The 60,948-nt window shown below is 39.0% G+C and overlaps 3 protein-coding genes across 3 annotated transcripts in view; 2 read left to right on the top strand and 1 right to left on the bottom strand.

Annotated features, from left to right (window-relative positions):
• The first annotated feature begins 244 nt into the window (after window positions 1–244).
• tmem236 (transmembrane protein 236) lies at window positions 245–5,152 on the top strand. Its single transcript, XM_006792191.2, has 4 exons — window positions 245–498; window positions 1,085–1,157; window positions 1,975–2,098; window positions 4,289–5,152. Exons 1-4 carry the CDS (start codon window positions 245–247, stop codon window positions 4,915–4,917), a joined length of 1,080 nt encoding a protein of 359 aa, XP_006792254.1. The 3' UTR covers window positions 4,918–5,152.
• Window positions 5,153–23,300: 18,148 nt separating this feature from the next.
• cacnb2b (calcium voltage-gated channel auxiliary subunit beta 2b) lies at window positions 23,301–53,905 on the top strand. Its single transcript, XM_087831281.1, has 13 exons — window positions 23,301–23,792; window positions 41,127–41,192; window positions 43,349–43,471; window positions 43,919–44,058; window positions 45,967–46,028; window positions 46,127–46,152; window positions 47,324–47,404; window positions 47,492–47,550; window positions 47,680–47,789; window positions 49,539–49,690; window positions 49,871–49,966; window positions 50,217–50,390; window positions 51,723–53,905. Exons 1-13 carry the CDS (start codon window positions 23,775–23,777, stop codon window positions 52,512–52,514), a joined length of 1,899 nt encoding a protein of 632 aa, XP_087687407.1. The 5' UTR covers window positions 23,301–23,774; the 3' UTR covers window positions 52,515–53,905.
• A 3,490-nt stretch (window positions 53,906–57,395) lies between these two features.
• Window positions 57,396–60,948, bottom strand: part of LOC102776589 (macrophage mannose receptor 1-like) — a 17,419-nt gene continuing 13,866 nt past the window's right edge. The window contains exons 26-32 of the mRNA XM_087831261.1: window positions 60,391–60,623; window positions 60,012–60,177; window positions 59,667–59,834; window positions 59,463–59,579; window positions 58,499–58,660; window positions 58,068–58,091; window positions 57,396–57,991 (exon numbers count right to left, since the gene is read on the bottom strand). Coding sequence (XP_087687387.1) covers window positions 57,777–57,991; window positions 58,068–58,091; window positions 58,499–58,660; window positions 59,463–59,579; window positions 59,667–59,834; window positions 60,012–60,177; window positions 60,391–60,623 — 1,085 coding nt within the window. The 3' untranslated portion in view covers window positions 57,396–57,776. The remainder of the gene's footprint in view (window positions 57,992–58,067; window positions 58,092–58,498; window positions 58,661–59,462; window positions 59,580–59,666; window positions 59,835–60,011; window positions 60,178–60,390; window positions 60,624–60,948) is intronic.

Genomic DNA, 60,948 nt, shown 5'->3' with positions numbered 1-60,948 from the left:
ATAGCTCGGTGTAATCTACCCCTGTGATATTATAGGATGGGAGATCTCTTCTTTGTCACCCCCCATAAAAAAAAAAAGACAAGCATGATCACCTCATTACCTCAGCAATAAAATAATACAGCCTCCAGTGCAGTGTAAGCAATGTCAGTGTGCAGAGTCCAGCGTCTCCACGGGCTCGTTTTTAGGAGATGATTGTTAAAGTCTTAAGCTCTGAGTTCGGATCAGCAACTGGTAATCCAGCACCATGCCCTCGGGGAAGAAAGTCAAGCTCATCCTGTATGAGGTGCTGCAGTTTGCAGCACTGATTGTACCCATCTTTGTAATCATGGAGAGATTTGCCAGCCTCATATACAACGTGAAAGGACGGGATCACACAGCATACTGGCTCGTTGTGGCGGCTTCTATTGCCTATGTGACCTCTGTGACCTTGCTGGTGTGGGCTCCTGTCAGATATATGACTATTAAGCAGCGGGGATTCATCAGAGAGGTCATGCAGTGGTGAGTTGAGGCTTTTGGAACGTAATAAGTGACAAGCTTATTGTTTTGTGTGTATAAACATAAACCGAGTCTGTGTAACCTTTAAAAAAAAAATTATAAATCTATCTTAAATGTGAAAAGTCGAGTTTACTGAGTAAACTTTAGTTCAGTTCTGTGATTTGCTGCTACAGTCTTAAATTGTCTGGTATTACAGCTCATCATTTGGTAGTATTTATTGCAACTGAAATTAAGGATCAACTATTTTAACTATTAATTATTTGTTTAATGACTCTTCTCTACTAAGTGCTACCCCTAATAATACAACCTTTTAGCTCATGTAAGTATATTTATGTCTTAGAAATGAAGTCTTCCCTTACTCTCAAAAGGGAATATAAACCAAGTGAGCATAGATAACAACTGTAATTGAGTGTAGCTGCTGTGTTATAGAGTAGAATTATTAAGCTGCATGAAACTGAAAGACTACTTCAAAGTCTTTTCAAACACAAATTAAAAATCTAAATATAAACTCATGCACTTGTTAAAAAAAGAACAGTTACGCTTCATTATGGGATGATCATTATGTAAATGTAAGCTGTGTGTTTTTCAGGAGACCAACAGCATTGGCATATCTAATCCTGTGCACATTACCGTGCTTTGCTATCCTAATAGCCAGCTCCAAGGTAATGTCACCAAGACTGATTGATCTTGTCACTGAGGAGCACTTGTTGATGTTTTGTTCAGTCATGCTCTGACAGGGTCCTTGAAGAGGCATACAGAATTTGTTGTAAACAGTCCATTAGAGGCCACAGTATTAAGACACTATAATTATTCACTGAGTGAACAGCGACATGCTACACTGCACCACACAGAAAGAAAAGCATCCCTTCTCACTGACTCACAATGATCTCTTGAGGTTTACTTATTCAATGTCAATCTACAGGTAGCAAGAAGTTGTACTCTTAAACAGTTGTATTGTATTCTTTATTAGGTAATTATATAGTAATGAAGTAAATACTACATGTTTGTACACCTATTGTTTTTGCCATATTGTCAAAGAATTTGTGAGAAGGACTTTGGCAGGGAAAATAGGTCCCCAGTCACAAGACTGCCATCCCTCTGAGCTATTCAGTAACCTATAGTGAAAACAACAGGTTGTCCATTAACTTAAGGTTTGATGCTATCCCCGACCCTAAAAAGAAAAGAATTTTCATTCCTACATTACACTGTGTCATTTAGTATTTTATTGCTGTTCCAACAAGAACATAAATAAGCACAAAGATGTTTCTCATATTTATTCACCCAGTGTTTCTTATTTTACGGGCGTAAAGATGTAAATCTGCAAGGATAGGGAAGTAAATCCTAATGGGAATGCAGGCGCTTCTTTCTCATTGGAGACAAATGTTACAAAGACTGTCAGTTTCATTTTTTTCCCTCACTTTATTCTTTACCATTGCTTATTCATTCATTGTTTTTTTTTCTATTATTGTGAAACCACAGGTGCAGGTGGACAGAGGACAGACACTGGACAGTTTCTCTGAGTTGCCAGTTTCCCTGGTGCTTTTCTTCCTCATCTGGGTGGATATCATTGAGAGGATCCGACCCTGCAAACTCATGGGAAAATGTAAGGCTTGAATTCTTCCAAATCTTTTATGATTATTGAATATTTTTGCATCACATTTCATCTTCTGTGGGAGTGGTTATTTAACTGAAGCCATAGACCCTTTGCGCTTATTTTATTGGTTTGTTATTTTATTAATGCAGCACAGACTGCAAGCTAGTTCAGAGAAATATCCCTCACTTCACTCACATCAGATTTCAAATCAGAATCAGAATCAGAATACTTTATTAATCCCGAAGGAAATTAGGGTTACAGCAGGCAGCACGCTAATGGCGCTTGCGCACTTACAAAGGAACCTTCTGACCAAACTTTACACAAACATCACATTGGGAAGACATGTCAGAGAGGTAGGCTGATAGGAAAAAAAACGAAAATACATAACATGAGGTGAGAGGAGGAGAAAAAAAACTCCACTCAGACTGAGCTCCTAGTGGCAGATCAGTTTGATAACAGAAAAAAAACACATCAGCACAAAAAGCACATGACTATCAATACACCATAGAAACACAAGACAAGCAACAGGGGCGGGTAGAGAGTAAGAGAGAGCCGGTGTAGACAGCGCATCCGGTTCTGCAGCATGTCTGCGCTGGTCCAGTCGACCGCCATCTTCCCCGGGAGGGGACAAGCATCGAAGGTGTTTGGAAAGGGAGGGGGGATGAGTGTGTATCAGTGTATGTGTGTGTGTCCAGAGTTCAGCTGAGACAGTGTCCTTCGCCCTGCTAGGCTAAGTAAACAGTCTTCCAGCCAACCCAGGTGGCCTTGCGTAGGATAGGAAGAACAGTCTAAGCACAGTCTGTTATTAGGGTGTTTTTATTCAGCTCCAGCCTTGAGATCACAGCTGGCGCCGAAGTGGTAGCCGCATGAAGTGATGGTGGTTTTTACTTTAGTGCGAGCAACTCATGTGAATTTCAAAGCTGTTCTAACAGTCCAACACTGGTCTCTCAATCTCCTGTTGGAGAGCCGTGAGCTTCTCCATGATGTTATCAAACTTACACTCTGTGATGTTTTCATTCTTGTGCTCGAAGAGCAGATTCTGAGAACTTCTCCAAGATGTAATCCAATTTTCGCTCAGAGGTCTTATTCTGAGTGTTCACGGCAGCCGTAAGCTTCTCCAAGATCTTATCCGTGCTGCGCTCAATGAGCCCATTTTGAGAACTCACCATCGATTCAATCCCAGCGGGCAGCCTTGTGGGGTTTTGAACAGCCGATTCCACTTTCTTTAATCTTCATTAAGTCAGGGCCAAGCCAGCTCCGATCAGCAAGAACCCTGTTATCATGGTTCCGAATAGGTAGATATCTTCAGCACTCAGGCTCACCCGAGCCCAGACTTCTCGTTGAGAAAAGGGTGTCAATTGCATTCAGGGACCAGTTGATCAAATCCATAATTCCTCTTTAGATTTTAGAGAACAGACTGTGAGAGAGTGTTCCAGGGAAAAGTAATACAAAAATACACGAGACTAGACAAGGATACAAGAGGCTAAGCAGGGAAGATAAGGGGGAGAGGAGAGGAGAAAAAGTCCGACCGCCTTCGCCAAGAGCCAAAGAGGATGATAATAAACACACCCTTCCTAATTTAGCTGTTTAGTAAGCTGCAAAATTTTCCAGCTTTCCCTAATACATCCCTGTACCACTGCTATATTGCGTCAGTGCCTGATTCTGTTTATCTAGACATAGCATTTTCAGTGGGAGAAATGTTTTCATCACCAAGTGACGATTTATAAGGTTGGGGAAACCTGCAGTCAGCTGAGACAGAAGAAACACTTGAATGAGTGATACTTGAAAATGTTTCTACCACTGAAAACTCTACATCCAGATGAACAGAGTCAAGTTATTGAGACTTTGGTCATAGACTTCTGGTGCATTTTCTAACCAGTTGAATACAACCCACCTAAACAGCTGGAGAACACAAGAGCACAAAACATGACCAAGATGACAAATTCTCCAAATTCAAATCATGTATCTGCTAAATGTACAGTAAGAAGCCTGATTCATGGAAGCTGGACCTTACAGTCTACAGTAAACCCTAACACTAACCACCTTACCCCGTCACATGATTGTCGTTACCTATGCTAAAGATGATTTTTCTTCTCTTATTTTTAAAAAATGATTTAAAAAAAGACCAGTTCTCTTGTTATTAGCTAGTCTTTCGGATAATCTAACTTATACAGAAAAATTTGGTTTTGTCATTTATAGCAGACAGCTTAGATTCAGACTTTGACATATCAGGCCCTGTCCTCACCCACATGGAACCAGTGACCACCGTATCAAGCCAGATGAATCCTGAAGAAGGCCAGAACGGTGTGACCCAAGGCCAACCAGAGGCCAAAAATGGCAGTCCCTCTAACAGATTCCACGATGTTGCCAACTCACCACCAAGAACACGAATCACCAGAACAGCCTACTTGTACTCCTCAACCTCACGCCCTCTGTCGTATTCGGGTCGCCCAAGCATCCTGTGGAAAAGGGACGGAAGGTCAGAAATATTTGTGGATAGTTTCCTTTTCTGGTTTGACACTGTGGAGATGGTGAGAGTGGCAGGACTGCCCCCAGTGTTCTACTCAGGCTGGGTGTTCCCAGTCTACATCCTCACCTTCCTGTCTACTCTTCGTATGATTATCACGCCTCACAACCCCTTGCTGTCTTCTGCTGGATTTGCTCTTCAGGACTTCCCTTTCTTTGTTTTCCGGGTTGCTCTGATTGCTGTGTTTGGCTTTGTAACACCCCTCTTATACCCATTGAAAAATGTCCTGGTAAGCCTAGCTTTTATCTATTTCACATTTCTGACCAGGCTGAAAATTTTTAGACATCACAGCCTGTTTTGAGGAGGAGTGGCACATTCTGTTGTTGATGAAAAAGCCACTTGGACTGTGAGTATTTTGACAGTTGGTCTTCATGTGTGGAGAGCAGCACCAAATCAACAAGATGCTGGTGCTGATGATGGCGAGCAGCATGTTTGAATTTTTCTGGCTTCTAATGCATTAAAAGGACATTCAAACCAAAGTGCAAAAATCATTCCGAATTTTGTTTAAAAAACAGGTGTACAGATGGAAGTATAAAATAAGCCAACTCTCATCTTGATTAAAATATATTTATTGGTGCAAATGTTTATCTGCTTAGTTTTGTATTTTAACTTTAAATTTGTTTACATTTCTTTTGAATAAAACCTTGAAAAAGAATCCCTTATGTTGACACTGGTGTATATTCTGTAAATACTTCAAAGCTAATCTGATTTTATTTATTTGTTAAAGGAGACAAAGTTAGGTGGATTGACAATGGTTTGATGCGCTATATCAGATGAAGTACACATGATTCTGAAGTGAATTCAAAGTGTAATTTTCATTGTGAGGCCCAAAGAGATTTAATTAATTTTTACTTATATAGTCCCAATTCCCAAAACAGTCAACCCAAGGTACTTTATATTGTAAAGTAAAGACCAATATTATAGAAAAAACCCCAACAAATATATGACTCCTTATGAACAAGGACTTGGCGACAGTGGGAAGATAAAACTCCCTTTTAACAGGAAGAAACCTCCAGCAGAACCAGGCTCAGGGTGGGGCGGCCATCTGCCTGGTTGGAGGTGAGGAGAACGAGAAGAGAACAAAGTGAAACAGGACAAAAAACAAACTACGGAGAGAGCACCAGAGTTTAATAACTGCTAATCATTAAATACAGTAGTGGTGTATAAAAGTGAAAATAGAGTTAAAATAGACAAGTAAAGAAGTTCATCATGGGAAGCCCCCAAGCTGCCCAAGCCTATTGGTTCAGTCCAGCTCTAACTATAATGACATTTTTAAGAATAAGCTTAAGAGAGTGTTTATCTCCCAAATTTAAACTAGGAGCTGGTTTTATAGCTGGTTAATTGGTGATCCTAAAGTGACTACTGATGTGAACATGGGCATGACTGACTGTCTGTATGGTATTAGCCCCGCAACAGATTGGTGACTTGTCCAGGTGTATTTGGCCTTGCTACAACTGAGATATTCTGCAGCTTCTCTCACAACCCAGAATTAGATTAGCGCAAGAACATGGATGGACAACCCACTCAAAAATGCAACAAACAAACAAATGAAGGTAAGTTAACTTAGAAATAAATAACTGTTCGGTAAACTTTCTGGGTGTGTCAAGTAGGTGATAAGCATGATGATTTCAGACAAGGTAATTAAACTTGTGATTTAAGAGCTGATGCTTTGTCTTTGGTCGATAAGTACAGTTTTATTATACAGCATACTCACCTGGACATCCTTTATAAAAGATCTTGTTTGTTCAGATGGAGTGGCTTACTGCTCAATCTTTGGGAATTTGTCTCAAGAAATTGTGTGGCAGTAATGGTCATATAATTAATGCCACAGGGCAGCCAATCAAGAATCTCATAAACAGATGGTTAGTTTGTTAAAGGCAAAAAGTAAAACATCTTAACAAGTATCTGGGCTATCACAAGCTTCCAAAAAGATAAACACCATTCTTCCAAAAGATATGCTGTGCTTCTAAACATTGTTTGAGCGTTTGATTGGGTTGGGATTTAATATCACAACATGTGATAATCATTTTCATGGTCCACACAATCTTTGATGAGTCCTTCTAGGCTACAGCTATTATCCTCATCTGGCAGAAATATCCACACAGACCACACAGATTAACTTCCTCCTGAAGAACGTCTTGCCACTTGGCAGCCATTTCAATATGCCTGTGGGTAATTATTTGCACACTTATTTGAAGCGTTATCTAAAACAGCTTTGAATTCAAAAAGGGCCAAAGAATATTTTACCATACGTTTTGGGAATCATCAATATGGTTCTTGGCAAATGTTACACAAGCCTTTGTGTTCTTTTTAGTCAGCAACAGTTTTCTCCTTGGAACTCTCCTATGCACAGAGCTGGCAAAGTACTTAAATAGAAGTATAAATACTGCTGTTAAAAAACACTCCAGTAAAAGTTAAAGTACTGATTCAACTTATTTACTCAAGTGAAAAAATACCAGCTCTAAAATGTACTCAGAGTAAGAAAGTAAAAATGAGCTCTTTCGAGGATGTTTCTATTTTTGTGCAAAGCTAACTGAACCTAGTTGCTATATTAGCATAATGAGAAAATAATATCACTGGACTCTGAAGAGTTCCATGGAGGAGGCTGTGCATTGGTGGCATTTATGAAAGAACCATAACATCCATTACGATAAAAATAACATTGGATGAAAGGGAACAACGATGGCTACGTTTTGAGAGTAAAATGATGGCTGCACACCAAACACTGTGGACACAGCAGCAGTTTAAATAGAAACTTTTAAGATCAATTTTTTTCCCTGCTCCCACTCAAGCAGTTGAGCTGTCTCACGCTAACCTCCAACATTTCATCCCATACACACCCATTATAAACTCAGAAATGGTGACTGGAACTGAAGAAAAAGTATAAAAGATATTAAAAAGATAAATACAACCTGAATAGTTCAATGTTGTGGCTTCATTTTACAGTTTGAATGGTGTCTGTCGGTCAATGTATGTGGAAGTAGTTAGATTGGAAAGAGGCGTAAGTTGAATGAGAATTTGAAGATTCTCCCATTGAAATACACTGTAAATTTTTGTTGAATAAAGTTGAATAATTAAAAAAAATATATAAGTTAAGAATGAGAAAAATACAAGCACACGTGTCTAAAAGAAGAGGAATCTAATGGTGGTTGAATGGTTTTTCTAAGTTGAACAGTGTTAAAGGAGATAGCGTACAAAAAAACGTACTGAAGATGAAAAGTAGAAGAACAATACTGTGGATGTTTAATCAGCATCCATACTAATTATATTGGAGTGGATCTTAGCATCATGGGCTAAAATTCAAATGAATCTCTGCTACAGTAGCAGTTAGTCTGCTTCAGTTTGATTTGCAGCATGTTTCACAATATGAAAAATAAAACATTTAAACATTTAAAAGCACGAGGGCTTACACGTAAGCTTTAAATTTCCAAGTTTATCAAATCTCACTGAGCATCCTTACCTTTAAATCTAACCTTTCTTCTTCCTCTTCTGTCCTCTTTCTTATCTTTCTCCATCTCTGAGTGAAGCTCTTTCTTTTCTCTCCCTGTGAAATACAGCAGCTGGACCCTTAGCTAGCGACACACTGTGTAACAAGCTGCACACAAACAGTTTGTGTGTTTGCTGATGGTTGTTGAGCTGATAGAAACGTTACATTTGAAATTACCTGCCACTTAAAAAAGTCACTCCCTTTAAAAAAGTCAGGACTAGCTAGATGCTGAATTACCGCAGCGTACAGACACCTGCAATAATTCTGGTGTTGTGGCAAAAACAATGCATGAAGGCATAGCAGTAGTTTATATGGTTCTATGGCTGTACAACTCAGTGGACTGGAACCTTGATATGCATGTGTGCATGTTTCTGTGTGTATCTGTTGTTGTGACACAACAGAGAGCTGTTGTTGGTGTTTACTGTAATTGGCAGTCCTCCACCAGGACAAACCTGACAGAATTATACCCATGGTGCATTTGGTCTTTGTTCCTCTGATGCATGAGCCGGGGCTGCAGGACTAATTGTTTAAGGGAATTTTCAAACCAGCAACTATTCTCGAGCGAAGAAAGGAAGAAATGAATGGATTCAGCTGGATTGCTGCTGATAAATCTGAGCTGTAAATCTGTTGCCACACTAAGAGAGAAGATTTGTTGAAGGTGTTATTAATGATATACAAATGACAGGGCAATAGACAAGCAGCTATGATTCACAGTGAGAGACCATAGCTGGCCTGCTTTCATTTACCGGTATAGAAACTAAAATTATCTTCCCTTAATTTCCCCATAGCCACCATCAGCCTACTCTTTAATGATTCATATTATAATCTGCAAGAAGGCATTAGTGCAGCTCGAGTGATTATGACCATGTTGCAATACGTCATGTTGGCAGGATGGAGAGCACTTTTTCTTTCCCTTATGACATTGGGTAAATGCTCCAAATGATCAAAGGAAAAACACCAACAGCTTTACAATAAGAGACTAAGATCCACATTCATGGATGGAGAGTTCTCTGAGGCAGGCTTTCATTTATTTATTTATTTATCTGCCATCAAATTAACCCATCAAGCCTGCTGAGAGAGAGGCTTTGCATTAATTCTGGCATTTTAAAATTCATATTCAGCACAGTGAAAATAATTTTTGTTAAGTAGTTTTGTCTGGCTTGGAAGTCCAATTTCCTTATAACAGGAGGAAATAATCTTCTGCTCGAAGAAATATTCATACTGCCTCTAAAAAGGTGATTTTTTTGGTTGTACAATGTAAAGACGTATTCATTTATGATTTTTAATGATGTTTAATTTAATTTTATAGATGCATTTAGAGGATGAATCACAGTTACTTTGACTCCACAGGTCTATACAGTTTCTCTGTGCCTGTGGGTTCTTAATCCAGTGTCCAGAAACATACATATCAGGTTAACTGGTGAGCCTAAAGTATCAAAAGATGTTAATGTGAGGGTGTGATAGACTGGTGACGTGTCCAGTTTGTACCCTGCCTCTTACCCAGTAATATAGGCTCCAGCTAGTATAGGTGCCATCTCTCTGAAACCCTGAACTGAATAAGTCGCTAAGAAAATGGACACAAAGATTCAGACAGAGAATCCTCGCTGTGCCAAAACAGCCAAGCAAGGAAGCAATCAAGAAAAACTGGACTTTCAAATAGTTCCATTCATATCTTACTTTACTATCTGCAAATGTCTCTCAAAACTATATCCAAAGACTTTCCTTTATTGACTAGTTTCTGATGCACAAACTGCAAATAAAGAAGTTCCTATTTTACCCTAAATCTTTGTTGAAGCTGTGGAAAGAAAAATCCTGCTCAGCGCAGCTACACAACAAGGGGCGTAAGCTAGCTGCATAGCCAGTTATATTTCCTCCCTTTCTGATGCTGACCACTTTTCCATCTTTAGCCCGTGGCGATTACACTCTGTGGATTGTGTTAAACTTCATTAATTTTACCATTGTTAAATGTGCTATGAGTGAGTATTTATCAATTTCCACTGCTGCTAAACCAAAATAATTCAAAGAATGGATCAACACAGTTTGTCATTTTCAAGTTAACAATTAAGACTGTAAACTAAGAGCGATAAATCTGCTCTTTGCATTTTAATCTCAAAGAATGAATGAAAACTTTGGACTTTAGCCTGGCTTTCGCGTGAAGCCTGGTAAATGTCTAATAAGCTCTGACTTTGGACACTCACGTTAAATCTCTGGTTTGCTCCTTGAGAAATATTGCTGAGTCCCATTGTGTCACGCTTTGAATTAGAAATTGTTACATGCATTTGTTTCATCTCATTTGGACTATTGTAATTCTTTGTTTTCTTGTTTATGTAAGGCCTCCTTGGAATGTCTGCAGGTTGTCCAGAATGCTGGTGCAGGGCTTCTGACCAAGTCTTCCAAGTACTCGCATATCACACCTCTGCTGATCAAGCTGCACTGGCTCCCTATTAAATTCAGAGTCCACTTTAAGATCATGACTTTGACATTCAGTGCACTGCATGGTAAAGCACCAACATACATCAGAGATCTTTTACATCCGTTAATCCCCAACAGGTCCCTGAGGTCATGTGATCAGGGCTTGCTGGCTGTCCATCATACAAGGCTGAAAACAAAAGGTGACAGAGCTTTTGTAGCTGAGGCCCCCAGACTCCCCTTTGAGTTTGAGATCTCTGGACTCAGTGGTCTCATCCTTTTAAACTTGCTTTTGGTTCATTTTTTGTTTTTATTGTTTAATGTTTTAGCTTCTGTGAAGCACTTTGTGATTTTTTTCTTGAAAGGTACTATACAAATAAAATTGCACTTGCTTACTCATATGGAGTAATTCCCAGTCGTGAGGGCTGGGTTATCTTGTGATTCTTAACTGTAGTTTAATTAACACATTACAAAATTTGTGATAGCGCCCCAAACTATTCCTGCTTATATCTGTAAGCAGTCAAAATTATTTACAGTATATAACCAACCAACCAACCAACAGTCTTGAGAGAAGCAAGCAGCTAACCTTAGTATTTAGTCATATCACCCACTGTTAGACTGCCTGAGGTTAAAAACTGGCAGGAACAAACTGATCAAACTGTGCCTGACTGTTCACATGTTAAATATAAAGCTCAAACTCAAAAATACTTCTGACTAAACCGACTCTTTCAAAACAAAATGTTCTAAATATGATTATTCTGTTTTTGTTTTTTGTTGTTGTTTTTTCGAGGTACATGATTTTAATTAAAAATATAAGTCTTAATATTTCTTCAGGTAGAGTCCAAGATCAAAATGAAACATGTCAGTGCGCAGTGTTTTTTCTGGGTTTTTTGCTCCCACAATGCAATGGGTTGTTAGAAAACATGGATAAATACCTGTATAAAGATGTATTTATATTAGCATGGTACACTGTTTTGCATTTTGCAAGATTTAAATCTTTTAAGTTTGGGGGGGGTTTGTCTATATTTGGACTGTACCATCAGCAGTAAGTTTTATTTATGAGTTGTGCAAATGTTGCCACAGACATATGCAGTTCCCATCAAGGATCTTCCACACCTGTTTTTGCATGCTGATGTCACTTGAGCACTTGACACTTGCTAAAATCGTGTCTAAAGTGGAAATGGATGGAAATAGTACGGATAAATACACAGATTTTCCTCTCTTGATTTCAGTGGGTTTTTTTTTAACTTAATTGTAAAGGAAACAGTCGTCATATTTTGTCACAAATGGAAACAGAGTAATTTCCTGTACCTTCTAAGCCCAGTCTCAAGATAACATGGAAAAATCCTGACATCGGAGGAAAATGACACAAAAGGAAGCAATGGCAAAGAAAGAGAGACAGAGAGAGGATATTGTGGAAAGAAAAGAAGATAATACGATAGAGTGAGAGGAAAAAAAACAGATAACAGAGAGAGATGGCGGGGAGGAGGAAAGTTGGGGGGTGGTGTTTAGGGAGGGGTGAGGCTTTGTAAATCTGAGAGGCTGGAAGCGCATTTGAATTCAGGCTGTGTGTCTCCTGCGCTAGCCGAATGTTACCTGCTCTAGCATGGCAACAGAGAGAGGGAGAGTGGTGAGCTTCAGCTGCAGCCTCCACACACACAAACACACGCACACACACACACGTGCATGCACAGCAACAACAGGAGTGCGAAGAGTGACTCAGGTAAGCAGGAACGCCCCTGATGGAAGACGACCCTCGAGAGAGCAAAGCAGCGTGTGCAGTGAGAGGGAGAGATACTGAAGGAGGAGCCATAGAGCTGGCATTTTTTTGAGGAGGGAGAAAAAGAGGAATCACGCTGAAGCTAAAAATCTCTGAATCTGGACTCCCAGGGTGGGCTTACATTGAAGGATAGACAGGAAAAAAAAGAAAGATGGATGTGGAGCGATGCAAGTGTTCTTATTGGACAATTTTGTGAGGCTGCAAAGCACTAAGGGACACAGAAGAAAATGATATTTAGTTTTAATAGCAAGACCATTCGGAGGGCTTAAGCCAGGGGGAGGCTGAATGGGAGGTTTTTAATTTTTTTGGACAGGGTGAGCTGGGACAAAGAAATGGGTCGGGTTTGGTATCAGGAAGGTAAACACACACAGGATGGAAAAAGAACCACCTGTCCTTCTTAAGATGAGGTGAGCGCACATTAACAGAAGCACACACAGAAACCTCGCACACACTCGGCACATCACACCGAGTCTTCAGGACAGTTTCGCAGGATTCACGATAGATTGGATCCTTGCTCCTCGCAAAGTGCGTGACTTTGAAAATGCTTTAAGACGTCTGCCGTCGGGATCCCCTGGATTCATCTGAGGACTGAACTTGTGAATAGAACCAGCCACTAAACTCCCAGGTGACTCTCTCCTGCGACAACCTGTGGACACAAGCTCTGCTTTTTTTTCTTTTGTGGGATCCCCCTAACAAAAAAAAAACCCAAAACAAAAAAAAACTCCCTGATGAGCTTGCAATTAGGTGGATCACCTGTCTCATGAAGATCCTGTCCTGAAACGAACCATTCCCGGAGGCTTCATCAGCCTGTCCCCTTTTCTCCCCCCAACTAGATGTCTTGATGTATTGCTGTGGGCTGGGACACTGGCGGAGAGTGCAGTCCACCTATGTAAGTGACCATTACAGCATCCATCCCATCTTTTTGATCTCATAGCAACATTGGAGTTGTTTGGTGGTGTGTGGATTTATCGTATACTTTTGCAAAAGGAAATGCCGATGATGCATTCATATTTATATCCAGGGTTGTCATTCATATGCAACGTATAAGCATGACAGAATTACTGCCTGCAAGCAGCTGTGAGCATGAGTCTTGCAACCTTTTATTTGCTGCTAAGCTGTTCATTTCTCAGTAACAATGAGTTTTCACCTGGGCTGCATTTTACCAGATGGTGAAAATGTCAAACAGCTCAGCATATTGACTCCAGTACAGGACTTTATAGCACCGTACCAAAAGATGGAATATCAGGTAATGGAGAGTTTCCTTTTTTTCCCACCCAGGCAACAGTTTGGTCACTGAGCAAGTAAAGTAAACAATGTGTGAAAATTGTCTTCAAAATTAAGACGATTAAGTGATACAACATGACAGTTCCCGTCTTCCTCACATCGTATGTCCTGGCTGAGGTTTCTGAAGGTGAAAAGAAACGGAGGAGGACAGACATGTGCTGTTATCTAATTGCAAGTCAAGTTTACTGTCCTCTCAATGACAGAGATGAGAAGGAGGACAGTTTCCAGCCTCTGCAGCGCTCTAATCCACCTGTTTTTCTTTCTCGTGCTTTTGCCTGTCATCTAACTCTCTCTTCACTTGCCCTCCTATCTCCTTCTATCCAGTCTCTGTGTATCCTCTGTTTAGTTGTGTTGTAGTCAATGGAGTGAGAGTTGTGCATTGTGCGATGGCGCTGACTGCAGAGCACCCTAACCACATTCCTACATGAAACAGGCTTACTGTCAGCCCTCAGCACTCAATAGGCTGTCAGCGCAGAGCCGCGCAGATTACCACGTACTGTAGTGCTGCATGTAATGTGTGCCCACCTCAGCAACGAGCCAGGAAAGGAGCTTACAGACTCAAAAGGCACGGCTGGGTAAAAGCAGTGACACATCCTCCTGACATTCAGTGTAGTTTCATTGACATGTGTGTGTGTTTGCAGGCTTAGTTTAGCACCTAGTGTTAAATAAGTGCGTGCAAATATTAAGAACTACAATTCTACAAAATCTCTTCTGTAGATGCACTCACTCTTTCTAATTTTTGTGCAGAAACTACATTACTCATGCATTATTTTTACTCACGTTGCTATGATACATTATGTGTCAGGGTGCTAATTACACTTGAGTGAGATATAAATACTTTTATAATAAATAAACAGCCCGGAGGCTGCTGGACCAATAAAGGTTGGAGAATAAATCACAGAAGTCACCACCTCAATAATCAAATTGATAAATAATCAAATAAACATGTTCTAATATACAATTTCCATAATCGTATGTTCTTTGTTATTAAATATGTCATACAGTATAGATTTCTGATTTAACACAGAATATACATTCTGACCCGAAGGATTCTGAGCGTTATATGTTGCCATCCCCAAATGCATGTTTCAGGGAAGGCCTTACTTATTTTAGCAAGATAATGCAATATCTTGCATTATTTTTAAGAAATTTGAACTCTTGTAAACTGTTCTAAAAGCTAAGTTAAGATGAAACATCCAAGTTCTACTAACAAGGCTTTGGAAATATTAAGTGGTCGATTTTTTATATTTTTTCTATGCTGTCACCGTTTTAAATAAATATATATAGCAAAGAAACTGAATCATTAGTCAATTTAAATTCTTATTTTCACTGTGTTCCTCCGGGTGGGGCTTTTGCCGTCGTAGAATAAAGCTGGATTATTTTAAGTGCTCATCTGGCTCTAAGAAGGAGGTTATGGACATCAAATATCAAACAATTCTCTCTGTAGTGGCTGCCATTTTTTACACTGAGAGTCAGAACAGCTTAGCCAACAGGTGAAGGGCAAGGCATGCTTATCCCCATTACACAAATGTGATAAAACCTTAAAAACACAAAATAAATTTCAGGAATCAGTTTGTATGTTACCTAAAATTCCCTATACTTCCCTCTCCACTTAAAGTTGTTGTTGTTGTTTTTTTTTTTTTAGAAACAAAAGCATTCATTTAAAAGTATATATAATCAAAACATCTTTTTATAATACGATACATACAAAAAATGAAGGGAACATTTGATCATCAGTGTAACATAACGTCAGTTAAACTTCAGGTATTTCTGTCTAGGAACCACTTCAATCCACAGCTGCTTTGGTGCAAATGGAAGTGACAACAGGTGCACAGAAGAGGCAACAAAAAGACAATCCCCCACAAAGGAATGGTTTATGTATTTTTTTTCCTTTTTTCCTCATCCCTCCTGACTGATTTTTCTCTAGTTTTGTGTTTTGCTCGGGTTCTTGTCAACACTGGTAGCATGAGACGGTAGCTGTATCCCATTCAGGTTGCACAGATATGGTAGCTGCTCCAGGTTGGCAGAGCCACATGTCCATTTCCAAGGATTTCTGTGTCTCCCAGCAGAGTCTTATAACTTTCATTTATTTATTTATTTCACACTTGGTACAACAGTTTCCACAGTTAGTTCTTTCAGACAAACCAACCACACTTTCTATCAGTAAAGCACTGCAACTGTGGGGGAGGTACCAGGAAATTGGCTGTTACACAGGAGGCGCACCGCTAGACCTAGAGAATTACTTCCAGGAGGGTACTCATGCATGTTCCTGCCCAAACTGTTAGAAACCAGCTCCCGATGTTCTTTAATGGGACCTGTGCTCACAGTCCAGTATCGTGCCCATTCACTTACATTGACGTTACTTTTTTCATTACATTATTTGAATGTTAGCACGACATGAGCATAATATTTTGTTGTTTGGCTGCTTTAACCAACCAAATGTCATTTACCAAAAAAAGAAACCCATTAACAAATGAAACCTTGAAAGTAAATGTAAATAAAAACACATTTAAATAATAATTCCACAAGGGCTTGTTTAATGCAAGGACACATCATCATTCATTCATTATCACATTGGTGAAATTTTAAAGTGAGGGTTGTGGAACAGGCAAAACGAATGCATGTTAAAATCATTTTTACTTTGGGATCATTTGAGCTGACTCGTGTGGGTTTTGATATTCAAAACAAGGGGAATTTAAAACCAACTCTGGCAGAGAATCAAAGCTTTAAATGATCGATGTAGCAGCCGTGCTTTTTGCCTGGCTACTCCTGCTGTAAACTTGAACACTCACATGTTTAGGGCTCGCTTTTTTCACTTTATGTGATCTGTTTGAACAAACAGATAAAGTCACTTTTTTTTTTTATCTGTGACACAGAAGTTTCTGTTTTTATTTCTTCTTATTCACAAGTTCTTAAGTGGGACTCTTTCTCGTGCTAATATAATCAAAACAGATCACAATAACAGTGCATATTTACCGACTCTCACACATGCCAAGATATGGTTTTGGTACAGCATGTTTCCCCTTTTTTAGTCCAACAGCATTTCTGAACATTTCAAATTATATTTTCACCTTTAGGTTTATTTCCTGCACAGAATACAACATTAAACATGAACTCTTGGCTTCTTTTTTATATTGCAGAAGTGACTCTATAAGGACCACAGATCTATACCGTGCTAGGGTGGGCATTGATTATAACGTTCAATCAAAACCTTTTGGATTTGGTGAACACGCTGCAAGCCGTGGTTGGTATTGATTTGTTTCTTCACTCATGCTGCTATATCCTCCTTCACCGGAGGCGATGGCATTGTGATTCATACTCGAGTATCTCTTCAGGCCAAAAGAACCCTTCAGCACTGCTCAAATATAGTTCTTTTTTTATGTATTTAAACATAGATGCACTGTTCACTGAAGGAGAGTTATAATGAATAAATTATTTGTGGTCATATGGTCAAATCAATACATTTTTTTTAAAAATAAAAATATGAAATTATTTTTGATCATTGTTTGTTTTTCTAAGAGTGGGTGTCACACACAGAGTCTTACACAAGAGTCTAATAGCTTAGTGGACCATAAATTACTAAAGACAGAAGGAAGCAGTTTTCTCCCAAACATGCATCTCTGATGTACACAGGCTAGAATGCTAAAAATGCTATTTGATTGCTGTTAGGTGGTGTCCTCAGTAAAGGCCCTTGGATACCACTATGACTTCCTGTTACCTGGGTAATTTCAGATTTAACGCTGAAGTTGTCTGCAGCATGAAGTTAGTTCAGTTGTTACAGGGAATATCACCACAGTAACTTATGTAACACGCCCCCTAGTGGCAAGTCGACTGACAGATTAGATTTGGTCCTGAACAGACCAGTTAAATGATGAGATGGACGACAGGTAGTGTGTCTCTTTGTCTCAAAATCAGAGTGAACTCAAATAATATAATCAAAACCCAAACAATCATATGTGTTCTTCACACAGGGTTTGACAGGACAAACATTCCTGCTCCTACTGTCCTAGCAGCAACACATTACATTCCAAAAAGCAAAAACAAACCTTTACTTGGTATGTTTATTATATGGATCAAATGTGTGATTTTATTACTTACTAACCTGAAAAAAGATGGGCGACACACTTCGCTGTCACGTTAGGGTGGAAGTGCCCCCTCGTGGCGTAATTTAGGATCGCGCAATATGTTGGCTCTTCAACAAAAATCATAAAATTACAGCCCCTCTTTAACAAAATTACGCATGAAAACTTACACAATATACAAAATTAAATCACATAATGTGGCCAAGCATTATGGTGCGTCACACACGGACCCATACTGTGAACATGACCTGCTCCAGAGCAGCTTAGAGTAGGAGGTTCTTAAGCTTTTTAATGCCATCAAATGTTGGACTATCAATGAAAAATATAATTTTTTTTAAATTTGACCACAGTTGTATTTTCAGCTATTAATATATGACCCAAATTCTGTGCATCTATTTGTACTTGCTGATCTCGTTTCAGATTTGCACATAGTGGCCGAAGTTTGACCTCAGCTTTTATATTCTTTCTTTCTTTTCTCTCAATCAAGTCTGCAGCTAAAGGCATAAAAACTACAACTGTTTTTTACACATTAACTTAATGAAATACTCAAATATTATCCATCAGATTCTCCTGTGTCTTAATTGACAGAACTGTGATATTGATAAATCTGTTAACTTACACAGTCAGCATATTTGTCCTCTTTCTTCCCTGGCTTCAAATAGGATAAACTTTACTAGTAACTCTTGTCCAGCTCTACTGACTAAAGCACTTAAAGTGCCCACTTTTAATATTAAACATTAAACTACTGTGTAGTGCTTTTTCTTTCACATGCATACTCACACTGCTGCTTTGTCTGCAGCAGCTGTGTTACTTTCAGTGATACTACCCATTTAACCTCTTCATGCCCATAATCTGAGCTGTACTCTGAGGGTCACTGGGTTGCTGCAGTTACAGTACTACATGGTAGTAACGGAGCATGTGCGAATATTTTTGATGACACTGTCGCGGTATCCTTGCATGAGGGATTTTTAAATAATCTTTTCAGCCACAGTCGGAAAAAAATTTTTTTTTGACTTATCACAGATTCCCCAGCATACAAAGAAGAGTTTAAACTGAGTTTCAGTTTACCAGAAATAGTTCTTTTTAAAATATAAAGTAAAATAAATGAAAGGTCTGGAGGTCTGGCAAAGATGAACTAACAAATGAAGCAACAAAGACACCAGGATCAGCATTCCAAAAGGGAAAGAGCAGGGATCTGAGGTTGCTGGAGATAGCCTCCTCTAAATGTGGGGTTACACCACCACCCTAAGAAAGACAGAGGAGATGAGCAAGGGAGGAGCAAGGGAAACAGAAAAGAAGAAAGAAGGAAAGACGAAGCAAACACAAGGGGAGGCTGCATATCACTGATATCACTAATAATTGTGGATACTACTAAAAATCCTGTGAATGTTTATAGTATCCACTACTATCCCCATAGTATCCCGGAATTACGAATGTTTTCGACATTCTTAAATTGTTGTAATTCCAGGGAACAGAAAAACAAATGTTTAAAATCCAAACTGCTCGCCTTAAACATATGGGTTTGCTGACTCTTACTTAGACTACAGTTGAGTGCTTACCTGCACATGTATTACATGTATTTTTACTGCAGTTGACTGAGTTCAGCATGTGCTGTGGATCATATGGTGCTGTGTGTATTCAGTAAATGTAGCCAGATTATTCACACAATGCATGATTCAATACAGCAGTGCAAATGAACTGCAGAGTCTCGAAATAAGCAGCAGTCAGCAGGTTAATGGTCTGACAGTGAGCATCGGTGCGCGCTGCCTGTAGTCCTCTCTCTGCATTAGGTGTTCAGTGCAGTGTGAGCAGTGGAATTTTCATCTCAAGATTTCAAGACTCCCCATGAACTTTACTTTCTTATAGTACTCTCACTGCTGCCTGCTTTAGCAGGTTATGAAGAAAAATGAGAAATTTCACAGCAGCCAATTTAATGTTTCCTCTTTAATCTCACACGAGGGATCAGTAACCGACTCTCACATCTGTCTTTGCAGTTCTTTGTACTGCTTCCTCCACTTCATAACCTTCTCCTTCCTAACTCACTCTCCCTCCATCTTAAAACACTCACTGCCCTATCCCTCGTATTCCATTGTCAGTCTCTACTTTCCCAGTTGTAAGAAGGGTGGGATTGGCACCAGCATCCAACCACCAGCATCGCAAGGATGGGGGCATCAGCCCCTCCTAAGTTATTCATACAGGTTTCATGAAGATGAAGCCACTGATAAAGAGAAGGAGCAGTGAGACTCAGGTGGACGAATGAAAGAACGTTCTCCATGTGCTATTTCTGCCTCTGACAGGCACTTTTGGAGTCATCCTATCTTTGTTTCTGTCTCACTCCCACGCCTCCTCCTCCTTGACTGAGTTTTGGAGCATGTTCTGCCGGGTGTGATTGGAGGGCAACGCTCCAGGCAGATGTAAATCTGGTGAGGGTTGTTGGCACAGGGGGAAACAGAGGATGTCAAATGAAAATCCTGTCTCCATCTCCAAGCGGGCTATTGCGCTTAAAGGTGGACTGAGATCTGGGTCTTTGTGGATGCTAAGCTTATCACGAGCCGGGTGCTTGACCTTTTCACCTGCAAGTCATGTCAAAATTGCTCAAGAACAAAAATGTGTCCTGGGTGAGTACTGCCTGTCTGGTAGGCTGATGGGGGGAGGCAGATTATTTCAGCTCAATGTTTAATGCTTCTCAATTCTGTCAGGCTTATCTGCTTTGAAATTTGTCGTCTATGGTTGCATTTTCTAAGGAATGATGCGTGTAGAAGTTTCAGTATATCAGAGTTTGGTTTGTATATTCAAAAGACAAACTCACTGTCGGTGATGCCTCTTCTGCACATCTGCTTTGGTTTGTCCAACAGCTGTGTGGTGATAAAAGGCTCAGCTCTTCTTCAGCTTGCTTTGCACCATCCTGCCGTGTCAGTCGTACACCGTCAGAGCATCAACTGACAAAAACGTATGAAAAGACACTGACTGGGCTGAAATCGATGAATGGAAATAACTCTAGTTCACTCGGGGCTAACTTGTGTTCACCAGGCTTCCAGTGTTAATGATTAAAAATTTTGGTTGTGTTCACTTGTTACCAAAAATAAGATTTTCAGTCTTTTCTTATCTATTTATTTATTACTTTAGTTCAGGGGAGGTGTGTGGGTTTATGGACATTGGGGAGGGTGGAGTGTCTAGTCTTGCCTGAAAATTATGCATGCTGTCCATCTCTGGCTCAGCAGTCCCACAGTACCGGCCCCAGATTGACAGAACACACACACACAAAGGTTATAAGAAGCTTATGGACAGGTCTTTGTTTATGTATGTGTAAAAGCACATGTGCACATGGACTCATGTGTGGAGGAGTGGATGACAAGTGAGATGAAAGATGTGTGCTTTATATTTCTGCATTTTAACACTAAAAAAAAATCTGTGACTATATATATTTATGGAGAGAGAGAGAGAGAGATAACTGAGTGAAGAAGTCTACAAAATTGTTTCTGTCAGATGTCTCAGATTAAGTTAGTGTAGTGAGTTCTGTCAACTATTTTTTCTATAGTGAAGATTTTGATAAGTACATTTGTTTGAATATATGTTTTTACATATGTTTTTACTGGGTATATGGCAGCAGCAGAAGTTGAAAAGTTTTTATCTCTTTTAATCTGCCAAACATTATTCTAAAGGCTTTGATAGTTCAGGGAAAAAACAAGAAAAGGTTAACGTTACCCTTGTCTGTAAGTCCAAAAAATATTGCGGTATTATAGAAAGTATAGACATGTTGCATGTAGCTTTTGTGTCTGATAAGTGAAACCAGTGTATGCTGTAGAGACTGTTATCTGTCTAATAGCCAAAATTCTGGCCAATTCTTTTGAAGAAATCTGGCTGTATAAAAAGTTCTGGGAAAAATAGCTCTTGTGTCACTTGATCTTTGACCGCTGTAAAGTTTATGGGTTCAGTTTCTATTTTCAGTTCTTACTTAATACAACATGATTTTCATTTTGTAAATTATGGTCCCGATTAATGTGCAGAAAGAAAGTAGTGTTTATATAGAGCTACAGTATGGTACAAAAGTCTTGAGCTCATTTCTTTATATTTTACTAGGAAAATGGGAAATCAGTGCAGATTGAAAGGCAATGTTTAGTGTGACTAGCTTTATTCTTCATCACAGCTTGAAGTCTCTTAGGCAACTTTCTTGTCATTTCTTGAAGTAGTCTGCAGGAATCGTTCTCCATGCTTCTTGAAGGACATTCAAAACTTTTTGGGGGATGTTTGCTGCCTTTTGTTCCCACTCTGCTTTACTAGTGTACAGTCTGGACTTTGGGGAGGCAAATCCATGTCTAAAAGTGCTGCACATTGTCTTTTTCTATCTAATTTATTGCAATAACAGCGCATTTGAAGCATTGTGATACTGAAAAGTGAAACTGTTGCCATTCGGATGCTTTTGAGATGTTATTGCATGGTGGCTCAAAATCCATCTGTTGTTTTCTGAATTTAAAATTCCATCTATTTTGGCAAGATCCCCCAAACTACTGGCTTAAATGCAGCACCAAACCAGGATGGAGCCTCCAAAGTTTTTTGCAGATGTCTGTCGACACTCACTGTCATATCGCTTTCCTGACCCCCTCTGTACTGATGATGATGATTTCAGCCAAAATTTTCACTTTGTTGGAGTGTTTCATTGGCTCTGCAGGGGAACCTCCTATTGCTTGAGGAGATTTAAGGTGTCATAGATCAGAGTTTAGTAAAGGCCAAACTCTGTTAGAGCTCAGGTGACCGCAGCTGTCTGACCTCTGATCAGCAGCATAGATATTGACAAGGACAAGAGCCGTGTGTGTGTTTATGTGTGTATAGAGCCCACATGTACATCTGACCCAGGATTTATTATCATCTCTCCACAGAGTCACAGCCTGGCTCAGCTGACTACAGGTCTGCATTTTCTTTTCTATTCTCAGTTTTATGTAACACTCCCATCTTTGTCCCTCTTCTCCTTATAAGCTCTCCCTGGAGATTTTGGTACCACACGCCCATCTGCTCATGTCCCCTGTCCAGCTGTCCAGGTTGCAAGCCAAACACTGTTACTTACCTTTAAACAGTAGAAGAGGAAGTATACATTTTTTTTTTTTAGGTCCTATGAAATGCGTAAAGACAGAATGATAAAATTAAATTATAAACCTTTATAAACCTTTTCAAATCAGAGGTATTATCAGCAAAATAGTTAAGCAGTAAAAGTAAATTGGCATTGTGTTCAATGATCTTTAATAAACAGCTATTACACTATTTAAAATGACGAAATAATGTGGATAATATACAAGCTAGTTAATAACTGGTTTGCAAACCTTCTGTTGATTTAGCTTCAAAAGAAGCAGCGTCTATGTGTGGCTGATACTTGGCATCGAGTTTTAGTGGTGACATAATGACACCGAACCAATGTGATGAAAGAGTCTCTCTGCGCTCTCTGGATGATGAATTCTGTTTGTCTGTAATTCCATGCTGTAAATCGGGCGCACAATGGAATTATGGTCTGCTTGTTTTTTTTAATTTCCATCTTTCTATTTTGGAGCCATGCCATTATAACACTCCAATTCTTTTTTTCTTCTTTTTTGCACACAAACCCTAGGAACACGCGCGCACACTAATCAGGGACAGCACGCACAGAGGATGGATTCTGTTCTTTAACAAAAGGGGGGAAAAGAAAGTATTTAGAACTCATAGAAAGCTCGGGTGGGTTGGAGACTTTCCTGGTGTGTTTGGTGCCCGAGGTCAGAGTGAGCGGTGTGCGGCGTAACAGATGCCGCACGGAGAAATAAGCCTTTAATACCCACAGGACTCGGGAAGGGGCAACTACACTCAACTCACATCAGCGACTTAAGTGAAACCCTTCACGCAACTCTCGCAGTCTCCGGTGGTGTCCTCGGCGTCGCGGTTCTGAGAAGAAATTGCATCCTCACGCTCAAACTGGCGCGCAGGGAACACGCGTATCTGTTGCACTGAAGAGCATCCTCGGAGTTATCCACCTGAGTGGAGGGAGAACCACTCTCATGGCATGCTTGCCCATTTGTTTACTGGAGCCAGGTGAATGGTGATTTGAAGTGGTCGTTACAGCCTTGGAATAGCGCTACAGGACACCTTTAACTGCCATGCCGCCCAAAAAGAAGGTAACATTTCAGATATTTCTTTTTCGTGCATATCTGTGCGCGTGCGCGTGTGCTGAACAGGAAGGGTTGGAGAATACGCCATCTGTTGCACTGGGCGTTAATCCTTGTGTGAGGCCTTTCCACATCGTTGCACTCGCTATGTAACAGCGCGCAGGGCAGATAGAGATGCATATCCGCATGCTTGTATCATGTCATATGTCCAGCTGAAAAACAGACTTCAGATAGGGTTGCATAACCAATAGTCTGTGAAAATCGGATGGATTAAATCTCTTCTCGAGCTTCTCCCTCTCATTTATGACTCTTGTACTCGCGGTGAACTTTGTGGCATGTGGTATTAAACCCCAAACTATGTGCTGCACCTGTTTGGCTTTCTTTTCACTTCACGTGTTGTAGCTGTAGAGCACGCCATCAGCAGCATGGTTTTGTGTCTCTTGCACATGCTGTGCAGTCCATGCATTGTTTTGTTTTAGTTATGAAACCAAGCTCCAGTTTGTAGTATTCAGGTAAACTTCACAGAGTGAGGCACCCACTTCTCAGTCTTTTAAACAGCTTGAGGGTGAAGTAACAGTACTTAACGCTGTTAGGGGGTATTCCCAAAATCTATTTAAAGACTCCTTTAACAATCAGCATCACAGCAGCAAATCTTATTTCCTTACACACGCAAACTTCTTAGCTGGAAATAATCTAGTGGCCTTACTGAATTTGTACAGCATGGACCATATTTATACGTCTAATCATCAGTCATATTGGTCTCTGTTTATTTATTTTCTCACATCTCATATTACAAAATACAGTGCCAGTATTGTCTGTCACATTTCCAGAAGGAACTATAAGAATTTCTTCTATATTTTGGTCTTTAAGTTCATTGTTTTTGTGACATACAGCTTTTCCTTTTTGTTTTAAACTGTGCTACTACCTAACAAAACACAAAGTTAGAGAAACAGAGTGGGCAGGGAGTGTAAGAGACAGTAGTTGCCGGAAAACAAAAATGGCTATAGGAAAGTGAATACCATTTGCATGGTGGCTAGAAACATTACTTCAAATACTAATGTTCCTCTGTAGCTGCAGAATATGTAAAATGAAGTATACTTTGATAACACGCTAGCTGTAGTGGCCAAAATAATTGTAAACATACCTTCAAAGGTTCATGAATACCTTTAGAACAGGAGGAAGTGTTTGGACATACGCTTCTTGGTTTAACAAAGCTGATATTTTCTCCTTTTTTGGAGATGTAATACTAACACATCGCAGGAAGACTTTGGCTGGCCTACTCTTTTGGATTGCAGTGCTAGTTAGTGCTGGCCCACTGCTTGTTACTTAGAATAGGAAAAGCCTCTTAGTAGTTGTTACTGGGGCATTACATGCTGATACCTGCTCTCCTTCCAGGCAGGAAGTGGAGTAATAAGATGTGGAGCTGTGTGGAAAGTTCCAGAAGTATCAGTAAACCTGTTTCCTGTGAAATTGGGGCTGTTTCCAAATTTAAAATGTTATTGTTTGCATCAAACTTTTTGCAATTTAAAAACAAAACAAAAACTACTCTATATTTATTTTATTTTGTGTTTAACTTGATGTCAGGCTTTTGTGCTCATAGAGTGACAGTTCCAGTGATAGTGGTTGCTCAGTACTTGTGCAATAACTAAGTGAGAAATGATCAGAACACCAATGGCTGGCAAAATGATATTTTATAATCCCCACACATGCGCACACCCCTCCGCACACCAGTTCTAATCACGTTGCATCACAGCGTTGTGCAGAGCAGAAGAGCAGAGAGATTTCTGTGAACTATAGATGAAATGTATCTATTACAGGGGCCCGGCAAGCCAGGATTTAAGTGATACAGATACGACAAATGCTTCTATTTTATGTATATCTGATGACTGTCAGGGAGCACTTGAGCACATCCAGTCGAAGCTGCAGTGTTGGCTGTCTGTGAGGAGTTTGTCTCTCTGTCTCTAAATCCTGGATTGACGCATGCTATCTTAATCTCCTTACTCAGAGACAATCATGACCCAAAGAGAGAGACAGACAGAGATAGAAAAGGATCCAAATACACTTCTTATGCTTATAACCCCCCTCCCCACACACACACACACACACACACACACACACTCAATATGAGAAAATATCTCTTTTTGTTTTTTTGTATTTCTTGATGAATGAGTAATCATTAACTGCAAAGTGATGAGACTGAGTGATGAGATGTTACTCTTTAAAGATTGACCAATATTGGATTTATGAGGATAATACAGACACAGATTTTTGGGGAAAAGAAATTTGATATTGATGTGTTGGTGGTAGAGGAGCTTCACAAACCAGTTAGCAGCTTAATATTAGGACACAACTGTGGTCCAGCTGTGATGCATACTCTGCTACATGTGCTGCACACAGTGCTGATAGAGTTAAGAGTATTGCAAGCAGTGGAATCAGAAGTGTTGTAATGCCACCTTTTCTAAATCACTCCAAGAGTCTTTTTTCCACAGTATGTTTTAATGTTTCCCACAGATGTAAGCAGCTACAATGTGTTTCTTGCAGGATGACTTCTAATTTCATGCCCAGGCATAGTAGAGCAGCGATCTGTTCTTCTTCATACATTTAAAGAAATTAATCAAATAATGTTTATTAATTTCTTTAGTTGCAATTACAAACTGTAATTAGACACGGCAGGGTGATGAAATCAGAAAAAAAGAATACATGAATGAAATGAAATCCTGCCATTAAATGTATTTTTGAACACTGCCAATAAAGCAGGGTGTTTGGGGTAATCCAAAAAATCTTCCATACGAAACTGCAAGCCCATCTTAAACTGTTCAGTGATATTTCTTCTTTGTTGGCCTTTTTCTTTCTCTCAGCATAACATGTTGATGGCACTGACTACTACAATAAGTTCCCGATGTTTATTTGTTGTCCAGTGATTCAAGACTCTTTCAGCACTTTATACTAGAGCCTGAACAATTTGTTAGTGGGCTCATACTATTGGTCATATCGATCTACTGGTGTCATCATTAGTAATGACTGATAAATGAACTTGAAACACCCTTCAACAGTGAGTGTTGGCATTACATAGATTGTCCACCAGAGGGCGCTCTGCAACTTTGTTGTTCATGAAATGTGTTTAACTCTCCACAAACGCACCAACCGACTGATCTTAGCAGAACTGGGCAGAACCAAAGAATAACTACGCAAAAAATTAGAAGCATGACATATCCCATACTTACTGTACAGTCTGTTATTTCAGATTTGATACTTTTGTGTGAATCCACCTGCTCAATCTGCCAGTCACTTTGCTGCTGCAACACTTGAATTTCCTTCAGTGACGGAAAAAAAAGAATATGTCTATTCTATTCTATATTGGGTTTTCTCCACACATCAGATATCTTAAAAAATCCAATGTCAGTTGGACTCTAATTTATATATTTTTTGTGTGTGAATCCTTTTTTTTTTACCGTCTTTTAACAGATTCTCCAGGAAATTAAAAAACTATGCTCCTATTCTTTTGGTTTCTAGAAATTATGTCCTAACAGAATTTATAGAAGTATGGTTAAGTTGTGGGATTGCATTAAAAAAGCTGTTGCCACCACGTGTTGCCAGAAACTTTTGTGTGACTTTAAAAGTTTCAGAAATTTAGATGACGGTGGTGAAGAGCTTTATCGAACAGATGTCCATCCATTTCCCTCCATTTATCCAATTCAGAGTCACAGGGGCTGGAGGCTATCCCAGCTCTCATAGGCAACAGACGGGGCGCAGGTCGCCAGTCTGTCAGAGGGCTCAAATAAAGAGACAAACAACAATTCACTCTCACATCCACGTCTGCAGCCAGTTTAAAATTTCCTTTGAACAGTGGGAGACAGGCAGAGGATGCCCACCCTACCACTGCACCACCCTCTCATTCTAACAAATATGCTGTATCCTCTTGTGTGCTAAGGATGGGGACTGGTCTGCTACAGTATGTAAAACTCATTTCTCTTGTAACATGAAAATTAAGCATACTCTCTCAAAACCCACTTAGATACAACTAATATTGCATTAGTATTCAAACTATGGATGACCCATTGGCCACGTGGTCAGGACATTTCAGCTCCTGACAAGCTGGAATGTTGCTTGTTGTTATTCCTCTTTGCTCTAAAGAAACAAAAGCTGACAGTATGGGCCCTCAAATATGTGATCATGTATCAGCCATCAGATTTTGTCTACATCTGTCTGAATTGGAGGAGCCATTAAGTTACTAATAATCTAATTTCTACAGTTTCTACATTTGTCACTGCAGCAACAGCAACCTTTTTTTACCCTTTATTTTTACTGGCAATATCAGCAGCCATAATAATGATAAAGCCCACATTAACAAACTATATATGAATTAAAATACATTTACCGTGGTACTGATTTACTGCCTCTTTTGATCTATAATTTGAGATCTAAAGAGATGTGATGCAGCCTTAAACTCCACAGACGGAGATTTGTGCCAAAGTAAAGATAGCTGTGCCAGCCCGGCCGTATCTGCTCTATGGTAGCATCAGGGAGAGGGCATGGAGCCAGTCTCCTTCAGACAGATGATGCAAAGCAGCTGATTAGACAGGGCTTGGAGAAAACAGGATCAGAACACTCACTGCATGCAAATGAACTGGCTGTTAATGACCAAGAGATACAGTAGCAAAGAAATCATCACAATATACAGAATAGGATGTCAAAGTAAAAAATGAACAGCAGAAGAAGATGGGTGTAAGAGAGCTGAGTTTCATTATTCCTCACCTACAGAAAAAAATATGAGGAAATATTTATTGGCAAAAATTGACAAATGTTTCACCACACCTGGGCTTGTTGCCAGCGCCTCATTGGTGGGCCGACAGGAAATTAGTCACAATTAGATCACTGACCTGCTCTGCAGATAACAATAAACTGTAATGAAGGGGAAGAGGCCTGTGTTTGGGTCCTTTTTGATGCATGACTCTCTATTCAGCAGCAGGCTTTTAATAACCATCCCAGCATGTATGCACAGATCAAAAGTGTGATATGAGTAAAGATATTACATCTTTGATCTTGTTCATGAAAAAAAAAATCATTGACTCATACAAGATAAAAACGTCAAACTCACCAACAGACGCTACACTCATGCTTTCTCAGCCAAAACCAGCACATCTACTTTAAACAGCTGCAGTAGAAAGATATTTCCAAGTGCTGCAACAGTAAGGCCGCTATTGTCATGGAAAAATATGGTCCTTGAGATACCTTCTGCAGCAACAGTGTCTACATAGGCAGTTTAGAGCATGTCAGTCAGGTATTTATATGCCTCTCTGACAGATTTTGTCAAATTAACCGCACTGCACCCGTAGAGCCATGACACTTTTATAGCTGAGGCCAAAATGAAGGCCAAATGTGAAGATGAGTGCAGGTCCCTCCATTGAGTAATGAGTAAAGGGTACTAGAAGTGGGATGGCAATATGTTTATCTGTGTGTGTCAGCAGTTGGGTGTGTGCAACATCGTTTGTGGTGGCAACTTTCACTCTACTTTCACTATGTTTTAGTGTATTTTGGCAGGTGCTTTAGGCAGGTGACAAATCAAAATAAAAAACAGAACCATTGCCATCTTTGGGGTATCTGATGGTGCTGTCTGTAGAAGCAATACCTTCTTCTAATCCATTTGTCTCTGTAGATGCAAGGATTGCTGCAAATACCTTGAGATGACTGTTATTGTGAATTCGTACTATATAAATACTGAAATCCCGAACTGAAGTAAGATCAGCCTCATCCTGTCTGATCTGCAATACACGGCGTTCCAAATTATTATGCAACTGATATTTTTCTCTGTTTTTCCTAAATAGTCGATTCAAATGACAGTTGGCATAATTTTTGAGTCATCGACCAATATGGTATAATTCAAATGTTACTAAACAAAACTCCCAATGAAAACAGTATGTTTTTCAAAAATAAAAAAACTTAAAATGCACTGTTCCAAATTATTACGCACACAGAGTTTCAAAAGATTTTATAGGTTGTAGAGAATTGAAAATGATCATTTGTTGAATTTGCAGCATTAGTAGATCAATTTCACTGACACCAAAAGTTATTTCAATCAAAAACATCTTAACAGGTCAAGTTACATGTTAACATAGGACCCCTTATTTGATAGCAGTTTTACAATTCTTGCATCCATGGAACATGTAAGTTTTTAGAAAGTTTCTATTTGAATGTCTTTGCAGGATGTCAGAATAGCCTCCCAGAGCTGCTGTTTGGATGTGAACTGCCTCCCATCCTCAATTTTTTTTGCTTGAGGATGCTCCAAAAGTTCTCAACAGGATAGAAGAAAGTGGTCAGTCAGAAACTCCACATACTTTGCAGAGGTCATTTTCACACCTTCAGGGACCCTAAAGGGGCCGACCAGCTCTCTCCCCGTGATTCCGGCTCAAAACATGACTCCACCACCTCCTTGCTGACGACGCAGCCTTGTTAGGACATGGTGGCCGTCCACCAACCATCCACCACTGCATCCATCTGGACCATCCAGGGTTGCACTGCACTCATCAGTGACCAAGACTGTTTGGAACTTAGTCTTCATGTAGCTCTGGGCCCACTGCAGCCATTTCTGCTTGTGAGCATTGGTTAGGGGTGGCCGAATAGAAGGTTTATGCACAACTGCAGGTCTCCATAGGCATCAGCAGCTTCAAATATGTGTTTGCTGCTTAATCTGATGTATTTGTCTGGCAGAAACCTTCCTCATTGTGCCTTTATCTGCACAAACCCATGTGTGCTCTGACTCAGCCACAAATCTCTTACATTATGGTGATCACGCCTAAATTTTGGTGAAATATCTAAGGTTTTCATTGGGTGTCCAGGGTATTCAACTATTTCACACTTTTCAGCAGCAGAAAGATCACTTTTTCCTTCCTATATTGCTTGAAAATGGTGGTCTGCTTAATAATGTGGAACATCCTTCTTTAGTAGTTTTTCCTTTAATTGGGCTCACCTGGCAAACAAATGATCATAGGTGTCCGAGATTGATTTCAGTGATAAAAAGAGTCCTGAGACACAATTCCATCCATGAGTTTAATTGAAAAACAACTTATTTAATCTTTATGACACTTAAACACAATTTGCATAATAATTTGGAACGTGGTATAGTCTCTTCCTGGATGATGTCATCCATAGCACACTGAGTGGTTTGTATAAAGCGACTTTAAGCCTCTCTCTTATTTACAAGGCGTCACCATAGCAGGAAGCTCCCACATTTATGATTGGGCAGATTTTTACTTTCCTAAAGCAACTCGCAAGGGATTCAATCTGTTCCTGGGGATCTTCCCTCGTGTGAAAATGTGTAAGCCACTGCACTGCGGAGCTGTGGAACAGTTTATTGAGTAGGAATATAATAAATTGTATTAATGCCATCACAGTCATCAAATCTCAACCCAGTTAAAAACCCGTGCAAGAGTTTGGACTGACATGTCTGCACCACAAACATTAAAACATCAAATTTCCTGAGGAAATAGCTTTAGGAAGAAATGTGTTTCTCCCTCCAGCAGAATTCCAGAGACTTGAAGAGCCAATACCAAATCGCACTGAAGCTCTTGTGGCTGCATATAGGAGCAACAGCTTACTTCTTAATGTAAGGGTTAGGGTAACATGCTTGAAGCTTTACAAGTACCCAAATATTACAGTTTTAAAACTCTGTTATCATTACCATACTGTCATTTTTTCAGAACTGCTGTCATAATTTTCATTTGCATTGTGTGGTATGTCAGTGAATGATGCTGGAGTCACAGTCCTATAATAAACTGCCAAGTGTTTGAGCTCTCTTCTCAAACTTAAGGCTCTTATTATAGTAGTTAACTGCGACAGGGATGAAGGCACCACCGATTTGTTCACCTTGGTCTTGTTCACTGAAGTGGAAACTCCTAGCCTTAGATGTCTTTTTTGTGACGAATGAGATCACAGCAGTACCCGAGGAGTATCCAAGAATGCATGGGAGGGTACAGGAGGGTAGTAACAAATCTCCATACTCACACAACCAGAGATCAACCAAATTAAGTTTACCCATATGAATATGAATGCTTTGAACAAATCACTATGGGATTAACTATATCCTTACCTTCCTAAATAACTATCTATGTTTTACTTCTCTGGGTTTTGTCCTGTAAATTGCTTGTCTTCCGAAGTGGTATTAGAGCTGACAATTAGTACTCCATCACATAAATCCATTTAAGATATGTCCTTTTCTGCTGTTTAGGGGGCTAGAATTTTACTAGTGTTAGTGCACTCATGTTTGTCCAATTAACATATTAATGTCTAGCCCAAACACTATATATTTACGCTAAAAGAAGCCAAAAGATACCCTAAAAACTGAGCTCTAATTCTCTGGTAGAATTCAAATCTTTTCCTGCTCTTTAAATATATTAAAAGGGCGATACTTCTTTCATCCTTTCAGCAGTTAAAATAACTATAAAAAAGTTGTCTTCATCCAAAAAGCATCTTTAGTTCAACTAACTTCTGCTTCCTGTCTTTCATGCTGATGTTTTACACTGTTGTTGGATTAGCGTCTGAACTTCGTGAAAAGATAAAAAGATTGATTTTTATGACATATTTAAAATACTATTTATAGATGAGTGTACAGGTGTAATAGTTTTCTGCTGTGTCATCTGAGGGTGGAAGTACAGTAATGAAGCCGACATAAATATAATGAAAGTTTTATGACGGTTTAACTAGCTCCTTGATGGATCTCCCATTGAGTTTTATGTAATGCTCACTTAATGTCTTTAGTCTGTCTATAAGGATGAATTTGAAGGAGAGTTAAGGTGTCAGGTATGGGTTGTTGTGGCTCTTATGTATATTTTTCTAAGGATTGTGGTATACAGAATGTAACAGCAGACATATTTTCATCAGTGGAAGTAATTTATGCTCACGTTGCATATGGTTGCCATGGAAATGTCTTTCTGAATGTTGAGTAATATGAAGCGGGAATTACTGTATGAGTATCTTCGGCCAATACACTCTACACAGTACAGTGAATAATATATTCAAGAGGAGACACTGAAAGAAACTTAAGATAATAGATGGATTTTCCTTTCTAGTTTTTAACCCTGTGAGGAGGTATTTTGTGATTCAGCATTCATAGTAATATTTACTTTTTCCTTTTTATTCTTGAATAATGGTGGGTGGTATGGCCAAAGATCATAGAGCGGTCATTTAAATTAAACTCTCCCCATGTGAGTCTTCCCACAATTAATGTGGAGAGACCTACATGACTGGTTGTGCACATAGCTGTCTGGATTATCCCTCTGATTATATTCTGAAATATTCTGAACTTACACATCATGATGCATGAGCATTTTCATCTTTGTGTCACCACCTATCATGCTGCACCTTGAAGGAAATTTGGATTGCACATCACTGTATTTTAATTATTTAATGTAGTAATCTTTTTTTATTTCCCTTGACAAATCATATCAAATCGAAAGATCATCTATTATCTTAAATTGTCAGTTTTCCCACCGTATATCTTGTATTTGAACTCATCTCCTCAACTCAAGAGGAAAATGTTCTTGTACTGTTTGATACAGTTTCCTACAGCAAAGAGTCAAGCGTGCCTCCCAGTGTACAGCTAGTATGTGTAGACATGAAGACTCTATACATTCTCCCAACCTACTTGGGATTGCATCCTTGATAGTTAATGTTTCATTACTCTTTGTGAAAGACTGAAAATATCTTCTTCTTTTACAGTTATATCCTCTGGTGGGCCAAAGGTCTGTGTGATTTGAAATTTGATAAACTTGTCCGTTCAAGACTGGACTTTCAGGAGAGTGTCAAAGCCATTTTAGCCATAACCTACTCTCTTTTTCACCACTTGTGTTTCTGTATTACCGACATGGAGCAGATAAAAGACAGGTGTAGCAAAGAAAAAGTTTGTCCAGCTGTCATTAACTTATGTTACTGTAAGTGCAATAAAAGCTTTCCAAATAGTGCTAAGTGCAAGATAACTAAATGAAAGAGAAAGGAAAAGAAGGAGGGAAAGGACATAAAGAAGTCTCCAACATTCAAAAAAGAAATGATCATTTGAGCTCCACCACATGCATCCAAGTACTTCACTATATGGTTGGATGACCAGGCAATGACCTGGTCCCTCCTCACCTGACTTACAGTGAGAGAGGGCGATGCACCTCTTTGAATAGCATTTGGGAAACTGTAGTTACTGCTTTAGCAGTCACTCAGTCATGAACCAATCAAGAAACTTAAACACTCAGTTGATGTAAGGTAATGAAAAAAGGGAGGTTACGTTCATTACCAGATCTTTTTGAAAGGCAGTTTTTTGATATTTTATTTAACTAATTAAGTTGAAAAATACTTTTTAAAAAAAAATTATGCACTTTATGAAGCTGTATCTGTATAAACAGATGTGCTTTCCTCCATTGTTGCTGAGTGGTGCGACAGAAACAACCTGCTGCTTAACACAGAGAAGACCAAGGAGCTCATCGTGGACTACAGGAGGAATGCTGACCCACATCCACCCATCCACATTAAGGGGACGGCTGTTGAGCGTGTGAGCGGCTTCAAGTTCCTGGGAGTCCACATCTCCGAGGATCTCATCTGGACGACCAACTGCTCCAAGCTGGTCAAGAAGGCTCACCAGCGCCTCTTCTTCTTGAGGACTCTGAGGAAAAACCACCTGTCCTCAGACATCCTGGTGAACTTCTATCGCTGTACCATCGAGAGCATCCTGACCAACTGTATAACAGTCTGGTACGGGAACTGCTCTGCCTCGGACCGGAAGGCGTTGCAGAGGGTCGTGAAAACTGCCCAGCGCATCGCCGGAGCACCACTTCCTGCCATAAAAGACATATACAGGAAGCGGTGTCTGAAAAGGGCTGGGAAAATCATCAAAGACCCCAGTCACCCATCACATAGACTCTTCACCCTCATGCCCTCTAGGAGGCGCTACAGGAGCCTCCGGACTAAGACCACCAGGTACCGGAACAGCTTCTTCCCCACAGCTGTCAGACTCCTGAACTCTGCCTCCTGACATCTGACCCACGTTAAACTCATGGACTGGACATACACACACCCACAACCACCTACACACACACACACAATGGACAACCGTACCCTCAAACACACAATAATAACATGGACTGAACCACCACTCACAATCACTAGCACTTTATATACCTCTGTAGAAATTATCCACATATCTCACTTATCTTAACTGCACTACTGTATAGTTCTGTGTAAATAATCATACGATAATTTTTAATCCTACAACTGTTTATAACTTGCATAGTTCACATTTCTGTATAACTGTATATCTCAGATTTCTGTATAGTGTTTTTTTTTTTTTTTTTTTTTTAATTTCATATTTATATCCTGTTCATAGCCTGTACATAGCTTGTACTCACTACAGCCTGTACATACTTATAGTTATAGAATATTCATAACATACTTCATACCGTGTACATTATAACATACCATAATAGACCCATTTCTGTAACATACTTACATATCTATATTATTGCTAATATATATTGTAATATATCTATATCACTAAAGCACTTCTGGATGGATGCAAACTGCATTTCGTTGCCCTGTACCTGTGCATGTGCAATGACAATAAAGTTGAATTCTATTCTATTCTATTCTATTTTGCAGCTGACAGCTGTGCAACTTGCCCTCATATATCTCCTATTCGGTCAGTGTCAGTCAGTGGAGTTCTCAGTTCACACTTTCTGCACTCAAAGTTGAAAAGTTGATTCTGTATATCTAGACATAGTGTTTTAGTGAGAGGAACGCCACTTGGATGATTGAGTCATCTGAGGAAGACATTATCCACTTGGATGAGTGACAAAATGTTTGATGAATTTTTGATGAAACTTTTCCCCCCTTAAAATTTTATGTCCAGATGAACATAAGAAACTTTCTGGGATTTCCTTGCCTAGATGACTGAGCATGCATCAAGATATTAGTTTAGTTTACCAAACTTGGTACAAAGCCACACTTTTCTTTTTTCTTTGGTTTCTTTGGATATTAATGATCTAATAATTTTGCACATTTTGTCATGCAAGGCTTAAAATACCTGCTAAATATCTGATGTTGATGCAAGCTGCATGGATAACAGGATCCTTTTAAAAACTGGTTCAGAGTTTAGTTCGACCTCTGGGGAATCACAATCCTCCAGGGCAGCCAGCTGGCTCCTGGTGACTTGATGGTTCTGATTATTTAGGTTTGGGGATGGAGTCCATCTCCCCAATCAGATGCTCCTTTCCTAATGCACTCTCCTGGCGTGTGTTAAAAGAGCTGTGTAAACACTTTTCAGCAGAATAGGAGTCACCTTCAGGTAGCACATGAGAGAGCGTGCCTTTACTCCTTTTTTTTCACGTCATCCTTGCCCTCTACCTTCCTTTGCCCACCTTCTAAGCCACGTAATCACAGTAATGGTCTAAAAAGATTCTCCAACAGGGAGAGAGAGAAGGACAAAAGAGAAGAAAGAAGGGGGTTTAATGAAATGATGAGGGGATCAGTTAAGGTCAAAGACTTTGAAAGAGTGGAGTGAAAAGTCAACTTGGAGTACCTATATAAGAGAAAAGTTTAGTGATAGAGAGAAAATACTGTACAGGGAAGAGTCTGGGTATTATTGGTCAACAAAGATGCAGTTTCTTCTAACTCAGATGATTCAATTTAATATCAAAAGAGAAAGGACTGTAACAACTAATGAACTAATGATCATCTATTAATGTGAAGATTTATTTTCTGAATTGATCACATCTTTAAAATCACAATAACACAATGAAACAAAAGCCTTTTTTTAAAACATTTAGTTAAATGTAATTTATCTCAAAGAAAAAGTTTGGATCTTCAAACTTCAGAGGCCGGGGCCAGATTATGCACAAGTTGGGAAATCTGAGAGAATAATCCAATAATTATGAGACACAATGAGAAAATATCTCAGTTCAAGCAGGTACAGTTATCTACAGGGTGGGCCATTTATATGGATACACCGTAATAAAATGGGAATGGTTGGTGATATTAAAGTCCTGTTTGTGGCAGATTAGTATATGTGAGGGGGCAAACTCCTCAAGATGGGTGGTGACCATGGTGGCCATTTAGAAGTCAGCCGTCTTGGATACAACTTCTGTTTTTTCAATAGGAAGAGGGCCATGTGACACATCAAACTTATTGGTAATGTCACAAGAAAAACAATGGTGTGCTTGGTTTCAACGTAACTTTATTCTTTCATGAGTTATTTACAAGTTTCTGACCACTTATAAAATGTGTTCAATGTGCTGCCCATTGTGTTGGATTGTCAATGCAACCCTCTTCTCCCACTCTTCACACACTGATAGCAACACCGCAGGAGAAATGCCAGCACAGGCATCCAGTATGTGTAGTTTCAGGTGCTGCACATCTCGTATCTTCACACCATAGACAATTGCCTTCAAATGACCCCAAAGATAAAAGTCTAAGGGGGTCAGATCGGGAGACCTTGGGGGCCATTCAACTGGCCCACGACGACCAATCCACTTTCCAGGAAACTGTTCATCTAGGAATGCTCGGACCTGGCACCCATAATGTGGTGGTGCACCATCTTGCTGGAAAAACTCAGGGAACGTGCCAGCTTCAGTGCATAAAGAGGGAAACACATCATCATGTAGCAATTTCAAATATCCAGTGGCCTTGAGGTTTCCATTGATGAAGAATGAACCCACTATCGTTGTACCCCATATACCACACCAAACCATCACTTTTGTTGTTCCAACAGTCTTGGAGGGATCCATCCAATGTGGGTTAGTGTCAGACCAACAGCGGTGGTTTTGTTTGTTAACTTCACCATTCACATAAAAGTTTGCCTCATCACTGAACAAAATCTTCTGCGTGAACTGAGGGTCCTGTTCCAATTTTTGTTTTGCCCTCCTCATCCTCGTTGAGATGCTGCAGTAGCTGGAGTTTGTAAGGGTGCCATTTGTGAGTAGCTAATATCCGCAGAAGGGATTTTCGACTAATGCCACTCTCCAGTGACATGCGGCGAGTGCTACGCTGTGGGCTCTTGCTGAATGAAGCTAGGACAGCCACTGATGTTTCTTCATTAGTGACAGTTTTCTTGCTTCCACATTTTGGCAAATCCAACACTGAACCAGTTCCACGAAACTTAGCAAGCAGTTTGCTAACTGTAGCATGGGAGATGGGTGGTCTCGTAGGGTGTCTTGCATTGAAATCTGCTGCAATGACCCGGTTACTGCGTTCACCAGATATCAACACAATTTCGATCCACTCCTCACGTGTTAACCTCTTCAACATGTCAATGGCTGTGAACAAAGAGAAACTTGTAAATTACTCATGAAAGAATAAAGTTACGTTGAAACCAAGCACACCATTGTTTTTCTTGTGACATTACCAATAAGTTTGATGTGTCACATGGCCCTCTTCCTATTGAAAAAACAGAAGTTGTATCCAAGATGGCCGACTTCTAAATGGCCACCATGGTCACCACCCATCTTGAGGAGTTTGCCCCCTCACATATACTAATGTGCCACAAACAGGACTTTAATATCACCAACCATTCCCATTTTATTACGGTGTATCCATATAAATGGCCCACCCTATAGATGGCTTCAATGCAGCAACACAGTGAATAAAGTAAACCAGGCACAGTCTTCATCTACAATTGAGTCTAGAATCACACACTGTAACTGTTATGCCAGACCACAGACATGTCCATTAAGATCTTCCCCACTTATGTAAAACTTTTAAATAAATATGTGAATCAGAACTGTAAAGTAAAAGGTTGCTTAACTTGCGGTATTAATTACAATCTCTTTCAAAATTACATTCAACTCATTCTCGTAAAGTCATCAGCAGTAGTTCAGTATTGCTTAATAATTCAGCGGGGGCGTTTTGTACTATTGGCTGGGTGACACTAGCTCACAGAAGAGCTGGGTGCTGTGCGACCAGATGTCTTTGCCAGGCATGGGTAAACAAAAATCCTTGCCTTTGCATAATTGTGCCCCAGGGAGATTTACTTCCTCCTTCTCTCTGATTTTCAATTTTCGGTTTTGACATTGTCTCTACTGCATCCACCAGCTTTTCATAACTGTAATGTGTAATTACCAGCAATCTAACACTTTGATACGTTATGTCCTTGTGATTCTTTGATCAATACTTTTGTTGTTTCTCGGGTATTAGTCGTGTGTCCGCCCCCCTCCCCCCCCATGAGCAAATATGTGCACATTTGTGCCACCACTGAATGTGCTTTTGTTTTGTTCTCTCTAAAGATAATTTTCTTTTACTTTGTTTTCTTCTTGTAGCACTGTAGCGCTCTCAGTCGCTTCCCTCACGCCTCATGCTTTCCTTCCTCGTTGCAGTCTCTGCTATTCTCTTTCAATTTCATTTTAAAGCTAAGCCATTTGGAGTTGAAGATAGGTCAGAAGTAAAAATTGGCCTATGGTAATGACATGGTGCATAATCCATCATCATAAGTGTTTCAGTAGTGTCAGTGTGCACTCATTTGGAATAACATGGAGAGGGGGAACAGGTGGTAGAGTAAAGGTGTGCCAGATAAAAAAGGTTCTTTGGGTTTGCACAGTGAACAGCCTATATTCTCAATTACTTAAAAAAAAAAAGTCTTAATCATATGAACAGCCATAAACTAGTGGATTGTAGAAGTCTTCATATTAAATGTTTAAATTATGTCGACATTTTGTTAGGTTTTTGAGGAGGCAGGTATTGCAGCTGACTGCAATGTTTGCTGGAGAATGTAATTGTTCCCTTTACTGTGATCAAGTGGAAACACTGTGGGGAGCATTGCTCAGGGTGGGCAGCGGGCAAACAAAAGCAACTCTCCATTCCACTTTGGAAGAGTAGCAATTCCAGTTTTTTGCAGAAAAAAACATTTTAGCTAGGACTGGGGTGTGGATTGCCATAGTTGAGCTTATTTATTACTTCACCATTTAGCTGTGTATGATTTTCAATGTGCTAACAAGTTAAAGAGCATCTAAATGAAGCAGAGCAAACATTTGCAAACTAATTTTAATGTTTTATATCATTGCTAGGGACCTAATACAAAATTCACTTTGTGCACCAACAATTTCAGATTAGATTTGAGAATATTGACTTTGACCCACCAAGGGCGCATGATCTAAATGCATCAGACAGAGCAGACTGTCTTCAACAACAGACCTGATTTGCGACTCTGGGATGCGAGTGCGTATCACGAGTGCCAGATTGACGCGATGGGCTTTGCCACCTCCTGGCTATGACACTGAGAGCATTAATTACCATGTCTTTGAGAGGACAATCTAATCTTAGGGACACATGGTGCATAAACTTAGGTGTCCCTGGGGGAGTTTGCTGCTACATTTTTGCAGAATTACATGCAAAGTTTCTTGAAAGCTAATTGATAAGTTGTTTAATTATTGTAATTATTGATCACATGATCAGTTTCTCTTTTGCATCTGTGTTTCCTGGGAATCAGCTGTTAGTCGTTAGTAATAAATCCATATTTGCATTGATAGGACTGACCCAAGAGTAACTGGGACACAAGACAAGTAAGGTAGAATAAGAGAATGTTTTTCTGTTGCTGAAATCCTGTAAAAAGAATATATAACATGTTATGTCGTTTATGTTATGTTGTTTACCCGTGTAACTGATAGAGTCCATGCAGTTGAGAAGGCAAATGTATAGGAAGGGACAGCTCATTGTGAGGCAATATTTTATTTAGTTTTCTTTTGTTTGGTTAAATTCCATAAGGGTTTTCCTGTTAGTTTCATTATGACTTGTTTTTTTTGAAAAAAAATGCCATTTTTAGTTTTTTCTCTTGCTAAAACTCCACTGTTTAACGATTCCTTTTTGGCTCTCGTTTGCTGAACAACTGCAGCTCTCGTTTTTTTGGGACACCCTACATGACTTGAATAGATTCGACTTTGACTAGGACAGAGAAACTTTAAAAAATAAAGTGCGACATGTAAATTATGCTGTTTGTTCATCAGAAAGAGTATGGCTAACTAATGATGCTGCTGAGTTGCATTACTGGATAGAATTTTAAAATATGAATGTTTTCCTTTACACTGCTGCATGTTTGCTCATATCTGATTGGTGGGCTTTCCTCTCTGTTATTCTAAGGTCTTTATTTTGAATCCAGTGTTTCTGGAGTTTGAACCATGCTTGGACTGTAACCTTGCTGCTGCTGCTGCTGCATTGATTTAAATACATTTTAAATGTCTCATATGCCCCCCACTATGTAACCACCCTTGAAATGACTGCAGCAGAAAATATGTAATTTCTTGTCCTCCTTCTGCAGCATTCCTCTCTTGTCTTATTTACAGTGAATTGATCAAACTAATTGCTCTTCCTTTGTATCTCCTGCAGGGAGAGCATAAGGACACAGATGTCGTTGAGGAAAGAAATGCCCAGGTGCAGCTGGAGAAAGCAAAGGTACTTTTGCTCTGTTGCATCATGTAACACCTGATCTGACCCACTGTGGCTTTTACAGACTCATTTTTGAGAGAGGCTGCTCTCAAGGACATGATTACATCACAGACATGAAACACACACATCAGGACATTGGATTAGCGAAGCAATATTCTTCTACTGAAATGAGTCATCACAGTCTTCATCCTTGTCGTTCCTTTATGTGCTCACTGCCAGGAGAAGGACGATGACCAAGGATATTGATTATTGCTTCAAATAAATTACAATACTTTCATCTTTAGCCATATGCTTTCTACTATGATAGGAAAATAACCAATTTAACTGACACAAACTATATTGTAATGCAACAACATTTAAATTGTAAAGAAATTTGATATGTGATTAATTACTTTGCCGTCGGAACAACAGTGGAACAACATTTTTCTGCAGTGTGACTTGAATACGTTCAAATCATCGGCACATCTGCATCTGAAATCTGTTCAGATGCAGTTAAAGATTACCCTCTGATATACCCTCTGTTTGTATTTCTATAATCTATTTAAAAAAGGTATGGTCTTTTCTCTGGTTGCTCATTTTATGGTTATGATGTCCTGAAAATCTTTTTCAGAGCAAAATTTAAGAAAGTACCAGATTTACCAATTTACATTTACTGGGTTTCACACACGCATTCCTCTTTCTAGTTATCACTGTCGTTCAAACCCATCAGGTTTTGATGTGATCCAGATGTAAGTATGAAAAAGATAATGTAATAAAAGAGTCATTTTATTAATTAATTGGCATTGGCATTAAGTTCTGCTAATGAAGAAAAAAGCAAATACTGTTAAAACAGTATATATAAATTGTTTATGTATGTTTTCTCTTAGTGTTTTCTCTGAGTCATCAAGTAATGTGGTGTGTCTGTAAAAAAAACTGCATATGCATTTTAGTAAGATTGTGCAGTTAATATTAAACACAATATGTAGATAGTCAAGATGAGGTAAAACGATTAAACCTGCTGGTATTATACTATAAATGTAATATCATATGGTTATCATTTTTAAGTCTGGCTTACATACATACAAAATGTGCGATATAGGTTTTCCTTTTGCGGCATAATCACAGTTAAGGTCATTAGAGATGTGTATATTAAATTAAATCCTCACCTACAGATTTAATGTGCTCCCACTGTTGCTTTGTAATTAAGGCGGCAAAGACACCCGACCTGTCACCTACTGACCCTGCAGCCTCTCCCACAGTCTCTAATCTTTCCAAAGTGGAGTAATTAGCAGCTTGATTGACAAGCCACCGACATTTGATTCTGATAGGATTACAACACCAACATTCGGTCAGGAGGAAGCATACAGTAGTTACAGTGCAACAAAGAAGAAACAGCAACAGGTCATTTTTCCTAAGCATAAAATAAACATATCCCTTTGGTGGAAGAAAAATCAAACAAAACATTATCATGTCCCATGACAGTCAGACAGCAGGAATTTAATCATCAGTAGCTTCATCTTATACAGCTGAAATGCAGAATCTTCCAGAATTTGTGTCTGAGCTATATTTCTAAAATATAGAGCACTTCACATTAAACTTATACTTGTTTTCCTAACATCTGTCAAAATGTTAATTTATATGTGCATCAGGCCACATATTTGTGTATGTACACAAAATGCTGGCAACACAGCCAATTGTACTTGACACAGTTATGCAGTTTAGCCACACCCCTTAATTAAAAAAAACTGTAGAAAAGGGAGAAGAAAAATGATCTAATAATGTTAAAACACTGGAAGTCAACATTCTGAAATTCTCTAATAGTTAGTTATTCCTTACTGAACTGAGGAATCACAATTATGTGCAACTGCACATACAGTAAAAATAGGATTGAATATTAATACAAGGATAAAAGATCAGTGACTTGTTTGGTCGTACGTTACAGCTTGTGGTATTATCACAGTAACTCTCTTTTCTTGACTAATGGTTGTATTTTTAACTTTTACCTACTATTTTATTACTTACCTATTATTACTGACCTAATTCATTAAATGTCATATTTATAAAAGCTTAGCTTTTAGCCTTTGTAAAATGGATTACACAAGGTTACTCTCTTACCCTTTTGTAGATTGTATTGTATATAATATGATTTATTAGTAATCATAACTCCTGCCTTGAATTCCCAGTACAAGCCTGTGGCATTTGCTGTACGATGCAACTTCTCTTACACGCCAGCAGACGATGACAACGTCCCTGTACCAGGCCAGGCTGTCACTTTTGAGGCCAGGGACTTCCTACATATCAAAGAGGTTTGAAGCAAACACAAATATACATATCATGCAAAATTACAAACAGTACAAATGGGGGTTGTTAGAAGGACCTAACTGACAGGGCAGAACCAGACGGATTTTAAAATGAGAAGCAAAATGACAACAAACTGATGGAATGTAACCCAAGAGACGGAAAAGAAATCCAAAGAGGAGAAGCAACACAACATCCCAAATTGTCCAGATAGTGACGTACTTTTGGTGCATTCTTCTTCTTTTCACACACTTTGAAATGTGTTGTGGTTTAGCTGATAAAGCTTGACACCTGTTAATTAAGATTTGGGTTAATTTTTTAGATACAGATAACACAAAATGCAAAGCTACAGTTGCTAAATTGGACCATTAACATCATCAGATAAAAATAATGTGAGTCACATGAGAACATCAATCTTTAAATGTCCGCTCTTTTTTTTTCTTCTGAATGAGCAGAAGTTTAACAATGACTGGTGGATCGGACGGCCGGTGAAGGAGGATGGTGTGGTGGGCTTCGTCCCCAGTCCAGTCAATCTGGAAACCATTCTTATCCGAAGAGAAGTCCAAGCGAGAAAAGCTGCCAAGGCATTAGCCAAGTATGTACATCGTGATGCTCTTTCATTTCCTTCATGAGGGTTTTTATGCAGGAATTTCAATGCAAAAGTTGTGTTTTAAATTGACCACAAATAAATAAAATTGCTGGAGCAAAGAGACTTTGAGAAAACAGTGTTGGTTCTAGGGATGGGTATTGATAAGATTTTCACGATTCCGATTCCATTTTCGATTCTGTTTAACGATTCGATTCTTTATCGATTCTCTTATCGATTATTTTTTTTTTTAAAAAAGGAGAACACTAAGGTCAATTAGCTTAGATCTTTGTTTTATATCTTCTCTTTGAACAAGATAGAAATTTAGGAGTAACATGGCCTTACAAACCCAACAGTGAGATCTTAACAGATCCAACCTATGGCTCTTCAATGGGGTGTCACAGGGTCCCCAGGAAAAAAAATTGTGAATGTAAAATAATAAAATAAATATTCTTCTGTAGCAATTACACAAGAATATCCAATAATGTCCCTGCCTACAATTAAACACATTCACTTACCGAAAATCGGGGGCATCTGCAGTGGCAAATGGGTGCAAGGCTTTTACCACAAACTGAGTCACTGCTCGGTGACGTTCGTCTATCCCGGCCTGAAAGAAGACGCTACCGGTAGACTGCAGCAAGAACTGCCAGCATCTGAGCCAGACTCTGTCTGTCTCTCTCATCACCTAAATGCACAGTAATGGCAGGTTTTGTAATAAGGCAGATCGCGCTAACATAATATGCACTGTTAGTTGATTATTTACCTGCAGCATTAACGGGAGAGGACGTGCAAACGTTACCGCTGCTGCTGGGTTGAGATTCACGAGTCCGGAGCGGAATTAAAAACACGACATTTATTTAAGGTTATCGCGTGTTTTGTGAGCAAATGCTTTTGCATATTCGTAGTGTTTCCTCCCTTAAATGAAATATCTACTTTGCAAGTATTGCAAGTTGCCCTGTTGTCATCCGTTCCCGTAAAGTATAACCAAACTTTTTAGCGTTTGAGCCGCCATGTTTCCTGCCAGGTAAATGACGCTCCGCAACGTGGTGACGTCATTTGGGGCGACTGGAATCGATAAGGGAATCTTTTGCAAAAATGGCAAACGATTCCAAGGAATTGAAACAGTGGGAACCGGTTCTCAACAAGAACCGGTTTTCGATACCCATCCCTAGTTGGTTCGAATGTGTATACACTGATACTTTTGGCACAAAGACGAAAAATTAAAAGGAAAGGTTGTGATATCAGCCTGTCTGCGGGTGGTGGCTCGGTAGCGGACCTTTTTTAAAAAACAAAAAGACAATTCTAAAGTCTTTTTACTGGTGTGGAATAATACGTTTTCAATTTTAAAAAATTATCAACCAGACTGGTAAACAAGTTTGCTGTAGTGATATGCAAATAACATTTTGACTTAAAACTTGTATCATACACTTTCCCAGCTTACTTTTTAGTAATTTAGTGTGTTCATGTATGAATGACATTAGTTATTTTATGTATTTTATGTTGTTTAACTTAAGTTTGTTTCATGTCATCATGTGTGGTAGTAAATTATAACGGCGATGACTATATTTCCCTTTTGTTACTTCAAAAGGTTGCACCCCCACCCCCCTCACCAGAAGGCAAAAGCTCATTGATTTGAACTTGACACAGTTAGACTGTAACACATCTAAAGAATCTTAAAAATGTTGCTTTGGTGGAAACTGCGCTGAACCACTTTGAGGGATTTGCCCTCTAAGCTTCATATATTTGTGTCTTATGCTATAAATAGACACACAGTCTCTAAGCACCAAAATCCTTCATTGCATAGAAACATGGTGGTCTATTTTTATCATTACTAAAGCACTGAAATTCAGAGTGTGGTAAAATCAGCGTTTGGTTGTTGCAGACTTCAACTAAATCAGAGATTTCCTCTCATTTTAGCAAAGCTGCATCTCAGGCAGCTCAAGATATGAACTCGAAGAAATATACTCCTCCATCACAAGGTCAGTATGTGCATACAAGGGAGTAACAATAAATATGTTTTCTTTTTTATTCATAATAACTGTGGAACGTTTGCTATTTTGTCATTCTGCACAAGCAGCCAATCAGCAGGTGAAAAAGAAGCCGGTAAGTGATGAAAGTGTTTACACTTTGTTTACATCTGTGTCAGTCCATCGATCCTCATTATAAAGAACACTGCTTTCTAGAAACACAACAACTTATTTCATCTTATTCATATCTTCACTGCATACAGTGAATTCTTGAATGCAGAAGCTTTGGTTTTGTCTTGTGTACCATTTTACAAGTGTTGCTCTAACTTTCAGACTAAAGCAAGGATATGTGTGTTGTCCATTTGACTGACAGCGTCAGTAAAACTGGCTTTCATGATTCAGCTGTGTACAGGCAGGAAGAGGACCCAAAATGCAGAACTCCCAACACGTGGGAATAACTCAAAATTCAGCTTTATTGCTGACACACGGAAATCATACAGGACTAAACTAAGCTGGAAAATATAAACTTCATCAAGAGGCACACAAGGAAACACACAGCATGAGGGATGACACGACACTGACGCAGAGAAACACAGGGCTTAAATACACAGGGGAATAACGAGGGGAATGAGACACAGGAGGAGAGCACAGCTGGGAGAAATGAGACATGACGAGACCAAAGGGAAGCAAAACTAGAAACACTGACATGAGACACAGACCTTCAAAGTAAAACTGAACTCTAGACACGTAAACTTAACAGAGACTGGGGAGGCAGAACATCGAGACCTGAAATGTAGGACTGAAGGGCACAGAGTTAACACCAGGAAACCAAACAACAAAACCTAAGAATTAGAACTCAGGAAGTACTATAGAACCAGGGAGCTAGAAATACTAGGACAGAAACCAAAACACAAACAGTCATAATCCATGATAAAATCAAAAGTAAAAGTAGAAAACTCAAAACACTGGGTCACCGATCCAGGACTTTGACACTTTTCAACTGAACTTTTGACTTGCATTTAGATCACCTTGGTATATTACGGGCTAAAAAAATAGTTCATGAATTTCTAAGTTGCTATCTCATATGAGAACAAAATCTAATGCTCAAAGTGGTATTAATAACATGTTAATAAGTTATTCTTCTTTATATGTTTAAGCATTTGAGTACAGCCAAAATTGAGCTTGTGATCATCATGCATCATCATCATCATAGATAATGGGTATAGTGGTTCCTTATGTAGCTCTTGTTTCATAAGCAAAAAATCTAACTTTGGGGGATTTTTGTTAATTATTATTTTTTGCTACAGGGGGAGCAGGTGGCTATGTATGATGTAGTGCCTACAATGCGTCCTGTGGTTCTAATGGGACCATCACTGAAGGGCTTAGAGGTGAGCTTAATTTGACTTTTGAAGAAATATAAAACTCTAGTATTATTTGATGAATTTGGAGTAACTTTATTTGTTTCCCTCTTGTAGGTTACAGATATGATGCAAAAAGCACTATTTGACTTTTTAAAACATCGATTTGAAGGCAGGTAAGTTCTGATTTAATTCTTCACATAATCTATCACATAATTTATTTGAAAAAAAAAAAACCCAAAATAAAATAAAACAACAAAAATCATAACTGTGTAATCACGATTGTTATTTTGTCTCTGCTCCAGAATTACTATTACGCGGGTAACAGCAGATATCTCACTGGCAAAACGATCCATCCTCAACAACCCTGGCAAAAAGGCCTTAATGGATCGCTCCAACACCCGCTCCAATTTAGGTATGCCGCCTGTCATCTCCAGAACAGCTTCCCTGGTTGACATTCACAGCATAAAGACAACTGAAGCAGTAGTAGCAATAAGAAAATAAATCAATTACAAAAACAAATGGAGAAAATCATGAAAGCCACTCAAAATGCATCATATATGAAAACACAATGTCCCAATATAGCATCTCTTCCCGTGACATGTCAGTGTTACAGCTTCCCTGCACGCAAGTTCAACCCCTCCACCACCCCAGCATCCACCTTCAGGCTCCAGGGCATGTTAACTTATCACTCTAATGTGAAACACATAGTGATAAAGAAGCATCCCTATGAGCTCAGAGCATGGACATCAAGCTCTAACTGTCTGCTGCTGTAATAAATCAATCATTTCAAACGACAGTGGTCTGACTACACTTCTTTGACTCACTTTTTTGGTCTCTGGTGGCAAAAAACTTTTGGAAACCTAATTAGGATAAAATAGGAAACAATACTGTCTGACCCAGGTTTGATATGATGCTTGCTTTATCCCATTAACACAGTGTGGCTCATGCTCACAGAGTTTGCTTTTATATATGGTCCAAAGATTATTCCAAATTCATAATGTGAGAGAATAATTTATCCATTGCCATGAAGACAAAGAGTTTGAAATGAATAGTTAAATATGACAGAGAACACTGACATCAGATCTGCATAAAGCAGTCTGTTGTCTGTCAGTTACAGTTATACACTGACTGGAAACTTACTGTGGATTTGATGTCTTTGTCCCAGTGACACTGTGCACTAGGATAGTGCAAATCTCGCCTTTTCCTAGAAGAGTAAATATTTGGTATCAGACAGAAGCGTGATAAAAATTTGTTTGGTTTTCTCTACTCTTGTCTTTCTCATTGCTGTCTCATCCCAGATGCTGCCGGTATGTATGACTGAAAGCACTGGTAGTCCTTGTGTTTTTGAATGCTCCACTTTCCTTCTCCTATCATTACCTCATCACATCTGTCTCAGCTGCCACTTTTTTAACACTGTGTATGTATACAGCCATTGACTTGTGGACTTCACTGTCGTTAAAATTGAAATTGACTGTTATTAAGTTTTTCAGTTTGCTGGGTTGAGAGATATGCATGTGCTTCACTGTTATTTGTGAACACTATAACTCATTAAGGACAGAAGCAGCCACATTTTCTGTATGCCCTGCTTCACGCTCCCTCTCGTGGCCAGTCTTTAAATACACTCCCATGAGTGTAACAAGTCTTACTCACCGCGTGGATTAGCTCACCAAGAAAATGAAAACAAATAACCTTTAAAGAAGTTTTATTAAGCATGGCATGTTTTTCATTAACGCAGGTTTTAATCTGCTGATGTGTTTTGTTTTGAAGTGAGTGTGTGTACCTTTTTTGTTTGGTAGTCATTTATTTTCTATATTAGAAATGGTATAGCAGAGAAAAGATGACAATAATTACATAATAATAAGCACATATCCTAGAGTGTCCGTGGTTTTGCACGTGACAGTGAGATGTGCTTAAAACTAATATTGACATTTATTTTTTGTACATTATCAAGCCTGAACGCCTCCCCATAAAATATATAAAAGTACTGTCTTGATACAGTCTTGATAAGTCACTGGTATGTCTTGATACACATCCGTATCCTAAAAACAAGTTATATTTAAGATGTGTTATTGTTGTACATGTTAAAATGTTTAATCATGCACAGAGTAACTTTCCTGGATTTTAGATGTTAAAGTCTTGCTTTTGCTTTCTGGTGTTGCAGCTCAGATCCAAGGGGAGGTGGAGCGTATCTTTGAGCTCGCCCGCAGTCTGCAGTTGGTCATTTTAGACGCAGACACCGTCAACCACCCTATGCAGGTGTCCAAGACCTCCCTGGCTCCAATTCTTGTCTATGTAAAGATCTCCTCACCAAAAGTAAGCTTCACCGGAAAAGACTGTGGAATCCGATGAGACATGATTTTTCTAAACGTGAACTTTGGACTATTTCAGTTCTTTTAATGTTTTGAACTAATACTAAAGAGAAACTTTAAAATGCAAGTCCCTTTTTTCACTTCCTCTTTTATTCTCCTCCTTCTCTTGATTCCTGACAAACAGGTGTTGACAAGACTGATCAAGACCAGGGGGAAGTCTCAGACCAAACATCTCAATGTTCAGCTTGTGGCAGCAGACAAGCTTGCTCAATGTCCACCAGTGAGTGCCATCTAGTGGCAGATGAGAAAAGTTGGCAGAATTGTGACTACTTTAGTGTATGAATATATACTACATGTGTTATTTCCAGTGGGACTGCTGTGGGCCCAACAACAACAACATAACTGACGATTTTGGTGTGCCTTTGAAACATCATTTAGACCTTATTTGTGATTCTCAAAAATAACCACAGATTTTCCCTTGTCTCCTGACTGTTACACACTTTTCAATTGAATTTTTCCATTTCCTGTAGGAAATGTTTGATGTCATCTTAGATGAAAACCAGCTATCGGATGCCTGTGAGCACATTGCTGATTACCTGGAGTCCTATTGGAGAGCCACTCATCCGCCAGAGATGGAGTCTGCCAACGCAGTGGTGGCCCAGCTGGCTGAGAATACACTGCCTGCCAGTCCTACAGTAATACCGGTACTTAAAACACAAACAAGTACAGAGAAAAACTACAAAGAAAAACCAGATGTAAAGTCTTCCTTTCATCTAATCTCATCCCATTCATCTCATGTATTAGAAAGACAGCTGAGTGTGGAAAATAAATGTTTGAACTGTGAATAATCTCATCAGAATTCATCTAACACTTTCATTTCATTTCCTCTCATCATACTTCAAGTTGAAGAAATGAGATAGGCCTACCTCTGGTGAGTGAGATATTTTCAGACTCTATTGTCACTCCTGTGTAGCAGTGGAGATGAGTTACAGTAGTTAGTACCATATTTATCATGACTATAGTGTAATCTATGTAGAAACAACTTAATAGTGCTGTGAAACTTCCTGGGAAAATGACAGAAAACAACAGAAATATCACAGACTATATAAAGATAAACTAATACTGTAGTAGATACAAACAAAAGGCAATAGTTGGATTGATAGGCTGACCTACTTTTATTTAATTAAGTTAATTATCCCAAGCTAAGGCTAAGGCAATTAAAACACATGTACTTTTCTTCTCTTCTTTGATGAATCTCTTAGCTTAACATTTGGTGAAGTTGCATTTCTTTTTTACCATTGTCCTAATTGATTTAAATAAATATTTGTGGTGCAAACAGTTTAATATGTAAATGATTTAAAAAAGGAGTGTTGGCTATGGAAATTAGGCTCATGCTTGCGCACATCTATACAGTTTCAACGATTGAGCTTTAAATAAAACAGCACCATTTCTACCTTGTGCATATACTAAGTTTTAGTTTTTACAGTAAATATGGAAACTTTGTCTTTATTCACCAAACTGAAAATAGATTTTTGAGGACAAAATACTGACAAAGAAAATAAAAGCCAAACATCAAAGTAAATGTCTCACAGATCTTTGCAATACTTATTAAACAGTCGTGACCTGTAATGTAATGGTGGATTTAAGCTCTCCACCCTCCACTACATACAAAAATAAGATATCTGTCAATTACGGCGACAGTTTTGACCAGATCATTAGACACAAGAAGATAAATATTATTCTAAGCTAAAATGATGGTTTCCATCATGAATGACCATTTTAAAGCAGTGATCCAGTTATACTAATGTAATCACAATTATCTTTTAATTCATGAGAATATTTTGTCTAAAAGTCATATTTTTAACTTTTTTGCCCCAATTACCATTTCAAGTTCTATAATTTATAATACAAAAAGAACTTTCATAAAGATCTGTCCATAAGCTTTTCCTGGCCTAAATTTGTAAGATGTATAATCTGTGATATAATGGTTATATTTAGTCAGAAAACACTATGTTTTTTCTTTCTTTTTTTCCTAGGATGAGCAGAAAAGCAAGAAGTCAGTTGCCCCTAAGAGGAAAGGCTCACGGGAGAACCATCTAGACCATGAGCCCCCTTCAGTCCCGGCTCAGGAGCAGACCGCTGAGGAGGGCCAGAGAGAGGAGGAAGAGCGGCTCCTGAGGACTGAGCCAAAAAGACCCCAGCACACCCACCACCATCACCATCACCACCACCACCGGCGGACGGAGCACCACAGCCACGCCCAGCACAGCCAGCCTTCGGGTGGCATGGAAATACAGTCGAGCAGGGATTACGCCTCAAGGCCTCCTCGAAGGTACATGCCCGAGGAGAGGGATGGCGAGGTGGACGATGTCCTAAAGGAGGACGAGGAGGAGATTTACTGTAACTTCCGGGTTCATAACCACCATCATCACAACAGTAACCACCAACACCATCACCACCACCACCACCAACATCATCGTGGAAACATCCAGCCATATGTTGGGGAGGACTACGAACAGGAGCACAATGAGCGCAACCGGCAGCACAGACATCACCAGCATATTCCACCACGGACACACCACACAACGGATCACTATACTGCACACAACCATCACAGCTACCACCACTACCCAGGCAGAGACCGGGAGAGAGACCGGGAGAGAGACAGGGAAAGAGAAAGAGACAGAGATAGAGACAGAGATAGAGACAGAGATAGGGATAGAGAAAGACATAAGGACAGGGAAAGGGACAGGGATAGGGATCGAGGTAGGGATAGAGATAGAGACAGAGATGCTCGACAGTGGCACAGAGATTCCTATATACACTAGTGACTGTTGTTTCTACTCCAGGTTGATGCATGGAATTATGCTTCTCCCCTTATAATGCACTAATGGGCAGGGCAGGTTATGTCTTCTTTGTAGTCAATGTTTCTCCTCATATTTCATTTTTTAAAGATTTACCCTGTCCCACATGCACACATTTGGTTCTTTCTTATTTTAGCTCTTGTAAGATAAAATTTTTTGTATGTTTTATCCTAAGTCTTACGGCTCCATACGTGTTTTGGCACAAACAGTGGTCAAGGTTAAACTGCATCAGAACACTCATGACTCGCTCTAGTCTAGTGTTCACGATAATAATTTCATATATAATTTCAGTATCCACTAAGGTTGGTTTTTTAATTTGTCATGATCACTGCAGCCAATGGATTTGTCTGACCACCAGTCCAATATCTAAAGATGCTCAGTTTACAGTAATTGAGAATAGCAGCAACAACAAAAAACATGTATTATGTTTGGATTCAGTATACAGTAGCTGTGACATCAGACTAAAATGTTTTACTGTGACTTTGTTTTGATATTGTGAAACATTATTTTGTGTCAACTTGGTTCTTGAACCAAACAAAACAATCAGTTTGGAAATGTCACTTTAAGCTATTGAACTGCAATTTGAATCTTTTGAACATTTTATTGACTAAAGAGTAAATTTACTAATGTATAAAGTGGCAGGTTAATCAATTAAACGAAATCATTATTTGCAGCCCATTAATGTTTATCTCCCTTATCTGACAACTAACTCATTAAATGCACAAAATGTGAAAGAAAAGTTACAACAATGAATGTTGTATTTTAGGATATTTTCTTCTACATGTCTGCACAGTGAGATTTTTTTTGTCTGATCAAATGTTCATATAACTGTGGCGAACAACCGACTTGTGCATTTCGGTGTCACATCTTCATTTAAATTGGTGTGTCCAAAGACAAGTTATTTTAAACACTGTTATGAAAAGTCAAACTATTTTTCTACATGATTTGAGAGTGAAGTCACTACTTTACTTCCTACTTTTTACACTGGTGTACAAGCATATTTACTGACTCGTGTTTGCTGTGTCTGGAAGCATGAATAATCTTTTGGTGACACTGACCTGTGCTATATGCTGGATACTCTATGCATCTTCTTGTGATAAAATATATTGCTTGAATACAATCTCTATGCATTTGTACATACTTCATAATTGCCTTGTTAAGTAAACGTAAGGAGAACCAGAGAGCCTCTTGCACTGTTTGGTAAGACTTTGGTAGAACCACAGACTTAACAAGACGGGATTGACTCTGTTCCTTTTAAGACTTTTTTTGGCTATCTTTGTTTGTTTGTTGGTTTTGTACAGCGTTCAGAAGTTAAGTTCGACAAATATGCATTCTATTATTGAAAATCATTAAACTGTAAAATGATGTCATGATGTCACTGTCCACTGAATCTATCAGCGAAGGTTTTTTTCAAGATGAACTCAAGATCATCCAGCAGTTTTGCAAGAGAGAAACAAGGTAACTTGCCCGAACACTTAAGGTCACAGGAACCAAGATGGACAAACATTTAAGCAAGCTCATATGTATTTCTCATTTTATTTAAAACATCAAATAAACCAACAGAAAGCTAAACATAAATTCCTATCGCTACACTTTTCCTGGGTCTTATGGTACAACCACTAGACTAAGTACCAAGAAAGAGAAAAGCATGACTTATAATTTGTGTTTTGCTGATAAAATCCTGAGCCATATTGTCAGCAAATTATTTTTCCATTACAGTATTTGGAGAATTTTCTCTCAAGATAGATGAATGGTTTGATGCACAGTATTTAAAGAGAAACAAAGTCAATGTAGAAAATGACACAGAAAACAGTGGGCACAATTTTCAGGTTCACGTGTTCCATTATAGATTTAATATGATAATAGTGTTGCTGCAAGAGAGTTCAATGTAGCTGTTGATTGTTTTACTATTGTTGTGTAGCATAACCTATAATATTGAAAATTATCTGCAAAATAATGAGTAAAGTTTTAAAATAAATATGAAGTACAAAGAATAATACTTACATCCAAAGTACAGTGGAGTAGAAGCAAAAGTAATAAATGTTGAGCTCATAAAAGAGGTCAAAGAAACAAAACTAAACTCGGGCAAACAACTGCAAACTTAACAAACCAAATGACTGCCCAAACAAACATAACTGACCTCAACAGGAAATGACACAAGGGTATATATAATGGCTGATCAGACCACTATCACATGAGGGGTAAGTAAACAGAACACAATCATAAACCACAAAAACGATGCAGTACAGTCTAGTTTGTTAATAAACAAAGAAGAAAATCAAAACCACTAAGCCCTAAACTCAAATATTTAATCAAATACAAAGCATAGCAACATGCATAGCTCTAATTTCTAATTTTTTATTGGATTTTTTGACAGATCTGAGAACTGAAAGCTGCATAGAATTATGTTTCATAAGTAATAAGAGTAATTGTGAAGAAAATCATAGAGGACAAACTGTGAATCTTCTGTGAATTAGATTTCTTGTACCCATCTATAGTTTCATAGTTCCTTGATTTACGGTGCAGTTGATTGTATTTGTCTTGTTTCTTTTTTGGGTATCTTTAATGTTTCATGCTAAAGTTCACCTAATATAAAGTAAACCATAGAACAGTTACATTGCCCTACAATGCATGTTCGGTACATTTTCCCCATTGTGAGAAAGTGAGTTTTCTTTTTATTAGGTATTTTCACTGCTTCAGAAACACTTGAATAAATTATTGCTAGTTTTGGTCTAAAACATGTTTTTCGGTCGCTCCTATGAATGCAACAATGTATAATTTTAAAGCATCATCGTCTCTGAAACTAAACCTTTCATCAGAAGAATTCAATTACTGTTAGCGGTGAATAAACCAAACCACTTTTACAAGTTATTGCTTTGTTTTTGGAAAAGAATGATCACACATTCAAGATAAAATGTGTGGCGACCCACTAGAGGGCTCCACTCACACCCAAGCTGGGAGGAAAGATTCTGCTGTGTTTTGGCGCAATATGCTCAGTTCATGTTTGGAGGTGAATAAAGTTGGAGTGTAAAACTAGAGCTCCTGTGTCGTGTGTCACATGCCTCCATAAATGTTATTTTCCATTTATATCCAATGAAGAAATACTAACCTAACCACAGTGTTGGGGAGTAACGGAATACATGTACCGCCGTTACGTATTTAAAATACAAAATATGAGTAACTGTATTCCGTTACAGTTACCGTTTAAAAAGGTGGTATTTAGAATACAGTTACTTTGTTGAAATAAATGGATTACACGGCGGTACTTCCCTGTTTCATATTGTGGCGGGTCAGGCTTGTTTGGGTTTTGTTTGACAGCTACGTTCTGTTGTTCCAGGCGGCAGCGTTACGGTTGCCATGGTTACAGGGTGACGCCCTCTCTCTGCGTGTTTCCTGGGTGAGAGAGCGCCTGTTGTTGTTGTGCTAAGCTAATAGGCAGAATGCTACCGGTATAGCTCTAAAGAATGTAGCATCATAGGAGGTGTAGTCCGTGCTGCAGGGAGAATGGACTGCCATACCCGTTATGTGTCTGTGAGCGAGGGAGGGAGAAAAAGGAAAAGTACGAGCTGTCATCGAGCAAAAACGGGAGCTGGAAGCATGTAAATATAATAATAACCACTGCAGCCAAGAAGAGTGCCTGACGAGCCCAGTTGTAAGTAAGCTATTAAGACTCGACTGTACACCGTGTTCATGTTTTCCTCCAAAAACAATAAGTTCCGTTGGAGCAGCCTTTCAGCGCCTCTCTGTCTCTCACTAGCAAAGTTGACCCAAACAACAAAGTAAAGCTAGTTTTCGGCTACGAGCCCTACACAGAACCCACCATATTAGCCAGAGGTCCCTTTACTACGTACTACGGTTCGGAGCCGCGGACCTTCAGTTACAGTAATAAATCACAGCAATAGTACATTCATGTAGTTGTAAACAGCATGATAATATATTAAGTAATCCAAAGTATTTAGAATACGTTACTCTCATTGAGTAACGTAACGGAATACGTTACAGAATACATTTTGGGGCATGTATTCTGTATTCTGTAATGGAATACATTTTAAAAGTAACCTTCCCAACACTGCCTAACCAGTAGATAAATGTAATGGGTGTATAAAATAAAGCATTTTTGCTAGTTAAGTAGTCAAAGGATCTTGCAAAGAAAAGCGTCTGGACTTCTTTAAGTTGCTTGAAGACGTTTCACCTCTCATCCGAGAAGCTTCTTCAGTTCTAAGGTCAAATGGTGGAGAGTCCCAGTGGGAGTATCCCCCCACAGAGGGACAAAAGGACCCCCTGATGATCCTCTAATTGTCTGAGCCAAGGTGTGAATGCATGCAAATTCCTGAGGTCAGATGGCCCAGGATGTGAGTGGGCGTTAAGGCGTCTGGGGAGGGAACTCAAAACTGGATTATAGATGGCAGACAGTTGATGTCGTAAACCACCGCCTCTGTTCAAAGATGGTCGCTCACAGTGGACATAGATGGCTTCTTTCACTCCTCTTTCAAACCATCTCTGTCCAAAATGTGAACATTGGCATCCTCGAAAGAGTGACCTTCATCCTTTAGATGCAGATTGACTGCTGAGTCTTGTCCTGTGGAGGTGGCTCTTCTATGTTGTGCCATACGCTTGTGAAGCGGCTGTTTGGTCTCTCCAATGTAGAGGTCTGGGCATTCCTCGCTGCACTGCACTAACTAGTGTAACCAGACATTATGCTGAGACATTTTAAACTAAGCAAAGGAAGTACTAGAATAAATCAGATGAAACTTTTGGAGAAAGTGAAACCGATATTTTATTCTTGTAAATAACTTTAATCAAATTGTTTCATTTCCTGCGATAGAGGTCTGTCGTAGATGTGATCAAGATTTCAAAGACAAAATGGATCAGTAGGACACGTATGTGACAGTGTTTGCATTATTTACAATCAACTGCACATCCCAACTTTGGTTAACACACAAAAATCAATCTACACCTATCCATGTAGAGCTATTCTAACATTTATATTTGTAAAGAAAAAAAAATGTATGGATTAAAATTACTGATCAGTTATCTTTTAATTGGGAGTTTTTATTATTTAAAAAAAACACAATTAAATATCAAATAAGATTATCTGAAAATATGCCACTTACTGCTAACTGACTAAATAAAACGAAATTTTCTAAATCAGAGCTCTATTAGATTATGCAGGTATACACATTAAACAGTTAGTTGTGAGTTCTCATCATATGCATTTGATACCAATTAATTTTCACCCACTACACCAGCCTGGACCCGTTCATTGTTAAAGAACATCGGGTTATCAAAGGTAGTTAAGTTTTGAGAGATGGACTGGCAGATACCAGACTTTTTCAACAGGAAGATGATGATGACTATCCCTATGGCAGTGACAGTAATGCCCAGCATAACCTCCAAAACCATGTGGCCACTGGCTTTAGGATCCTCTATAGAAGAACTTGCTGTATAGATTGAGCACATAGATTAGTCCAACTAAATTATAAATGTAAGACAAATATAAAAAAAAACACAACTTACCAATTGTTGTTGGTGCTTGTAATACTAAAAAGAAGATTTAAAAAAAGATAAAAATTTCTGTGTCACTGCAGGAACTGGTACTGTAATGCTAAATCAATTGAAACTAGTGCTGTCAGCGTTAATCTTGTTAAAATGTTGTTAACGCCATAACTGCATTAACGCGGCAAATCTCCGTTAGTGAGTTAACGCGGATTGCCCCGTGTGAGGGCTGCAAGGTGTCAACGCGTCAGCGCGGTTAGGTTGTTAACGCATTAGCGCCATGCAGCTCCTCCCACATGGCGATCCGCGTTAACTTGCTAACAGAGAACCGCCGCGTTAATGCGGTTATGGTGTTAACGTCATTTTAATGAGATTAACGCTGACAGCACTAATTGAAACATGTTGTTAAGTGTATGTATTGCACATTTGTGCTATTACATTTCTGGACTTACCTTTAGGTGCTTTACAAATAAATCCCTTGCTATTATACACATTGCCTGTTGTCCAACTCCCATCTAGAGATGCAATTGCTCCATAGATTCCAATACCGCCAGGCTCATTTGGACCCCAGTTAACGAAGTCAATGGCTGTTTTATCCAACCATTTCCACAAGCCTAGAAACAAACAGAATTTCTCTTTTGCTCTACTTCAGTTGCAAGAAAACTAGTACTTTATTTTTACTCTTGCAATAGGAAATATGTATAAAGGGGAATAACTTGAAAAGTTACATTAATTAGCCACTTCAGAGCAGTAGAAGTGACTGAAAACACAACACTAGCACCTTAATGCGCCACTACCAAATATTCATAGTTGTGTTTGGCAGTTTGCTTTTTTCCCTTCCTTCTTAATGGTCAACAGGTGATGAGTCATCAGGTAGCCAAAAGAAGTGTGGACGTCTAGAAGTCTGAAGTAATCACTGAGTTTGTCTCAATTGTTTGTTTCATGTCTTTCTAAATGCAACATGAAACATTAATCTTTTGGGGAAATTTGATCTCTGGGGATCTGTCTAAAGGCTGGTCTACCTTGTAAGTAACAAGTCACTGCAGAGAGTCCAGGAAAATCACTTTCTCAATCACAGCAACCTGTCACTTATCACATTTTATATTAAAACACTAAGATTGTGTTAATTGACACTCAGCTTGAATCTTCAGCATGGGATCGAATCAGAATCAGAGAGACTTTATTTATTGCCAAGGGGCAATTAAGATACAACAGAGCAGCGTGACATTGAAGATAAGGACAGGGCATAAACAGCCAATAAGAATGAGATAATAAATACACTAGCACCAGACAGACTAACCAGCTATTTTATGTCACGGTTACAATTATAATTTTCCGTTTATGTGTTCTGTTTTTATTTATCTTCAAGTATACATTAACATTTTTCCATGAAAGAGTGGAAAAAAATGACTGTACCTTTGTGAGTCTGATACATGCCAATCCAGAAAAAAGTTTGGCTGTCTTTAAATACTAGCACGTTGTTAAAAATGAATCTTTGCTCAGCAGGATTTTCAATGCTGGTTAGAGTTCCACCTTGACCAACAAAAGATAAACAAACTGTTAAATCCAAACACAGCTGATGGACTGGGAATTTGCATTATACCATTCCCATATCCTTACCATATCTTATACATAGTGCAGATGCATCTCCCCAGTCAAAACTTCCTTTGACAAAGAGGTAACAATAACCCTTGAAGGGTATCCAGGTATAACCAGTTCTTGATGCTGGGTCTTCAGGGCAATTTCCTGGAAAACTGGCTGATTCTGTTGACTCTGTTGGTGGCACATCTGTGAATTCAAAAGTAACCAGATATATAGTTTAAATCCAATGAGCATTTAAGTATCTTTAATTGGTACTGATATACAATAAACAAACTATGTCAGATCTAAAATAGCGAAATAAAAAAAATAGTTCATAGTGCCAGAAATGCAGGATCGCTTTATCAGATTTTACATGAGCCCTACCTGTAGACTTCATACAAACACTGGCCATGTTGTGAGTGCAATCAGCAGTCTTCCATTTTCCATTTTTATTATTCACATACACACAAGATTGTTGCATGTTTGGTTCCAATCGATCCCAGTTGGAAAAGGTCATTTCCCAGCCGTCAATAGGTCTGAAATATCCAGTCTGAAGGAAAAAGATGAAGATGATATATAACATGCTTCATGCTTCACTGGGTGAATGGGTTAAATGCAGAGTGTAAATTCCCTACAGGGGATTTATTAACATCAGGTACATTAGCAAAACGAAATAATTACCATACCATAACTAAATAATTACGCAAACATTTACATTAGTAAAGTTACAAGTAGATTAGGTGAAACCATTTGTGTGCTGTACCTGCTTTTTGTTCAGTCCAATCCACAAAGGACCTTCCATTTCCAAAGCCATCAGCTCAACATAGACCTGTGACCACTCATTTCGCAGGCTAGCCAGGTTAGCGCCATCAAGCTCACAGTACTTTTTGGCTGAATCCCAGTTCATTTCCTGAGTAACAACTTTGATTGAATCATTAAGTATTTTCACATAGCCATTGTTAGCTGTTGGTTCAGGGGAGTCTGGGAGAGATGGATCTGTGCACAGTAAAACTAAATAAAATAGTTAAAAAACTTAATTCAATTTTAATTTGCTTCATCTATGTTTGAAGGCTAGAATATTGTTCTGCTTCCGAGAAGAAATTACTTATTTGCCCAATTGTGACACTATTCTGTTGGAATAAGGCTAGATTAAAAACAAAACAAAACTGAGAAACTCTTAAATTCAAAATAAAAACTCAAAACATTGATTTGAAGACCCAGGACCATGACACAAAATGCACTGATAGTTAGTCAAACATTTTTTTCCAAACAATATACTAACTTCTGTGTTCTAATGCTATATACGCTCTCATGGCAGCAA

Source organism: Neolamprologus brichardi, chromosome 18, assembly GCF_056152115.1.
Source record: "Neolamprologus brichardi isolate AB-2024 chromosome 18, ASM5615211v1, whole genome shotgun sequence".
NCBI classification, from domain to species: Eukaryota; Metazoa; Chordata; class Actinopteri; order Cichliformes; family Cichlidae; genus Neolamprologus; species Neolamprologus brichardi.
The sequence above is the reverse complement of the archived record's forward strand: the minus strand, read 5'-3'. Positions and strand labels throughout refer to the sequence as shown.

Excerpts from the sequence above, each read along its gene's own strand:
- tmem236 (XM_006792191.2), top strand. The coding sequence starts at position 245 with ATGCCCTCGGGGAAGAAAGTCAAGCTCATCCTGTATGAGGTGCTGCAG. Across the intron at positions 499-1,084 it reads ATCAGAGAGGTCATGCAGTG|GAGACCAACAGCATTGGCAT; the intron begins GTGAGTTGAGGC and ends TGTGTTTTTCAG. Across the intron at positions 1,158-1,974 it reads TCCTAATAGCCAGCTCCAAG|GTGCAGGTGGACAGAGGACA; the intron begins GTAATGTCACCA and ends GTGAAACCACAG.
- cacnb2b (XM_087831281.1), top strand. Across the intron at positions 44,059-45,966 it reads GCTGCCAAGGCATTAGCCAA|CAAAGCTGCATCTCAGGCAG; the intron begins GTATGTACATCG and ends CTCTCATTTTAG. Across the intron at positions 47,405-47,491 it reads CATCACTGAAGGGCTTAGAG|GTTACAGATATGATGCAAAA; the intron begins GTGAGCTTAATT and ends TCCCTCTTGTAG.